The sequence below is a fragment of the Bombus vancouverensis genome, chromosome 17 (assembly GCF_051014615.1).
Source record: "Bombus vancouverensis nearcticus chromosome 17, iyBomVanc1_principal, whole genome shotgun sequence".
NCBI lineage: Eukaryota > Metazoa > Arthropoda > Insecta > Hymenoptera > Apidae > Bombus > Bombus vancouverensis.
In genome coordinates, this window is record NC_134927.1 from 8,488,402 (window position 1) to 8,556,864 (window position 68,463).

General features: G+C 38.5%; 2 protein-coding genes across 2 annotated transcripts; one reads left to right on the forward strand and one right to left on the reverse strand.

Annotated features, from left to right (window-relative positions):
- Nucleotides 1–16,116: 16,116 nt before the first annotated feature.
- LOC143303922 (phospholipase B1, membrane-associated-like) lies at nucleotides 16,117–22,208 on the forward strand. The gene is made up of 7 exons (XM_076626121.1): nucleotides 16,117–16,463; nucleotides 17,350–17,445; nucleotides 17,841–18,052; nucleotides 18,156–18,332; nucleotides 18,459–18,778; nucleotides 20,752–20,930; nucleotides 21,009–22,208. Exons 1-7 carry the CDS (start codon nucleotides 16,334–16,336, stop codon nucleotides 21,152–21,154), a joined length of 1,260 nt encoding a protein of 419 aa, XP_076482236.1. The 5' UTR covers nucleotides 16,117–16,333; the 3' UTR covers nucleotides 21,155–22,208.
- Nucleotides 22,209–36,308: 14,100 nt separating this feature from the next.
- LOC143303916 (putative fatty acyl-CoA reductase CG5065) lies at nucleotides 36,309–39,050 on the reverse strand. The gene is made up of 7 exons (XM_076626107.1): nucleotides 38,805–39,050; nucleotides 38,386–38,702; nucleotides 38,039–38,286; nucleotides 37,618–37,801; nucleotides 37,167–37,352; nucleotides 36,819–37,073; nucleotides 36,309–36,747 (listed from the first exon to the last, which is right to left on the reverse strand). Exons 1-7 carry the CDS (start codon nucleotides 39,048–39,050, stop codon nucleotides 36,669–36,671), a joined length of 1,515 nt encoding a protein of 504 aa, XP_076482222.1. The 3' UTR covers nucleotides 36,309–36,668.
- Between the last annotated feature and the right edge of the window lie 29,413 nt (nucleotides 39,051–68,463).

Consider the following 68,463-nt stretch of genomic DNA (forward strand, 5'->3'; position numbering starts at 1 on the left):
CCATGCAAAGTTCGGAGAACGCGCGAGGAGCTGTCGTTGCCCATGCACGTGGAAGTCGGGAAACGAGACCAGCCGTCCGTAGACGCGGCAGACGACGACGGCCTGAGATCCCGCCGCATCTTCGTTACGGACAAGGGAACGAAGATTTCTTTCCTCGTAGACACTGGCGCCGACATCAGCGTATACCCCCGCAGCAAAGTCCATAGGCACGTCAAGAAAAACGCGTACGAACTATTCGCGGCCAACGGGACGCGCATCGCAACGTATGGTACCACTGCGATTGGCCTTAACCTGTCCCTTAGACGAGCCTTCAAGTGGAACTTCGTAATTGCTGACGTTCAAACGCCTATCATAGGCGTAGATTTTTTAAGCCATTATGGGTTGCTCGTGGACCCGCGAAACAAACGACTCCTCGACACGACAACCCAATTATCAACAAGGGGATATGCTGCCACGACGGAAGAAATATCCATCAAAACCGTAATCGGCGAATCGGTCTACCATCGACTTTTGGCGGAGTTTCCGGATCTAACTCGTCCACCGGCCTTCGGACGAGAGAAAATTCAACACAGTGTGGTACACCATATTGAAACCACACCCGGGCCACCCGTCTACAGTAAACCTCGACGTCTCGCACCGGATCGCCTCAAGCAAGTCAAGGCGGATTTCGCAACAATGATCGAGCAAGGAGTGATGCGGCCATCGAAGAGTCCATGGGCATCACCCCTGCATGTCGTCCCAAAGAAGGACGGAAGTCTACGACCATGCGGCGACTATCGTGCGTTGAACGCTCGCACCATACCCGACAGGTACTCCCCACCACACATCGAAGATTTCGCGCAACATCTGTACGGTAAGCGTGTCTACTCAAAAATCGACCTTGTCCGCGCTTACCACCAAATCCCGATCGCGCCAGAAGACGTTAAGAAAACCGCGATCACGACACCTTTCGGACTTTTCGAAGCAACCAACATGATGTTTGGGCTTCGAAACGCCGCGCAAACGTGTCAAAGATTCGTTGACGAAATTACCCGTGGTCTAGACTTCGTGTTCGCTTACATAGACGATTTCCTAATCGCATCCGAAAACGAAGAACAACATCGCGAACACCTTCGGATTTTGTTTGAACGCTTAAACGAGTATGGCGTAGTCATCAACCCAGTTAAGTGCGAATTCGGTGTGAACGAAATCACATTCTTGGGACACACCGTAAACGCCGACGGGATAAAGCCGCTAGCCGAACGCGTTGACGCTATTGTAGAAGTACCGCTCCCCGGGACCGTTAAAGCACTACGCAGGTACCTAGGTATGATTAATTTCTATCGACGTTTCATACCGGGGGCCGCAAAAATTTTTCAACCCCTAAACGACCTATTAAAAGGAGGAAAAAAGGGCAACGCGCCCATCAAATGGACAGAGCAATCCGAAGCCAGCTTCCGCGAGTCGAAACGCGCCCTCGCTAACGCCACAATGTTAGCGCATCCGATACCTGGCGCACCTGTTAGCCTCGTGGTAGACGCATCCGACTATGCAATAGGAGCGGTCCTCCAACAACGCGTCAACGACTCTTGGCAGCCGTTAGGTTTCCTTACCAAACCGTTGAACTCCGCGCAGCGAAAGTACAGCGCGTACGACCGCGAATTACTCGCTATGTACACTGCGGTAAAGCGATTTCGACACGCCATTGAAGGGAGAAATTTTACAATTTACACCGATCATAAACCCCTTACATATGCGTTCAACCAAGATCCCGATAAGTGTTCGCCGCGACAATTCCGGCAACTAGATTACGTCGGACAATTCACTACCGACATAAGATATATCAAGGGGTTAGACAATAATGTTGCCGACGCTCTGTCATGCATCGAAGCGATAGGAAAGTCTGTGGACCATCGAGCTCTCGCCGCCGCGCAAGAAGCCGACAAAGAACTAAGCAACATCGTCAACTCCGGTACATCCGCGCTACGGTTAAAGAAAATACGTTTCCCCGATCACGACGTAGAAATATATTGCGACGTATCGGGTGACTTTGTACGACCGTACGTACCGAAACCCTTGCGGCGCGACGTATTTAATTCGCTCCATGGACTTTCCCATCCAGGGATACGTGCCACTCAAAACCTGGTGACGACGCGTTTCGTCTGGCCGTCCATAAACAAGGACACCCGAAATTGGACACGACAATGTATCCCGTGTCAACAATGTAAAGTCACCAGGCACGTATCCTCACCCGTCGGAACATTCCGAGAATTAGCGGGCCGTTTCGAACACTTACACATAGACATTATCGTGATGCCATATTCAAAAGGCTACCGATATTGTCTAACGTGCATCGACCGTTTTTCGCGTTGGCCCGAAGCCATTCCCATCGCCGACATGGAGGCGGCAACCGTCGCTTCGGCTCTCCTTTCCACGTGGATATCTCGTTTCGGCGTGCCTTTAAGAATAACGACTGATCAAGGACGCCAGTTCGAGTCGAACCTATTTAACGAACTATGCCGGTTGCTCGGCATCAGACATTTGCGCACGACAGCCTATCACCCCGCGTCCAACGGGATGGTAGAGCGCCTGCACCGACAACTAAAAGCAGCAATCAAATGCCACGATACGAGCAACTGAGTGGATATCTTGCCGATAGTTCTATTAGGCATACGAACAGCTATGAAAGAGCTAAACGCGACGGCAGCCGAAATGGTTTATGGCACCGGCATACGATTGCCGGCAGAATTTTTTGTACCGACGAAACAACAGGCCAATTCGGAATTCGCAAGTCGCCTAAAAGACCGAATAGGAAAAATCAGGCCTCATCCAATTACGCGACACGGCGAAAAGAGAACCTTCGTGTACCGCGACCTCGAAACATCGCCTTACGTATTTCTGCGTCGCGACGCCATCGGAGACCCCTTACAACCACCCTACGACGGGCCGTATCAGGTTATAGAGCGAGAAAAAAAGACCTTCACTGTTAAAATAAACAATAAAAACGTAATAGTGTCCATAGACCGATTGAAACCCGCATTTCTTTTTAACGACAATATTGAACACCATAGCACGGAAAAGCGCAATGTAACAATACCGCCCGGTGCCCGAAACGAACAAAGCGAAGGGGACTCAAGAGTTCATCACACCACACGCGCGGGCAGGAGAGTTCGATTTCCTGATCGGTTTCAGGCGGGTCTCGGATAGGCGTGAGGAGCCGGCGAACGTACACCCTTGCCTGTAACATTTATATATTTTTCATTTATATAGCGTTATCACTGGTAAGGGGGTACTGTGGCGGCACGGGCCACGGAACTTTTCAACGGCTCCAGATACAAAGCGCGACGCCGCCAAAGCGCAACACCGACGTGCCCAATGTATCATCGATATCTTCACACTCTTTCCGCCGAATTCTCGGAAGAGCATACACGCGCCAGCACAGGCGGCACATCTAATGAATGCACGCTAGTGGGGATATCGATGGGCTACGAAGGGAAGGATCTGCGCGAAGAAAAACAAAAAGCAGGGTCAGTCTGTCTTGCGTCATTAAAAGTGTAACTCCTCGGTCCTTTTTGATAGCAACGCGTCGAACGACATCTCGGTGTCTATCGTATTTGTTAGTTGTTACCCGTTGTCCGTTAAGTGTTATTGTCGATTATTAATTGTTAACTCTGATTATTGATTAGTTCTAATAAACTGTTATTCGTAAAAACACCAAGAGTAGTTCCTTACGCACCTATCACTATACCACCTCACTTATTTCCCACTGACTGGCAGAAAAATTTTATGAAACTACTAGTGGAAGAAGAACGAAGCAGGCAGAAATAAAGGAATGCAAGAATGAGAGGGGTCAGTCGAGCGTAAACCTCCGAACGGGGCGGACCTCTTAGCCTAAAAAGTGACATCAGGCTTAGGTCCTGACAGTGTGCGCGTCAAAGTAAACAATCATCCTCTAAAGGAAAAAGGAAAGAAAAAAATCGCCATAAATAAAAAAATAAAAATAAAATTTAAAAAATAAGGCAAAATAAAAGTATATACAAAAATAGGACATCGATAATGAAGCAAAAAGCAAGGAAACGGAACCCACCTTAGAATTAATAAAAAATCCCTCCAAAAGAAAAATAAACCCGCAAATAGCGGCCAAAGAAATCAATAATACTTATAAATTATACCTATCTATAATAAGTATTAACTTATTGTAAATAAACAGCCATGTCACTGCGCCACGCCAGAAAAATTACTGAAAATTCTCAACGCGAGAGTTGATTGTAATTTCAACAAATAAATAAAATAAAATAAAAGAAATCAACAATAGCTTAAGACTTTCCGCGCAAAAGACGCGGAAACTCAACCCCCAACCAAACCTAGTTGCCAGGACCAAAGGATTAGAAGATATCCTAAAAAACATAAAAGAAGAGTATCTCTCCGCCCAGGACGAAAGGACTAAGGAAGTCAGAAACATGAGACCCATAAAAGCTGCCTCGCCCCCAGCGATCACAACATAAAACAGATTTAGCTTACTAGAATCAGAACCACATTCACAATCACAGCCGGGACCAGCTAACTACTCAACATCGAGCTCAACGCTAGAGCAAATAAAAAAGAAAAACCAAGTATTACGTGGCAAAATGGGAAAACATAGTCCCACCATACCGCCAAAACAATCAACACCGCAGGGGCGACAGGCCTCATCGTACAACCCAGGGGGCCCAGCGCCAACAGCATCATCACGGGGGGGGGGGCATCCGACGGACACCCCACCAGATACACCGCAGAGGGGCGTACGAACGCCCCATCCACTACAAGGGAAAACAAATCGCCGCCTATCAACATAACGCTACAAGACCCAAAGGACACGGTAACGCTTATAGAGAAAGTTGCAAACATCAAACAATTCCATATTAAAAGGATACACTCAGGTAAACGTGCTCTCTACCTCCGAAACCTACCCGATTTCCACAAAGCTAAAGAAACACTCCTTGCAGCCAACACGACCTTCCATACGTATACACCCAAAACAGAGAAACACCACACATACTTGTTAAAAGGCTTAGACAATAGTTACACCGAAACGGAAATACTCACAGGCCTACAAGCTTTACAAATAGACGACGTAAAATTCACAAAAGTCTCACGATTCACGGCAAAAAGATCAAGGGAGAACAATATATTGCTCCCAATTTACATAATACAAGTATCCCCCGACAGCAATATAAGCAACCTATTAAAAATAAACCATTTTAACTACTACAAAATAGAATGGGAAAAAATAATAAAAAAAAGTAATGACATAACTCAATGACACAAATGCCAGCGACTAGGTCACGCAGCACAAAACTGTAACCTAAACTACCGCTGTGTAAAATGCATTGAGTCCCATGGTCCAGGCGAGTGCAAAAAAAAAGAAGAAGAAGCAGTAACCAAAGAGAAAATATTCTGCGTTAACTGCAAAAACTACGGACACCACGCGTCATACAAGGGGTGCCCCAAACACGTAAAGCTGCGCAAAAAACTAGCTAAAAAAAAGAAAAAAGACAAGGAAACAAAGATAAAACGAATTGCCCAAATAAGCCGTAAATACGTCCCAGAACTAAAGTTCTCTGACGTAGTGAAACAACAAACAAAACTAAATCAAATAATCGAACACACAACACAAATAACAAACTAAAATCCGCGATCAAGCCAAAGCGCAGCTACAAAGCATTATAAACGTTATCGAAGACTTCAAAAAAAGTATCCTCCAAGCGTTAAAAGAACAACAAACGCAATTAAATGAAATAAAAAAAACACTATCAACGCACGAAGAAAGGATCGACGCCATCTTCAGCACTGTCAATAGTACAGAAGATTTTTTTTTTTTTTTATTTATTTGTTGAAATTACAATCAATTCTCGCGTTGAGAATTTTCAGTAATTTTTCTGGCGTGGCGCAGTGACATGGCTGTTTATTTACAATAAGTTAATACTTATTATAGATAGGTATAATTTATAAGTATTATAAGTAAGTGCATATGCTTAATTTGGATAACTAAATGAATCCAGCGTTTAGGTCTAGCGGGTAGTGCCTCTTCAGCCTGCGAATCTGGTCCGTTGTGTCAAGTAGTCCAGTGATTAGGGTGTTTCGGTGTTTGTTGACTCTTTTGCTGTATCTGTCGCTATATTTTGCTGTTTCCTCTTTGACTGTGGGAATCTTGAGGTCGCGATGGATTGTTTCGTTGGTAACATACCAAGGTGCGTCTATTAAGGATCTTAGCGTTTTCGATTGGAAGCGTTGAAGTATTTCAATGTTGGAGTTACTTGCTGTTCCTCATAGTTGGATTCCGTAGGTCCAGACAGGTTTTATTACGGTCTTGTAGAGGGTAATTTTATTCTGTATGTTTAGTTTGGAGCGTCGGCCCGTGAGCCAATAGAATTTTTTTAGTTTGTCCTTTAGTTGCTTCGTTTTATCTGAGATTTGTTTCTTCCAAGTTAGTCTCCTGTCCAGGGTCATGCCCAGGTATCGGACTGAGTCCCTGCTAGGAACTGTTGCATTGTTGATGGTGACCTGGGGGCAGGTTTGTTTTCGGAGCGTGAAGCTTACATGTGAGGATTTGTTTTCGTTGATTTTGAAGACCCATTTATGAAACCACTTTTCCATGGAGTCGAGACTTCGCTGGAGAGTGGATGAGGCTATTACCGGGTCTGCGTGGGTAGATAATAGCGCTGTGTCGTCTGCAAATGTCGCTATTGTTATATCGTTTGATATAGGTAGGTCGGCAGTGTAGATTGAGTACAGTAGGGGTCCGAGGACACTACCTTGCGGTATGCCGGATTCTATTGGGAATGTTGCGGAAGTGGCGCCTAGGCATTTAACCATGAATTGTCTATTGGTTAGGTAGGATTTTAGGATGGAGTAGAGGGGTGAGGTAGGATCTTTTTAAGCTTGTATAGTAGCCCTTCATGCCATACTTTGTCGAATGCCTGTTGGATGTCTAGGAAAACCGCTGAGCAATATTCTTTCTTTTCGAGTGTTTGGCTGATCGTATGAGTTATGCGGTGGATTTGCTCTACTGTTGAATGTTGTTTTCGGAAGCCGAATTGGTGATCTGGGAGTGTTTTCAAGTTCTATAGGAGTGGAAGGAGTCGGTTCGTGAGCATCTTCTCGAATAGTTTGGACAGGGTAGGTAAAAGACTGATTGGGCGATAGGAGCTGGTTTCGTATATCGGTTTACCGGGTTTAGGGATGAGGGTAATCAATGAGATTTTCCAGTCCTTAGGATAGTGTTCAAGGCGAAAGATAGCATTAAAAATCGATGTGATGAGTGCTATCCCTTTTATGGGAAGTTTCTTGATTGCTTTATTGCCTATTAGGTCGTGCCCTGCTGCTTTCTTGGGGTTTAGGCGACTGATTGTTTCTATAGTCTCTGCAGAAGTGAACGGTTCGATAGGAGGGGACATTTGGAAGAGGGTGTGCAAGTATTCAGTAACGTCCGCGGTAGCTTTGGGGGAATGGGGTTTGAATACTTTAGACAAGTATTTAGCAAACAGGTCGGCTTTTTCTATAGGGCTTCGCGCCCATCCACCTTGCGGACGGCGGATAGGTGGGATTATTTGTGTGGGGCGGGTGAGTTTCCTGGAGGCCTTCCATAGTGAGTAGTTGGAGTCGGCTGTGGGGGATAAGCTGGCGAGGTATTTTTGGAAACAGTCGTTTTTATAATTTTTTAAGGTTTTGGATATCTTTCTAGTTGCGTTGTTTAGTTTGCGTTTGTCATCCGGTGTTCTATGGGTCTGCCACACTCTTCTTAGTCTACGTTTTTCTGCTATTTTTTTTAGTATGTATTGGGGATATTCTTGTTTGCTGATAGACGTCTTTGACGGTGTGGAGAGGCAGATTGCGTTTATTATACTCGTGTTTAAGTATTCCGTGGCTGCTTCGATTGACTCCTTTGTTTTTAGTGGAGTTAAGGCTGAAGTTGAGTGTGTTGGCTGTGAATGGAGCCATTAGGTGTATTCTCGATGATTGTTGAACTGACAAGGACATAACCTAACATACAAACACTCACTATACTAAAGAAATAAATCAATCAAATTCGAAGATGGTATCCCACTGGGGGTAGCCATCCACATGTTATATTATTACACGACTAAGCTATAATATTTTACCAAATGTCCTACTGGACAAATTGTAAAATGTAAATAAATAAATAATAAAAAAAAATGGGACCGCAAGAAAGAATGACTTTCAGTCCCGACGATGCCACAGAGGAAAACTATGATGGGGTGTGTCTAAGGACACGAGATCATCGGATTCGTCGGGGATAGCCTTCGTTCGGAAAATAAGGGAAATTGACGAATTGGTCAATCTCCATATCGGTAGTTACAAAAAGATGCTAGCCGCCCTCGAGAGAAAGTTGCTGGTGGGAGACGTCGTTCGTTGAAAAAAATAGATTTCCCCTATCTTCCCTTAGTTGAGGCAAAGACTGTTTGTCTGTTTGAACGACTTTAGGTAACTAGATCTTAGTGTTTATAACGGCCCTCGGGCTAGCTGATCACGTACTGTGGAGACGCGTCGGCATCTGGTAACCATCATACCCGAAGAATAGGATCTGCGTGTGGCGAGCCACGGGACAGAAACCGTTGGAATGTTTACTGTCGCGTGCCGCTACAAATATTTCTTTTAAGGAAAGCTATCAGTTCGCTGTTGAGTGCCGAAGCGTGCAGACGTGTCTGTAGTACCCAGTGAAGTTCAAAAACAACACGTGCCGCTCAACCGTCGAAAGTGAACACAGCCAAGTGTTTCCTACCCTTTAGGGAGAAGAAAATCCCATGCACCTAACCCTAACCCGAATACTAGCCTCATAGCCTCACGACTAGTTATTCATTCTGAATTAACTAGCTCGATGATGGCCCAGCAATCACGACCAGGCTCTCCTGAGCAAAGTTATAACTACCCCGCGCTACCTCCTCCGTGGCAAAAGTGCAGCAGATCCCCCCGTACCAATGACGCCATTAATTCAAAAAAGCGAAAGATAGAAACATCAAAAACAAACACGAACGACATCCGGAACGAATAATCAACAATACAAATAAACACTCACAACAGGTTCGCCGTATTGGAATTCTCAAACGACGCTATGGAAATCGCAGACCCGCCGCCAAACCAACACGCACATAGAATCCCCGCTCCCCAACCAATATTTGTTGATGATGTCATTGACATCCAAACAATGCCAACCAACGGTGTTGGTGTTACTGTGGTTATTGTTCATTACGTGCTGTAGATTTGTTGTTGTCTCAGTTTCTGTGCTATCCTGTTACGCGTGAAAGGTGTTGTGCGTCCTGTTTCGAAGCGGCGGAAACAGCTTACGTTGCAATTGCTTCCTGACTACACAGCCCTTGTAGCTAGCTGGGTACTTTCCATTGCAGTTGTAGCATTTTACTTCATGTCAGATATTATCGAGATAACGTATGTTTTCTTTTCAATTTTTTCTAAATTAAGCTTCTACCAACGTATTTGTAAAATCTTTTTGATTAAAATGAGACTAAACACGGTGCAATACGAATTATATTGATTTACCAATATGCATTTAATAACATTCAGCATAAGCAAATATGCTACGAATTGTATCATGCTTTTTGCCATTTTAATCGGAAACATCTAACAAACAGTTGGTAAAAGTTCTATTCATTGGGTATTAAAAATAAGAAAATTTGATTTTTCAGCTGAAAAAGGTCTCAGCGTATTACGCAGCTTCATATTTTATACGTCGCCGAATACTTCGACTCTCAGTCCCTGTTTCTCTTTCCTTTTCAATCGCATTATTCTTTTCTACGTTCGCCACGTGTAACACTTCATTGTCACTAGCATTAGGAATAGAATCGTTTCTACTTCTAGTTTACTATCTAATTGCGGAATTTAGATCACGAATTTCAGTCAAGAATCATCAAGACATTGGACGAGGCAATACTAATGAAACAGAGAAATCTTTTTACTGTTTAGAATTTTTTGAAATTAAATTTTCACTAACGTACTTGTGAAATTTTGATGATCAAAATAAGACCAAATACAGCGATATGCTACTGTTAAGTCCGGTGACTCTTTGCGTAACACGGAATCCATTCCTCGGTCAATGCTGCCACTAGCTGTGCAAATATAATTAGTCGGACCGCAATAATCATAAGGAACTGTCATAAATCTAAGCTTTTCGATTTTACGCTTAAGCCCGTTAATTGGTATAAAACACCTTCAAGTCAAGAGGTTCCTCATGGTTATTGCTCCATCAGGTAAAAAGGTAGGGAAACGGGGCTTTCCCATTTTTCCCGAGATTTTTACCCATAAGCGACCAGTGGTGGGGCGACCAACACCCAGCAAGAGTTTTCCTTTGCGACAGCATCGTCACCGAACTTCACTAGTTTATTATCTACAGATCAGTCAACACATCAGCACTGGTTTCTCATCGTTAGATCAGTCAACATCTCAGCACAGGTTTTGCATCTTTAAATCAGTCATCGGTTTAACTTATATCTATACGCACCGAGCGTCACTGTCTATATCTACAAGTTGTTGGAATAAAGTGTGAATTGTAACCTGTTACCTCAGTGTTATAATAAATTCAACCACCTCTATCATCCTGACCGAAATAGAGGATCGATCATTTCGTGGCATCGATTTCATAATCGAAACGGGAATTTACGATTCCCGTTGGCGCGCTTCCTCGCGATCGCGTCTCTTCGCGAATGGTCGAACAAAGTGAGATGTATCTGAACACGGTTACTCAGTTAAAGCAACAATTACATGAAATACGGTATGTATGCACTACAGCCAATGCGTGGTATAATAGAAGAAGGAGTTTCCTCGATGTCATTGTACGTTGCTTAGGTTGAATTGCATTCGAGCGGCAGCCAGCAACTTTGGCATGTATGAAGTTCAAAGGCGTACACAGTTGTAATAAGATTGCTGATATTCTTCGTCAGATTCACTTAGAATTCGATTAAAGTTCTGAGATGATATTGGGTGTAGCGCGTTAAATAATCACTTGGTGTTTAGATCAACAATATATTTATTAACAAGTGTCTTCTTTTGATCGCGTCGCGTATCGCTCTCGGTTTCGCTACTCAGTCTCGCTGCGTGGTTACAACGCGACCTTTTCACTTCCTGGTTCGGACCTAACCGTCGATCGGATTCGATTCTTTTCTTATTGTCGCCCCTCAATATCCGCACTATCCACGCGTTTGTTAGGCATTCGCGACCGTTGCCGCGCGTTCTTCTCCAACGTTCGGCGGAAGGACCGCTAGGATATAGATGGCTCATTAGGCACTTTGTTTCAGCGGTATACAATGTTGCCAAGTGTTGCCACTGTTCTAGTATAATACAGACAGTAATTATAGACAATACCGGTAGCTCCGTAAACGCATTTCGTTTGTTTAGCATATCGTTTAGCATTGGTGTAGATACTTTTCAATGTGATAAATACATTGAGAGATTATCGGCAACATCTGCATCAGGAATATCGAAATCAGGCATTGAATCATGAAGATGAAAATTATCTAACTGATGTTGAAGACGATGCATCTTTCACCTTGGATATCAGACCGTGTTTATCACAACATTTTAGACATGCTCACACTTTAAGTTTATGAACTACAATTGATTGCGTGACGGCAATGTGTGAAAAATGTGACACAGTGCTCTTAAGTAACAACAACGTTATGTCCAAATGCAATGCATTACAAAAATGTACCGCACGTCCTAAATTTGCCGAAATTATGCAAAATACATAAAGTTATACTTTGAACAGAACGGGAATAGCAAGATGGAATTTCCTATGCGATCTCGTTGCAAACGCCACTAGTAAAAGTTATAGATATCATCCAGAGAGAAAAAGGGCCACATTATGGCATTGCGCTTTCGGTTTTGTGTTTAGAAAAAGGTTAGAAACATTAATAAAAGGTAATACCAGTTCTGTACGCCATTGGTTAAAGGATTATTGAAGAGTTTCTATACAAGATTGGTATCATCTTTTTATTTTGCCACGATTGAGGCTAAGTAAACTGCAGTTATAGCGTTCTCGTTTTTATAATTCAAATCTCGATGGCCGAATTGCATCGAAACGAGTCACCATCCACAATTACATGCAGAACTTGAAACGGTTGTTGCTGACAAGTACGTATAGATAAAATAATTTCCTTATTATTATTGCGATAACTTATGCAGTATTATTTTTTTACGTAACTTGTCTTCTCCTTTTTATGTTCCTTAGGGACCGTCAGAGGATATTGATACCACAGATGATGACCTTTTCGACTTTGGATCATCACAACCTGAAATCTGTAATTGAGTTTCTATTAATACAGAATTAGAAATCACAAAATTTTCTTCCGCGAAAGTCGTGATTTGCATACGTTAAAGGATTATCCATTGATTCGACGTATATTTTCTTTGATATAACACACCAATGTCTTCTTCTGTATCCGTGGAGAGATTGTTCAGTTATGCGTTAATGATAAAATTATCAAAGAATAACAAAATTTTATATTTAACGTTTGAAAGAAAGTTCATTGTAAAGGCCAATATAAAAAGAAGTGTACAAGAAAGTGTGAAAAGAATACTTTATATTCAGTATATTAAACATGTTCCTTTATCTGCAACATGATATAATTATTATAATAGTTATAATATATAAATATAACAATTACAAATATTTTAATTGGGATAAACCTTTATCCGATTAAGTGATATTTATATTATATCGACTTCGAGAGAGGGGACTTCTAATTCAATGATTATATCTTTTTCTTTCCTTTTTGTTTCATGCATCTTGTAAGATATACTCTTTCGTTAATCTTGTTAAGAAAACTTTCCCGATTTGTTTATTCTAAACTATGTTCTATTTTAAAACATTAATTTCACCGATGAATGATATACCGATTTCGTGTATGTCTATCGATTTCCATGGAACGGCTTGATGAACCAAAACGATTCCTGTTGCATCTCATAGAGCATATTCTCCCGTTGGTCTCGTGATATAATCTTTTTGCGTTAATTTTTCAGTGATTGCTCTGCAATCGTTGAACTGATATTAAGATGCTTCGCGTAGGGTATGTCTTCCGTTGATTCCATTAAAGAATTTTTCACGCATGATTATTGTCAAGTAGTCAGTCAAGCAGTCATGACCATTTTTATATATGCGTATCGATCGCTCTGTGCTGGATCAACCAGTTGGGATAAAACATCCTGCATCTTGTAGAGATAGTCTAACGATTGGTCTCTCTTGTGAAATTTGTTCAATTTCTTTATTCTTATCGTTATTGCAAATGAACTGTCGTATTCGTCATTTCATTCGGTTGTATCCCACCGTTTCTCACAAACTAGTTGCTGGAAGTGATGAAATTGGGCGGTTGTTTTACAAAATTTTCATTGGGGGAGTACATCGCCCGGTTCTAAATATAGGTTTGCCATTCAATGCTGACTTGTTTCCTATATTTTATTACTAACTCCCCGTTTCAAAGATATTTGGGTCGTTTCTTGACACATTGGTCGTAGAAAGTAGGCTTCAGCTGTTTTTTTGGCGAAGAAAGTCCTGGTAATCTTTGCATTTCTGCAAGTACCTTTTCGTCATAGGATTCATTAATAAATGTCTTAGGCGTTAAATCAGATGTAGCTAGGCCGTCTAACGTTTTAACACGACTAAGAGCAAAGTAGATTTGGTCCTTTGAAAAATTCTTTTTGCCAAGACCAATTACAGCCCTGTTTGGTGTAGTTTCTCGTAATTTATGTACAGTCACTAGAGCTTAGGATAAGGGATAACATTCTGCGTTTAACGTTAATTTCATGACCTTTCATCGCCTGAAATGTTGCACTATTAGAGATATCGGAATGTAGCCATCGATGTCTTTGAATTTGCTTTCAATGGATTCGTCGTTAAATTTTATAAGCACTGAGTCCGGGAATGTCCCGTCTTCCAGCTGATTTCTTCAAAGTGTTGACGATGTAAATTTTTTTACGATTCCCGTTGCGCCGTTCATCAAACCACCAGAATTGACATGTTTCGTCGTAAAATAATTCGTAATCTCTCAGTTAATGCTATTGTATGCAAGATTCCGCTGCATTTATTTACATTTGCAGAAATAACATTCTTGGATGATCTTTTTCCATACCTAGCGAAACTCGTCTTACTGAGTAAGTAATGTATAGACAATGTGATTATGCTATCTCATTTTTGTATCATTTTCGTCCATTAATTTTGCTGTCGGGAATATTCTTAATGCTGCACCAACCACAAACTCGCAGAATAGAGGAATTCTCCTTCGCTCGCATAGTATTTCTTATTGAGGAATTGTTATATCGCCAAATCGTAAATTATTTAATAGGTCGATAAACTCTGTATCGTCCTTCTGCCTTATATTCGTGACGAGTTCGGAGATTGAAAATTGGTACCAAGAATTAATATCTGTAATGTGATTGTAATAATCACGTCACTGTAGTTGTACAAAACAACAACGTTCTTTTACCAGGGATAGTTATATGATGTCACCAAATACAAGTACATTTATGCGACATATTTCTTCGCTGGTTTTGAATTCTTACAGTTTGTGTTCTCAATCCTCATTTGTATAGTTTACCTTGGCACGTTTACCTGTTACGTCGAGATGGGTTTTTGCGGTTTCGTCATGACATAACCTCATCTATGTCTAAATTATGAAGGTCTAGGCCACGTCGTGCGCTGTCGCGTGAACTATCTGAATTGCAAATTTTATTAAGTATAATTTGAATTTTATAAGAGTGTCTGTATATACGAGGATACTCTTTTCTGTAACCGTGATAAAATTAATTAGTCGCGTACCGATGATAAATTGTATTAAAGATTAATGAATATTCCTAATTTTTGCATTAAATGAAAATAAATGACACGAAATTGTAACGATAAATAAACATGTATATGAATTTTAGACACTTTGTATTAATTTAACTAACCAGTTTAACAAAACATTTAACGGAAGCCTCTAAAAGACATTTAAAATACAATTACATAAAGTAATTAAATCGCAAGCAGTGCAAACTCATGGTATAGATAGAGAATATTGAGAATATTTAAATAGAAAATTAAGCGTTGAAACTAGATCACGTAGATGCTATTTTCGGCAGAAAGCAGAGCTGTAGACTCTTTGTAGATGCAATGACTTTTATGATATCTTATTCTTTCCATTGACTTGTTAAATAGACATAAATTGTTAGCTCATCACGAATGGTATGCTTGATGTTTGATTTAGAGTAATACTGTGTCCGTAATTGTCCTGTAGAGATTTGGAGTCCATGGAAAAACGCTGCACATAAGTAAATTTTAGTAATAATTATATTTGTAATATTTGTTATATGCGAATAGTGTTATGGTACGTAAATGATTATTTTTCACGTAAAACCATACCCTGTAATGATTGATGATAAAATTATATTTTTCTATTATAAATTAGTCTAATGATGACGTTCCCTGTTAGAAAATAGGTTACGTTAAAATGAATAAAAAAATTCTCGGCAAAGCAATCAACGAATAAACATGTGATTAGTAACCAGTAACGAACTAGAAACTAACATCTTCCGCATTAACTCCGTTCATTTAATTATTTTCATTTCAGAGAATACGGGAAAATGTTTCGCATAAGGATTCCATTATTTAAAGGACTAAAAAATGTGGTAATAAGATTTAGAGAAAATGTAAAAGTCAGTTTTGTTTTTTCAAATAAAATCATATGCCTTTTAATACGTTAATCCAGTTCGGCATTCTCTATAAAAAAGTATTAACCTATTTTTATCCAAAACTATATTAATTTAGCAGATATTTTAACTTGAATTTATCATATTTAACGTATGCAGTCAAGGAAAGCAACATCTGTAACATTTTTCTTGAGAAAAATTTTTCTTTCAAATCTCTGTTTTTGTTATACAATTTTTATAGTATGCTTAAAGTACAATAAGAAATAACGGTAGTCTATTCATGTTATATAATATGTAAATAAAATTGCCCAGGCTTTGCCTATCCGTACTTATTAATTTTCCTGACCTTGTTGACAACGTAAATGCAAATACATAAGCAAGAAAAATAATTGAGATGGGAGTATCTGAATCAAAGTATACATTTTATCTCACATTATGATCACATAACAGATTCAAATCTTTTACGAGTGCGAACAGTATTTGTAACGATCGCTAACTAGCAACAGCTAAGACTGGATGCGGCGCTATCGAGGCCCTCGATAATACGCGCAACAGTTAGCAGTCATCACAAGAATTTATATTTTTTTGTCTTTATAATCAACAAAAATAAAATATCACTGTGGAAACTTAAAAGTGACCATTTGATTGTGCAACAAAACTTACGATGAAGAAGCTGTATCTGTACCTTGTATTGGAATTATGCGTGCTGACCATGTCGCAGAGAACTGCCTTGGATAAATCGATTCTCAATTACATCTATCGTGGATATCGTAATTGGTTAACGCAATCCTACGGTATGTCTGTTTTAGTTTATTTCGTGTTACGTCTTTATGCAGTAATATCATTTTCTTTTGGTTAGAGAGATGCTTTTTGGAGGAAAATTGAAATATCGTGAATCTTATTTTTCATAGACTAATGTTTCATTGTGAATATATATATTTTCGCGATAAAATGATAAGTTGACGAAATTTTTTTCGGTAAAAGTAGACAAAAGCTTGCACAGCACGGATAATTTTTCTTTTAACATATAAATATTGTAGAGATTATATTTTCAAGTAACATGCGCTATGAATTCTGTGGTAGCCTCTTCTGGTTCTTGAGATGAAGAATTTTGCAAACAGTACTTATTTCGAAATTCGTAACGAAACTAAACAGCAGTCCTGAAGTGTATTAAAAGTGACGAGCTGTTAGGTACAAGTGAAATCAAAAGGTGTCCGTATACCATTTCCATTTGTTCTTAAAATACTGGTCAGTCTTGTTCTACGAGTATAAGAGGCACCAACCTGATTGTGATTTCAGATGCAAATTGGGTTTTGGTTAGGTTAGGGACGGGGCGCGCGGGAAAAGTTGATACCTCGCCACTGAACGCCTTTACTTTATAGCATAAATCTTGAAAATATACAGTAGCTCAAGAAAGTTTTCACGTACTATTAAAACTCTAGAAAATTAAAATATGCACGTTAAATTTAAGAAGTGAAAACAATGCTCTTATTACTGTAAGGTACAAGTACCAAGATTACACATCTATATGTCTAACATTTAGAACGAATCCGATATTGTTTGTAGAAGTTTTGAAATCATTCGTTGCAATTACTTGATCGGAGTTTTAACATATCGCGTGTAACGTTACATCACAGATGAAGTATTTTTGTAAGTTGTTTTAAAATGACTATTTCGTAGGCACAACAAATGAGGATCGAATGTCTCAATTACGGAATAAAAATAACTTTCAAAAGGAAATTCCAATACACGTCCCTTTTCCTTGCAACGTTACAGGTAGTTAACCAAATTTATGATTATTGTTATCAATTACTTCATGGTATCACTTGTAAATATTACATCATCGTATTTATTCCTTAAAATCATTATTCATTTTAAATCGCAGATTTCTTTTATTTCCAATAATTTTTACAATTTATCCTAGAGACAATCAGTAAATTTCTGTGGCAGCAAACTACAGTGAAGAACGCTGTTCTTCACAACTTGTAGTGGCTACAAGAATTTCAATATGATTTTGAATTCATTCATAATTTTGTCCTATTAATATCATTTTTAAGATACATATGTAACATTGCAAGTTCCTCACCACACTGTAGTTTAAGAATAGTAAAATTGATGCTTATCTTTTGAAGTTCATATGTATTCTAATGTCTTTACTTTAATTTGTTTAGCTGGCAGGTCTTCGAAAGTTCCCCATTCGGTTCACCATTTAAGACCAGGAGACATAGATGTCATTGCTGCAATGGGCGATTCTTTGACAATCGGCGCTGGAGTTACTTCGATTTATATGTTCGAGGTGAACATTGAAAATAGAGGCATAGTAGGCAGTATCGGTGGTCAAGGAACTTGGCGACAGTACCTGACTCTCCCTAATATTCTTAAAGTTTGTTCATTTCTTACATCTGCATTGTTTACGCATATGATTTGTGTTATCGCCATAAATGTGCATACTGAAATCTTTCATAGTCCGATTTTTCTATATGCAGGAATTCAATCCTAAATTAATAGGTTATTCACTTGGAGATGCTATAAGTACTGATCCAGCTGCGCAGTTAAACGTCGCCGAAGGTGGAGCTATGTCTAAAGATATGACTTTCATGGCGACATATCTGATCAATAAAATAAAAGATGACCCGAGGATAGATATCAACAAACTTTGGAAGGTTCGTATGTTCGTAGACAAAGTAATTATATACATATATATATATGCTAGTGTGAAATTGGACAACTTTTTCTTTCTTTAATTAAAAATTATAATTGCATTTAATATTTAATCGTTTAAGCAATAGTATCTACATTTTTATGTTTTCCCGTTGATTTCGTTGATGATTGGAAGTAATGATTTTTGCATTAATACGTGTGCAACATCTCCATGGTCTATGTTAAATGATCACAAAATAGATTTAATTCATACTCTTAGAATATTAAGAGACAATTTACCAAGAACTTTTGTTGCTCTTATACCACCACCTCACTTAAAGGAACTGGTTGCTGCACACAAAGGAAGAGAGTCATTGCGGTGCTATGTGTCATCCATGATTGAATGCTCATGTATGTTTGCTTTACATTTTAGGGATCAAAGACCGGCATATTATGAATTAATTGAGAGGTTTGTATAATTTTCCGAATTTAACTTTTTAAATATTTTGTGCTTGAGGATTAAACACTTACAAGAATTTTGTTATATCATACTTTATATTTAATCTTAGTAATTATACATAAAAGGGGCTACTATTCCCATTTTAATGAAGCTTAAGTATGTTGTGAAACTCAACATTTTTCCTATAGGGGGTAAACTCACTTAGTTACCGAAATATTTAGAGAAAGCTGCTGCTACTACTATGTTGAATTTGACTTATAAGGCAACGTTTGTGTCTGCATGGTGTGTCCACTCATCTACTGTTGTATGTCTATAAACACATCGCTGCGACCTGCAAATAATCTCTATAATCCGATTACCTTAACTTTTATTTTATTTTATGCGTATGTCATTCTTGTTATATGTTGGTGAATAACTTTATTGAAAAGAGTTATTAGAGAACGACATATATTCATCATCTTTGATTTCAATTCACATTAAGATCTTATTGACGACTTGGGCAATGTCGGGCTCCATTTTGGATGAAAAACACTGATAAGTATATTTATAAATTTATATTATGAGCGTCTATTCAGACGACGAGTTCGTATTTATATAACACATATCTATCGATGTTATCGACAGCGATCTAGGAATTTCAATCTGTTATCAATTAATATCAAAGGCAAAGGTATTAGTTATTGTTCAGTTAATTAGGATATTGATTCTTTACTAACCGATTCCAACAAGTACTGTACTTGAAACACCACAAACGTATCGATACTCGTCTGATACCGCAGGTAAGTTTCGGTACAGATTCTTAAAGAGAAAATAAGATGAGAGTCGAGAACAACAGAATCGCGCGTTGTTATTTTACAAGAATGAATGTAGATCCGCAGCTTACCTCGTACAAGTCGTAGAAAAAAAGATTGTGGCATTCGAAAACATAAACCATCCTTGTAAGAAAAATCATAGGTTAGACGTTAAATCTGCTTATTCATTAAAATCCATAACAGCAACTCGAAAATCGTCCCATTAAATTTTCGAATAGAGAGGATCAATGTTTCCTCTAGTCCATTGCCACCATAAGTGATTAATATATTCTAGCGCATATAAACAATGTTTATACAAATTTGATACATGCACCGCGATCATCTCGTTCGGGGGTATTCTAAATGTCGTCGCTTCGATGGCTAACATAAACTCAACACTTTCGACATTTCGTGCGCATGCACGGAAGACGAGCGGAAGGTTCGATGGTGGGGTAAATGAGATACGCGCAGGACGTGCCTCCTGAGATTTCGCGGCCCGCGCGAGTTTGCCGATTGATTTTACGCGTAGCAATAAACATGACGAGGTCCTACACATGACAACCTCTAACATTTCATTTCTCTTATCACGAAGATCGGCGAGACCCTTACTCGAATGACGCGTGAACGCAAAGGGGCTATCGACTGATTCCGTGAAAGTGTCGTATCAATATGGTGTAAATACCCCAACTTTCATCCTTCTTTCTCTCCGTAAATGAATCATCGATAATTCTCCTTCAGTGCGAAACAGTTTCAATTCACCTCTAGCCTTTACTAAATCAATGGCGTCTATCCCGATTAGGAATGCGGCATTTACCCTAATTATCTTGAAAAAGTGTTGCACCTTTCCATTACCATACCGTGTATCGGAGATCGTTAATTTTGACAGTGGATTATTCCACATAATCTGTAAAAAACTACGAACTTTTAGTTACTATGATAATCCAAATGATCACGAAGTGTAATTACGAAGCCAAAATGTGAGATGTTTATACTGAAAAAATGCGAAGTCTTGGTAACTAACAAAGGCATTTTACTTCTGTCTCAGCGCGATGCGACATTTCGCACTGCAATCAGCTTATTTTTCTTATTTCACATTTATGCGATATTATTTCCCTAACACATTTCAATTACTGTTTGATATATATTTTAATATGCATATGAAGAATAAGCTAGTTTGTTTCATTTTTTTAGGTGGCAAGAGATTGACGAAGAAGTCGCTAATTATCCAGAATTTCATAGAAATGACTTCACCGTAGTAATTTTACCGACTCTGGAAGATGCAAAAATACCTGTTGCCGAGGATGGATTTACCGACCTCTCATATCTTAACGCTGATTGCTCTCATTGGAGTCAAAAACTGCATGCACTATGTGAGTTTAACAGATGAAACTATACAATTATTTCATGAGTGTTACGTTGATAATCAAAAATGTTTTGTGTTTCCCAAGATGCGAATAATCTGTGGAACAATTTGTTGGAACCAGTTGGTAACAAGAGTGGCGCTTTCACTTCGCTATTTAAAAAATTTCTGTGTCCTGCTCCGGAAAGACCGTTCTTGATGACGTATAAAAATTCACAGAACAACGAAACTTAAGGATGGTTAGAGAAATTTAGAACAGTTTCTGTAAGTGGAAGATGTATTATAATCTTCGTATTTGCCTATTTAAAAATGATGAAAATTATAATCAGCAGATGTTCAAAAATAACAACCAATGTTGTATCCATAACAATATTTAATTTTTACTGTGGTATTTCAGTCATTGTCATATTGATCTTATAATTTAAGTTCTTTGCGAATAAAGGTAATAAAGAAAATTAATAATACGTTGACCAATGGACGTTCAAAATCAACGCAAAATTCAGCTTTTTCGAAGATGTTTCGCTTTTCCTATCTTTTCGCTTTAGTTAGCTAGTTGCTTATTTCCCCTTTCGCTTTTGTTTAAAGTATATACGTATATAGCATATCATTGATATGTTTTGAGCGTGAGTCGCGCATGAATCCCGAAATGAAAGAAGGAAGGAGATCTCCAGGAAAGAAAAAGAATCTACTTTTCATATTCACATAATCGTCATTAAATCATAATTTGTATTTTACAATTTGTGCAGCTGGACAATCGGTAAATTTTTCTAGCTAGTGTAACATGACCGAATGTCAGATATTACCGAGATTTGGATGGGTGATCGCCTGGGAACTCCATGTGGCGTTGGCGAAGCGCGCTGGGCTCGCCGCGCCCCCCGGTGAGGTTCGGGCTTTGGAGCTGGCAGCTCAGCGCCTCGGGGCCGCCAAGCAGTCTGGTAGGGGAACCTATCACGGTTGCTCCGGCGAGGAGGCGCAATGTGATATGGCCACATACCGCTCCATCAGCGCGCGGAGGGGGGGGGGGCTGTTGTGTCGCTCGCACCGGTTCCCGGGCCTCTCTCGATCGCAGCCTGGACGGTCATCGTGGAGGTTTTAGTCGGTTGGAGTCCGACACTACCACGCCGCTTTCCCCAGAAGCGGCCTGGTGTCCGTGCGAATTTCCTCCGCGTAAATATATATGTCGGAGATAAGAGGACACCGGTGCCTTCCCTCTGAAACCTCGGGAAAATCCATAAAAACATTGCAATTAAAATCTACAGTTGTAATTAAACGATTTGCCATCATTCTACCCAATTGTATTTGTTTGAGACTTGTGACAATGAGCTTGGGCTCAAGGCGACAATTAGTCGCCGAACGTAGCCGCGGTCAACGGGACGAACTCTCCGTCTAACAAAGGCATTGAGTAACCCTATAGCTCTCCTTAAAAGAAAGATTTGTAGCGGCACGTGGCAGTAAACATTCCAACGGTTTCTGTCCCGTAGCTCGCCACACGCAGATTCTATTCTCCGGGCAGGATGTTTACCAGATGCCGACGTGTCTCCTCAGTACGTGATCGGCTAGCCCGAGGACCGTTATAAACACTAATATCTAGTTACCTAAAATCCTTCAACAGATAAACCGTCTTTGTCCCAGTTACAGGAAGACAGAAGAGACCTATTTTTCCACGAACGACGTCTTCCACTAGCAACCTTCCCTCGAGGGCGGCTAGCATCCTTTTCTAACTACCGATATGGAGATTGGCCAATTAGCAGCAACGTCAATTTCCCTTACTTTCCGAACGTATCCCCGACGAATCCGATGATCTCGTGTCCTTAGACACAGCCCGTCATAGTTTTCCTCTGAGGTATCACCGGGACGGAAAGTCATTCTCTCTTGCGATCTCATCGACAAAAAGATTAACGCCTTACGGTCAGTGAATATTAACAAAGAATCCGACTTAGATTTTTACGAGTGCGTACGACTACCATCCCGTTGTCCGCGGATTCGTTATCGAACCTAAGACCATTGTCACTAGCGTCGCGAGTGTGTGATCATTGTGAGTTTGTGTCAACTCTGTAACAATTTTGTGTGTGTGTCAATAAAAATAACTTCAGTGTAAAAAACATGGATAGCTTCAGTGAGGAATCCTTACCTGTCCCAAGCCCCCGCCACGAGGACGACTCGGGCCCAGATTCGGACGTTGTCTCGACATATATATAGAAAAAAAATATATTACCGAGATAACGTATGTTTCTTTTAAATTTTTTTAGATTAAACTTCTACCAACGTATTTGTAAAATCTTTTTGATTAAAATGAGACCAGACACGGTGTAATTTCAATTATATTTACTTACCAATGAGCATTAAATATCTTTTAGCATAAGCAAATGTGCTAGGAATTGTATCGTGCTTTTTATCATTTTGATTGAAAACATCTAACAAACAATTTTTGAAAGTTCTATTCATTACAAATTAAAAGTAAGAAAATTTGCCCATATTTTATACGTTGCCAAACACTTCAACTCCCAGTCCCTCTTTCTCATCCTCTTTCACTCGCATTATTCTTTTCTACGTTTGCCACGTTTAACTCTTTATTGTCACTGGCTTCAGGAATAGAGTCGTTTCTACTTCTATTTTACTCTCTAGTTGCGAAATTTAGGTCACAAATTTGTTGCAATTATTGCAGATTTTCGGCATATGATTTATTTACTTATAACACATATGTGGCACCCGACGACGGAACTTTCCGACGGCTTCGCAATACAAATCGCTATACCATCAAAGTGTAAGGCTGACATGCCTAATCTACCATCGATATCCCTACGGTTCTTCCGCTGAATATTCGGAAGAATGCATAAGCTGCAACGATCGCGGCATCTAACAAACGCGTGCGTAGTGGTGATATCGAGGGGCAACAAAGAAAAGAATCCGTTTGGTTTTAAACAAAAGATTCATTTCATTTCAAACAGCGAAGCAAACATATTCGAGAAGCGTGATTGTTGATTGTTGACTGTTAACCCTTTCGCTTCGGCAGTCCAGTCCGCCGAAGCACTGTTACTGAACGGAAGCGCTCGCCAGAAATGCGCACAGTGTGCGTTGTTGCTGTATATACGTTTTCCTAAGTCTTAAATAACAATAATTCTTGCAAGAACCGTATATGAAATATCGTTTCACTGTCAATGTATTTAATAGATTTTTTACGGAACAGTATACGTTCGTTGGGATGTCTGAAATATATTGCGTAAAACGTTTTGATGTTGTTTCAAAACTGAGTAACTTTTAAGAAGTGATTAATCCAATATATCAATAAAATCAACAGAGAATGTTCTGCCGATAACGAAACTACAGATGGCATTGGTGTATGCCCGATATATGGGGCGTCGAACCTACATTCGTCGCGTGGTCGCTATCTATATGCGGTGCTCGTACCCACAGGTCATTTCTTGGATGTTTTTTTTTTTTTTATTTATTTGTTGAAATTACAATCAATTCTTGCGTTGAGAATTTTCAGTAATTTTTCTGGCGTGGCGTAGTGACATGGCTGTTTATTTATAATAAGTTAATGCTTATTATAGATAAGTATAATTTATAAGTAAGTATTACAAGTAAGTGCATTTGCTTAATTTGGATAACTAAATGAATCTAGCGTTTAGGTCTAGCGGGTAGTGCCTCTTCAGCCTGCGAATCTGGTCCGTCGTTTCAAGTAGTCCAGTGATTAGGGGGTTTCGGTGTTTGTTGACTCTTTTGCTATATCTGTCGCTATATTTTGCTATTTCCTCTTTGACTGTGGGTATCTTGAGGTCGCGATGGATGGTTTCGTTGGTAACACACCAAGGTGCGTCTATTAAGGATCTTAGCGTTTTCGATTGGAAGCGTTGGAGTATTTCAATGTTGGAGTTACTTGCTGTTCCCCATAGTTGGATTCCATAGGTCCAGACAGGTTTTATTACGGTCTTGTAGAGAGTAATTTTATTCTGTATGTTTAGTTTGGAGCGTCAGCCCGTGAGCCAATAGAATTTTTTTAGTTTGTCCTTTAGTTGCTTCGTTTTATCTGAGATGTGTTTCTTCCACGTTAGTCTCTTGTCCAGGGTCATGCCCAGGTATCGGACTGAGTCCCTGCTAATTTCGTGGATGTTGCCAATAAACGACGCTCGTACCCACAGGCCATCTCGCGAACGCCGCCTATAAGCGTGTGGCGGCACTCCACAACAAATACCACCACTCGACACTAATTAAAGTAGGACGACAGCAGCGCAGTGCTTAGCGCTTTACGTCCCGAACGTTCGGGACCCAAGTTCGAATCCCGGCGACCGGAGGTCCGATTTTTCTTTTACGCATTAAAAGTGGAAGAAAAACAGCAGTACCCCATCAAGGGACATCTATAGCCAGCCCCAGCAGTTACAATTGTCACGGACAACACTTACACCTCAAGCGGCACCCAAAGCGAAAGTGTTAATTGTTAAATAAACTTTGTTATTGAACGTTGTGGAGATTATTAGTCGCTTGAGGAAGCAGTCTGTGAGTTTCGGAAATCCGAGAAGAATTATCTCCGATGATATACAGCACGTTAGGAATAAAACCGGAATTCCGCGGGCAAACGGTCAAGTGGAAAGAGTAAACCGGACGATTATTCTCCAACTGACGAAGTTGTCTGCGCCAACACCAAACGAGTGATACAATATCTACAGACAGCGCCAGAAGTACTTGAATGCAACCCCCAGCAGAAGTACTGAAGTTACCCCGTTCCAGATGTTGTTTGGAACGCGGATGAGAATGCGGGACGATCCGTAGATCAGGCCAGCCGGTCGAGGACGAATGGGCTGCTATGTTTCAGGAGAAGCGAGATCAGTAGCTAAAGCTGGGCTAAAGCTGCATTCGAAGTTCCTTGGGCCGTGCCGCGTGGTTGTCACGTAAAACAAAAAGAAATTTAAGAAAAAAAGAAACTTTATTTTTTTCTGGTTTACAGTACACTTCCGAGCTCTAGGCGTGACTGTTCAGGACTGACTTGGATGATTTTAGGGGGAGTATTTAAATTCTTTTATTCGTGGGAGTGGGAAAAGGCTTCGATCATATATTTCTGAAAACGGATAGAGTGACCGCATGTTATCCCGATGGTCACTCATGCTAAGGCGCGTGGAATTTCGCTCTCTTATCGCTTTGTTTAGTCGGATTTCATCTGTAACATGGTGAAAGTTTTGCGAAATAACCGTTACATGGTGCAGCGAGAAGGCGAACACGAGGGGCCGCAAACGACCTCCACGGCGGCTGATCATATGAAATAGTGGGACATTGTTGGAGTTAGTGATGCGAGTGAAATTAGTGATGATGAGCACAACTGAGGGCAGATGTGATTGTCAGAATGGACGAGTGCAGTATTGTGAATGAAAGGCCTAAGAGATATCGGGCGAACTATAAACAATGTCGCGAGAAAGCCGAAGTGTCGACAGGCCCAACAAAGTATCGCTGGTCCTTCAATCGAATGGTTTCGCGGAAAAGGCCTGCGTGACCCTGGCCATGAGCTGTTGCGGAATACGTGCGTGGCGGGCTAAGACGAAAGACAAAGGGACAAAGGCGGATTAACAGTTAGTGTTAGTTGAGAAGTCAGAGAGTGTAAATCGACAAATCAGGGAGTGCGAATTGCGTTATCGAGAGTGTGTTGCTAGCGTTGTTGAGAGAGCGTTGGATCCGTGGTGAGTTGCAAATTAACTATCTAGTTTTCTTAATTATAATTGTTAGAATTTAATCTCGGAATTAAGGTTAATAAACTGTGAAAGACACAATGTTTGTGTTGAAACAATACTATGTGATATTTATTAAACAAAAATTACAGTAAATATAAGTAAACGTTGTGAATGTCGACAGTTGGCTAGTTATTCTCAGACAGACTTAGTGACCTATGGCCCTTGAACAGATGTTGAACCCCCACTCTCTATACCGTAATGAGTGTGACCTGTGTAGATGGCTTTGTGGCGGCACGTGCCACGGAACCTTCCAGCAGCTTCGCGATACAAAGCGCTATGCCGTCAAAGCGCGACACCCACGTGCCGAATGATCCATCCATATCCTTATACTTCTTCCGCCGAATTCTCGGAAGAGCATGCACGCGCTAGCAGTCGCGGTACATCTAACGAACGCACTCTAGTGGGGATATCGCTGCGCAACGAAGGGAAGAATCCGTTCGATCAATCACCTCATCTGTATGCGATTAATATCGTTGTATTCCAACAATAATACGTTATTGTGATTAGTTCACTTTAAACAACCATCGTTTCCTGTTTAACCAACATCTGCTTAATCAATTTATTGTAAATAAACTAATTGTAGTAAGGATCCTACAAAACGGAGTATACTGTGTTTGGAATAACTTATGACATCGCTGGCTCAAGCAAATTTAAGAACGTCTACTTCCTGTTTTATGTTTACAGGTAATTCTTCATTTTATATATTCCATTTTTTCCTACAGTTTAACCAAAAGATTGATAAAATGTTTTTAGTCATCAACAATTTTCGTTAAAACTTCTTAAATTTTATTTCTTTTCATTATTTTAGGCAATTTAACGATTATTGTCGAAGGCCCAAAACTATGTGAAGAAATGCAACAATACAAAGTCACAAACAAGAACTAAACACTATATATTGAAAGTTAACGCCTTAATGAAACATTCTATTGATGCCGATTACGTGTAATTAGGATCACGGTCATGTAAACAGTTCTCGACACGCATATACTGAAAGCATAGAAGAAATGGTCCGAAAGTTGTGTTGTGTGAAAGGAAGACAAGAAAGGCATTCTACGTATGGGTGGCATGCTATGAATGTCACAGACAGAGACATTGGTACTTTATTCGTCTCCGCCTGCCTCGTAAGAACGAAGGCGAAACTGTAAAACCGTTCCATGTTCTCTGATTTCGATGATTTGTAAAGCTTAACATTTTAAACAATCTTTTCCTCCATATGTAAACTGTGGATGGGCTACGGTCTCGGAGAAATTTGCAAAAGCTATCGGTACAACTACAGTGTACTTTCGCTGATAATTGTGTTTCTATGGCAGCGCACGTATCATTGGCTGCCAGCGGCTGAATCTATCACTCACGCTCTCTTTGTCTTGACGAACGAGGCTGGGACGAGCTTGAGTAAAGCTCCGTACACAATTGCATATGAGATATTCTAAGATATTGTAGTATCATTGACAAGGGAGCGTAGGGGGGAGGTGTCGTGCGAATTGTAAACGAGCGGTGTGCATGATGGGGCTTAAACAAAAGATATCAGACAAAAGACAAAGGGTTGCTAAGAAACATAAACGAATTAACAGGAGTATGAGTTGAGATGCCAGAGAGTGCGGATTGCGTTGTCGAGATAGTGTTGTTAGCGTTGTTGAGAGAGAGTTGAATCTGTGTTGACGAGAGTTGTTAATTAATTATAATACGTTGTCACGATTAGTTCATGTTAAATAACCATTGTTTTCTGTCTAATCCATTTCTTATTAATAAACTAATGTGGCAGCACACGACAACAAATACCGCCACTCGACACTAAATTCTACCGGATGACGGTAGTGCAGTGGTCAGCGCCTTAGGTTACGAACGTTCTTCGGGACCCGGGTTCTAATCCCGGCACCCGTAGTTTTTCTATTCTTCTTCCACGCATCTAAATTAGAAGAAAAATATTAGTACCCCAGCAGCGACATTTACAGCCAGCAGCTTATAATTATCACGGACATCACATACACCTCACTAAACTAAATATTATTATATTTAGGATACTACAATATGTTTGTTATGATTCAATCAAAAGCGAATGTCGTCAATATATTGGGTATTGGGTTTCGGTTTAGACTACTTATTTCAATCTAGTCAGAGCGAGACGACCTGCAACGCTAGCGTGAAGTAATAACAAACTAATTATAAAAATGGTAGGTGAATGAATAATTGTAATGTAATTGTAATTAAATATAATTGTAATAATGATATGTAGATATTTGTTAAATAATAAATGTAATAAAATAAATATTAACTTCTGACAGTATTAGAATTCATCGGTATGAATAAAAGCCATATACCATATTTGTGTAGGTAATCGGACCTACGTTTTTTTTTTCTTTTTTATTTATTTGTTGAAATTACAATCAATTCTCGCGTTGAGAATTTTCAGTAATTTTTCTGGCGTGGCGCAGTGACATTGCTGTTTATTTATAATAAGTTAATACTTATTATAGATAAGTATAATTTATAAGTAAGTATTATAAGTAAGTGAATGTGCTTAATTTGGATAACTAAATGAATCTAGCGTTTAGGTCTAGCGGGTAGTGCCTCTTCAGCCTGCGAATCTGGTCCGTCGTATCAAGTAGTCCGGTGATTAGGGGGTTTCGGTATTTGTTGACTCTTTTGCTATATCTGTCGCTATATTTTGCTGTTTCCTCTTTGACTGTGGGTATCTTGAGGTCGTGATGGATTGTTTCGTTGGTAACATACCAAGGTGCGTCTATTAAGGATCTTAGCGTTTTCGATTGGAAGCGTTGAAGTATTTCAATGTTGGAGTTACTTGCTGTTCCCCATAGTTGGATTCCGTAGGTCCAGACAGGTTTTATTACGGTCTTGTAGAGGGTAATTTTATTCTGTATGTTTAGTTTGGAGCGTCGGCCCGTGAGCCAGTAGAATTTTTTTAGTTTGTCCTTTAGTTGCTTCGTTTTATCTGAGATTTGTTTCTTCCACGTTAGTCTCCTGTCCAGGGTCATGCCCAGGTATCGGGCTGAGTCCCTGCTAGGAACTGTTGCATTGTTGATGGTGATCTGGGGGCAGGTTTGTTTTCAAAGCGTGAAGGTTACATGTGAGGATTTCTTTTCGTTAATTTTGAAGCCCCATTTATGAAACCACTTTTCCATGGAGTCGAGACTTGGCTGGAGAGTGGATGAGGCTATTACCGGGTCTGCCTGGGTAGCTAATAGCGCTGTGTCGCTATTGTTATCTCGTTTGATATAGGTAGGTCGGCAGTGTAGATGGAGTACAGTAGGGGTCCGAGGACACTACCTTGGGGTATGCCGGATTCTATTGGGAATGTTGCGGAAGTGGCGTCTAGGCATTTAACCATGAATTGTCTAGTGGTTAGGTAGGATTTTAGGATGGAGTAGTAGGGGTGAGGTAGGATCTTTTTAATTTATAGTAGCCCTTTTTTTCTTATAGTATAGCATATAGTATAGTATAGTATAGCATCTTTTTTTCTTATAGTAGCCCTTCATGCCATACTTTGTCGAATGCCTGTTGGATGTCTAGGAATACCGCTGAGCAATATTTTTTCTTTTCGAGTGTTTGGCTGATCGTATGAGTTATGCGGTGGATTTGCTCTACTGTTGAATGATGTTTTCGGAAGCCGAATTGGTGATCTGGGAGTGTTTTCAAGTTCTCTAGGAGTGGAAGGAGTTGGTTCGTGAGCATCTTCTCGAATAGTTTGGACAGGGTAGGTAAAAGACTGATTGGGCGATAGGAGCTGGTTTCGTATATCGGTTTACCGGGTTTAAGGATGAGGGTAATCAATGAGATTTTCCAGGCCTTAGGATAGTGTTCAAGGCGAAGGATAGCATTAAAAATCGATGTCATGAGTGCGATCCCTTTTATGGGAAGTTCCTTGATTGCTTTATTGTCTATTAGGTCGTGCCCTGCTGCTTTCTTGGGGTTTAGGCGACTGACTGTTTCTGTAGTCTCTGCAGAAGTGAAGGGTTCGATAGGAGGGGACATTTGGAAGGGGGTGTGCAAGTATTCAGTAACGTCCGCGGCAGCTTTGGGGGAATGGGGTTTGAATACTTTAGACGAGTATTTAGCAAACAGGTCGGCTTTTTCTATAGGGCTTCGCGCCCATCCACCTTGCGAACGGCGGATAGGTAGGATTATTTGTGGGGGGCGTGTGAGCTACCTGGAGGCCTTCCATAGTGAGTAGTTGGAGTCAGCTGTGGGGGACAAATTGGCGAGATATTTATGAAAGCAGTCGTTTTTATAATTTTTGATGATTTTGGTTAGCTTTCTAGTTGCGTTGTTTAGTTTGCGTTTGTCATCCGGTGTTCTATGGGTTTGTCATACTCTTCTTAGTCTACGTTTTTCTGCTATTTTTTTTAATATGTAATGGGCATATTCTCGTTTGCTGATAGAAGTCTTTGTCGGTGTGGAGAGGCGGATTGCGTTTATTATGCTCGTGTTTAAGTATTCCGTGGCTGCTTCGATTTCTTCCTTTGTTTTTAGTGGAGTTAAGGCTGAAGTTGAGTGTGTAAAGACTTCTCTAAAGAGCTGCCAGTTGGTGTGTTGGTTGTGAGTAAAGCCATTAGGTGTATTCTCGATAATTGTTGAACTGACTGTTGCTATCACGGGTGAATGATCAGAAGAGAGATCAACCGGGGAGTTGATTTGGACGCATCTTGGTGAGATATTTGTAGTTATGAAGAAGTTATGTAGATCGGGTATTTTGTTAGTGTCAGTGGGCCAGTCTGTGGATTCGTATGTGATGAGGTAGTTGAGATTGTTGGTTATTATGCTGTTTAAGAGATTTTTGCCTCTTACTGTGACCAGTCTGCTGCCCCATTGGGTATGTTTGGCGTTATAGTCTCTTCCAGCTATGAATCTATTGCACAGGGTATCAAGGAAGTTATCAAAGTCTTGTTTGGCGATGGAGTGTCTGGGAGGGCAGTATACTGCTGAAGTGGTGATTGTACCATGGCAGTCTTATATTGCTACGTTTGTTAATTGGAGGTAGTCTTTCTGAAATGATGGAAGTTTGTAGTGCTTAATGCTGGATTTGATTATGATTCCGGTGCCGCCGTGGGCCTTTCCACTGGGATGTTAGGTATTGTAGAAGTCATAACCATTTATTTTGAGATAGTTTTTGTCGGTGAAGTCGGTTTCAGATACGAGCATTACGTCGATTTGCTGCTGTTTAAGGAAGAGTTCTAGTTCAAATTTGTGTTGAGCTAGACCATTGGCATTCAAAAAAACTATGCGTCTTGGTTTTATTTTGCGTCGGGGCGTATTAATTTATCCATGATGAGTGTTAATAGTGATAGCAAATTATTTATTTGTTCAAATTGTTTTTCTATTACGTTTTCAAGTCTAGAGACGTTGTCTATGTTTTGTGAATTGGGGACACTATTTTCAGAATGGTCCCTGTGGCTATTCGGATTATTTTGGTTTCCTTGTACTGCTTGGGCATAGGAGATTGAAGTGAATTTAGGAGGACTGGGTATTTGATTGGTTGTCTCTTTGGCTCTTAGTTTAGGGTACTTATTTATGTGTTGGAGATGAAAGGAAAACCGAAGTCTTTCCTTGGAAATTTTGGGAACATCCTCTAGTACTCTAGCTTAGATTTTATTATAGCTGTAATTGTTGGAGATTTGTGATAGCGAGATTGGGCTCGAGGTGACAATTGGTCGCCGAACGTAGCCACGATCACGGGATGGACGTTTTGCCTAACGGAGGTCTGGAGTGGTTGTATGGTTTTTCCGAGAAATGTGGTTGTGGCGGCATGCGGCCTCGGGAGCGGGCCTAGCCACGTGTGATGTTGCCTCGGAGGTGCCGATACAATGAGACATACATTGTATTAATAATCAAACTCCAGGCAGAAACTGCCTAGCAACGGCGTTTGGAACTTTCTCGATGCTTCCAACGAGTGTGTATCAAACTTCAGCCAGAAACTGCCTAGCAACGGCGTTTGAAATCTTCTCGATGTTTCCAAACGGGTATAGAAAACAAATGCAATCGTACAGCGGGAAAAATCTCCACGAGGCTAGCATTTGTGCGATAGCATTTTCAACAATCGTATTTTTGCGCCTAAGATTAGTTTACGCTTAGTAAAGAGTTATCCCGTTGACCGTGGATTCGGTTGAACCCAAAAAACATTGTTAATAGCGTCCATTAAACTTATTATTCGTAAAACATACTATTCATTAAACTTACTATTCGTTAAACTTATTATTCATTAGACTTATTAATTGTTAAACTTATTATTCGTTAAACTCTAATATTCGTTAAACTTTGTAGTAGTCTCGTATATACGTGTAAATATAATCTTGGCTTTGTAAAACAATGGCTAATTCACGTGAAGAGTTGTTACGGGCCCAAAATTCTAACCATAACCCGACATATATGTCGGAGTCAGGTTGGAATTTTGGGGGCGTTCAATGAACCTTTACTTACTTTACCGTCGCGGGTGTAGCTAATGTTTATTGGTACAAATGTGGACACTTGTGACTCTGGTCTGAGACTCGATAATGCATCCGCGGTCAACGGGTTGGTAGGCTTGTTTCTTCGTCCAAGTCTAAGTTGTAATGGTTTTCCAGCAAGACGTTAGTTAACTCGTACAAGAGCGCGTCCCGCGAAAAAGTGACGCGAAAAGTGAAGAGCGTCACGGTGACGCTGTCCAGGAAAACTATGATGGGTGTGTCTAAGAGCACGATATTCTCGGATTCGTGGAGAGATGTCTTCATTTGAAAAGTGAGGGAAATTGACGCTGCTGTTAAGTGGTGAATTTGGGGTAAAGACTGCTTATCCGTTCGAAGAACCTTAGTTAACAAAATCCTAAGGTTTATAGCGGGTCCTCAGGCTAGTTGAACTTATGCTGTGCAGATGCATCGACATCTGGTAATCATTTTGCCCGAGGGAACCGTTGGAACCTTTTTTTTACTGTCGAGTACCTCTACGGGTATTTCTTTTAATGAGGGCTATGTTATCACTCCATACTTTTGTTAGACGGAGCGTTCGTCCCGTTGACCGCGGCTACGTTCGGCAACTGATTGTCGCCTTGAGCCCAAGTTCATTGTCACTAATCTCAAATAAATACAATTGGGTAAAATAACGGCAAATTTTTTAATTACAATTTTTATGGATTTTTCCGAAGTTTCGGAGGGGAGGCCCCGGTGTCCTTTCATCACCGACTAATATATAAGGTTTCGTAGGCTGAGCAGCCTTTATAGTTGGCAGGATGGTCACCTTAACAGTGGATGCACTTCGCTGGGGTTTCCGGTGATTTAGTGCACTGGTCGGTGGAGTGTGTACCTGCACATTTAACGCAGCGGAGGGTATGGTTGCAGTATTTTTGTGTGTGACCTTACCTTTGGCACCTTTTACATTGCACTATCTCTTTTTCGACAAGCGGTGGTTCGAATTTTACTATTGAGTTCATTAGACGACTGATGTTGTATATTTCCTTATTGTTAGGCTTTTGTTTTATGTCAATAAATAATAAAGATAACGGGTCTTTCGAGATTCTATAACTTATGTTACTAACGTTGATTACTTCGTGGCCGTGTTTTAAGAGTTCGAATTTCAGTTCATCTATGTTTGCTGAGTGGTGGATGTTGCGTAGAACCACTAGGAAAGGTCTTTCGTGTTTAAGTTGGTATGTGTGGAAGTTGGCATTCATGGTCTTCAGCAGTTTTGTGAGTCTTCTATATGCGTCAGGGTTTGTCGGCAGGATTTTTACTTTGTTGTTGTTTGTTTTTAAGTTGTAGTCCTCTTTGCAGATATTTCTCTCTATGGACTTAATTATCGTTTGCGTGTCGATGACATCATCAACAAATATTGGTGGGGGGGGGGGAATTGTTTGGGTGTGTTGGTATGTTCGTGGGTCTGCAATATCCACGGAGTCGTTTGTGGATTCCAATATTGCGTATCTGTTATATATGGTTACTTGGTTTGTTGACTGTTCGTTCTGGCTGGCGTTTGTGTTTATTTTTGATGCTTCTATTTTTCGCTTTTTAGAATTTTGGCGTCATTAGTACGGGGGGATCTGTTGCACTTTTTCCACAGAGGAGGTAGCGCTGAGCAATTGTGGATTTGCTCAGGAGAGCCTGGTCGCGATTGCTGGACCATCATCGAGCTAGTCAATTCAAAATGTATAACTAGTCGTGAGGCTATGAGGCTAGTATTCGGGTTGGGGTTAGGTGCGTGGGATTTTCTTCTCCCTAAAGGTAGAAAACACTTGGCTGTGTTCACTTTCGACGGATGGGCGACACGTTTTGTTTTACGAACTTCACAGAGCACTAGACACACGTCTACATGTTTCGGCACTCAAAAGCGAACTGACGAAGGACCTAAACTATAAAAATTCCAAGACCCCTGGTGGGTATTTAAGGCTATTGAGGGTACGCGCCAAGGATGTGCAGACATCTGGGTGCCATCCTGTCCGCGGTGTATGGTCTGCTCTCTGAGGTGAATTGACGTTACGAGCGCATAGTTGTCACCAAGCAACGAGTTCTGGAAACGTCGATTTCCGTCCGTTATGTCATACACATAAGGAAGGTGGCATACGTGATCATAGGCGCGAAAGGTGGCGTGACCCGAGCGTAGTGGGGGTCGTCTCCCAGAGAAGACAAAGAAATGATCGAAGGGCAACCAGTGCCTTCTGAAGAGTCAAACGTTATACATCGAGAGGTCTGACGATCAATATTAAAGTCGCATAGTCTAACGAATTCATTGAGGGATATCGTAAAATCGGGTCCACTTTCTGTGACATATTTACTGTATTCATTGCTAAACAATCTGTGGTGTGTTCATCATATTATTGTTAAATATTGTCAAATATACTATTTTATCTTAACCTGTTAATGCAGTGTTGAATTCATTGAACTACCCCTGTTATCTTAATCGAAACGGGGGAACGACTATTTCGCGGCGTCGATTAGTAGAATCGTAGCGAGAATTTACGCCTCTCGCTGACGCGTTTTCCTCACGACTGTCACGTAAAATAACAAAATAAAAAAAAGAAAACTTTATTTTTTTTCTAACAACAATCCACTTTACAATCCACTTCCGAACTCTAGGCGTGACTTTCTAAGACTGATTCTTATGATTTGACTTTCGATCGGATCCGATTACTTTCTTTTGTCATCCCCCAACATCCCCACCGTCCATGCATTTGCTAGGCGTCCGCGACCGTTGCCACGTGCTCTTCCTTCTAGAACCTTCGGTGGAGGGACCGTTGGGATGTTGATGGTTCATTAGACACTTCAGCGATACATCTTTATCTCCATCGTCAGTCCATCGGATTTGAAGTATGCCGGTCGTGACACGATCACGTCTCTCCGCGAATGGTCGTAACAGATCACTTATATTGCGTTATTTACATACATACACATGAAATAAAACCCTACATCCTATGTATATCTAACTTAAATAGAAACCTATCTACTACTTATTATGTGAAATAATATTTTATCCAGCAGGAATGTGACATCTAGTTTCTATCTCGTTGATTGTATCATATATTCTAACGCCGACTGGTCAAAGAACAACAAGGTTTGTGAGCGAACTTGAGAACCAAAGTCAGCCTTTAAAACTAATGAAGGATTCATAGAAAAGTTTTACTTTAGAACTATTTTATTTTAAAGTATATTTATTTTAAAATAAATATATTTTATAAATAAATTTCTATCATCATTGTTTATTTCTCAGTAGATTTTTCAGTGGTAAATTATTATTATCAACGAACAACTATCTCGTAACTTTTGTTTGGCGAAGGATGATAGAGGTTTCTGTCATTATAATATTGTCATTGCAGTGGAAAAATGTTCATAGTCAGTGAGCAGATGAATTGCTCACAGCTCAGAAATCATTTGCGTATAAATACATGCATTCTTATAAAAATTTTATAAAAAAAATCAAGCAATGTCATAAATGGATATATTTAGAAAGGAAACGAGTGAAAAGGCCAAATGAAAAGGCTGTTGAATCCCTTCTTCATAAAATTGAATTTGTATTCCTCTGGTTTAAACAGAAAAATAAGGTTCAAATAGTCAGTACACGACACGGTATATTATCCATAGTAAGATCGTTATACTGCACATTTTGGTGATCTGATGTATCCAGTACAACCTGAAATAACCGAAAATACATGTATTTATATTAATTCCTATTTTTTTATACGAAGATACTTTTATACGCACCTTGATAATCGTTGTCGGGCTGTTGACTTAAAGTCTTGTTTCAGAATAAACTTCCTAACTCCCATTTGGTAAATTGCAACATACTTCTCCCAATTCATAGCTCGTAAGTCTAGTTTGACCATATCGCCGTCGTTCAACATTTCCACTTTTCTCACTAAGTCAGAACAGTTATCCCTTTGGAAAGTCCATTCGTGCGTGGTGAAATATTTTACCGATGTGAACAGCTTGTTGCAATTTTTTAAAAGTTTCATCATTCTGAAATATCATTTTTAATTATTATTATAGATGAAGTCAGAGATTATTCCAGAACGATTGTTCCTGTTGTTTGACGATCGATGGAACACTCACATTGGTTTACTACCTCGAAGTCTTAAAAAGATATCTATGACGGCCGCAGGCAAAATACGCGGAATTACACACAGAACGTGGTAAATATACCTATTAGCTACAACTGAACATCCTGGGTACCATAGTGTATCGTTTAGTGGCATTTCTATGCTACATTTTACTATAGTATCTATCATCGGACCCCACCTTGTCAATTGAAACACTAACATTATTATTAATTACTAGAATTATACTTAAAGCAAAGTTTATTATCATACGAGTATCTCGGGAAATATTATGGAAATGACATAAATATTATATTGTATCGCCATTTTTCTAAACTAATGACATATTGAGATCTTCTCTATTTGTTTGCTCTTCTATTGTCCACGTTGCTTAAATAATCTGAAACTTTTGGAATACTCTAACAACCGAACAACATTAGTTGAAAATTACTTGTAAGAAATATTACTTAAAAGGGCATGCGTTACTCGTGCAGTTGTATACTTTAACTTCATGATCACGATGTAGCGTGACATGCCATGCTGTACATATTATCATGTCGACTACGAAATCGACAGGCACTACATCCAATCTTGCCTCTCTTATACCTCGTATCGCTGTTGCACATCCTCTGCCGATTAGCACAATGGTACCTGGTAACATTAAATTGGTTTAGAAATTATTTGTGAATTTTGATTACCAGAAATGTAGCGCTAAATAGATTGGTAAGAATTCTCGTAATTGTGAGTAGCAACAAATTTGAACTATAATAATGATGATCAAGTGGAGAGCCTCTCATTTATCCTCTCACAAACAAATCGATTAACTCCACTTTTAGGAAATGTAAGGAGTATTGAAAAATTACTGTCGGAAAAGATCTATGAAAATACTTGTTAATGCAGAAATATTCTCTATCCAACCAGGACATGGTTCTTGCAAAGAGGCACCAATTATGCTTGGCCGTACTATCGCAACTGGCAGATCTTTGCACTTGCTTGCTACAATCTGCTCTGCTAAATTCTTACTGAATGCGTATGTGTTTGGATAAGTTTTTAAAATCTCTTTTTCCATTAGGTTTATCGAATTTTTGTCGAATTGGTCGCTCATATCGATCACCTCTGAAGGTTTCAAGCTCGTACTGCAAAGTCGATAATAAGTGAACATATTATTCACGTTATAATTATGAATATAATATTCGTAAATCATGGAACAACGTTTACGTATAACTTATTCTTACGTATAAACTTTTTCCCCAATCTCATGTAGATTAGCATTACTAAAAGCTGTGCTGACGTGGACGAAGCTAATTGGATGCTTTAGTTCGTTCCAAAGTTCTATGATACGATCTGTACCTTTTGTATTCACATTAACAGCCACGTGTAATGGCTCGTTGAATCTCACAGTGGCCGCGGCGTGAAACACTATATTTACTTTCTCTGACAACATATTTCTATCTTCTCGCGAAAGACCTAAATCTGGCAGACTCACATCACCATTTACGGGATAAACCTTGTTCAAAGCTGAAGGGTGTTTTGCTTTGATGTCATCGTAAATCTGAAGACGAAAAATTAGCAACTCAATTCCAGAAAAGAAAGTTAATCAATTTGGTTCCAGACAGCCTTAAATATTGAATGGCACAAGTATATATTTACGAACGGGATCATCTATGAGCTTCTTAAATCGTTGTTCTATGGTTTCGGTAGTTTTTGGACGAATTAGTATAAAAATGGCAGCGATGCGTGGACATATGCGGATCAGTTTTTCCAGGAGACCTTTCCCAACGAAACCGGTTGCTCCTGTCAGAAGAATCCCACTACCGGCGTAGAATTCCTCGAGAGAACTCGTCTTATTCAGTTCTTTATTGATTCCATTTTCATTTGTTTCTTTATTGATTGTATCCATGTTTCAGGATCTTCACACTTGCAGTCCCTATATTTGCCATAGATTAACATTCCCAACAATTAGTAAGTGGAAAAATGTTCTAAATGATATAGAAAATTGATTATAGTTGATACCCTTTTGTGCATTACTTTCTAAAGAAGTCTACGGATAATCTTTACAAAGAGAAACATAATTTAATAATTATGGTTTCGTTTAGCATGAATGAAATAATTAAATAATGATAATAATTGAATCATTTTACTTTATGGTAGATTTTCACCGAAAAAGAAGTATTCAAAGCAATAAATGCAGCTTTTAATTTGGCTGTTCATTAATTTGCATTATTATCCATTGCTCCATGAAACGATACCTTTTTTAATCCTTCGAGTATTAGTTTAAACAATATTTATGTAATTTCCTTTGCCTTTTTCATTTTTTATTTTAGGTGTATGTATGTGAATATTGTAATAGGCAGTGGTCAGTGATTTGTGTGGAAAATGTGTGTGGTTTATGCGAAACAGTATTCGATTATATTTTGTAGCACCTGAAGAATGCTTGTTGCGTATGTGATTTTTCTGTCCCCACCCGTGAACGCGTGCGTGTTTGAAATCTGTATAAACATATTTCATACGTGATTATTCGTATTCATTATTTATTTATGTGCCGTTATAGATTTCTATGAATAGACGGGTTTAATCTACAATTGATGATTTTTCTTAGAAAACGTCGCGCAGAATAGTTTGCATCTCCGAACGTCATAGTCTTCTTCTTTACGATTCGCACGAGGTAAGCTGTTGCCCATCTATCGTGTGAAAAACAAAGCGCAATTATCTTGTTCTCCATTTTCATCTTAGTTTATCTTCAAGAATGTGCTGTATTTTTATATTATCATGATTGTGCATATTATATTGCATTACGTTCTACGTCTTCTAGTTTTGTAATTAGTTTTCTGCTTGATCTTTACAATACCAAGCCTTGTGTTTCAGAAATTGCTGTTTTATAGAAATTTGATACGTTAAATACTGTACACATATATATGTCGGAGATGAAAGGACACCGAAGCCTTCCCTTTGGAACTTTGGGAAAATCACCTAATATTATAATTCAGATTCTAATCATAGCCGTAATTAAGCAATTGTCGTCATTCAATCCGATTGTATTTGTTCGAGATTTGTGATATCGAGCTTGGGCTCGAGGCGACAGTCAGTCGCCGAACGTAGCCGCGGTCACGGGATGAACGCTTTGTCTAACAAAGGTATGGGGTAATAAGTCTCCTTAAAAAGAAATAGTTGTATTGACACTCGACAGTAAACATTCCAACAGTTTCTGTCCCGTGGCTCGTTACACGCAGATCCTATTCTTCGGGTAAGATGATTACCAAATGTCGACGAATCTCCACAGTACATGTTCAGCTAGCCTGAGGACCCGTTACAAATGTTAAGATTTAGTTAACTAAAATCCTTCAAACAGACAAACTACAGGAAGATAGAGGAAATCTATTTTTTTCGCGAACGACGCTTCCCGAAAGATCTAAATCCGGCAGACTCACATCACCTTTCACAGGATAAACTCTGTTGAAAAGTGCGGTGTTCTTTGCTTTAATACTATCATATATCTGAAAACGAAAATTCCAGAAAAGAAAGTTAATCAATTTGGCTCCTGACTGCCTTAAATATTGAAAGGAACAAGAACATATTTACGAACGGGATCATCTATGAGCTTTTTAAATCGTTGTTCTATCGTTTTGTTAGTTTTTGGACGAATTAGTATAAAAGTGGCAGCGATACGTGGACACATGCAGATCAGTTTTTCCAGGAGACCTTTTCCAACGAAACCGGTTGCTCCAGTCACAAGGATCCCATTACCGGCGTAGAATTCCTCGAGCGAATTCGTCTTATTCAATCCTTCGTGTGTCCCATTTTCATCCTTTTCTCGATTGATTGTATCCATGTTTCAAGATCTTCACACTTTCAGTTCCAATATTTGCCATAAATTGCCATTCCCGACAAACAGTAAGTGGATAAATGTGTTAAATAATATACCATATTGGTTATAGTTGAGATCTCTTTATATATTACCTTCTAAAGAAATCTACGCAATTCAACAATTATAGTTTCGCCTTGCATGAATCGAATAATCGCGTTAAGTCAACGATGCTTCCAGTGTAATGTACAAATATTTTTCTACATGGGAAAGTCGTTCATCAAAAAAAGGAAGAAGTTAGAAGAGCTATGTGACGCAATAAATACAATTTGTCATGTGGCTGTACATTAATTTGTATTATTGCACACTACTCCATAAAACGATATCTTAATTAATATTTCGAGTCCAAGTTTAAACAATCCTTATGTAGATTCATTTGACGTCTTTATTTTTTATTCCATGTGTATGCTTGTGAATATCGCAACATATAGTGATCAGTGATTTGTGTGGAGAATGTGTGTGGTTCATGCGATAAAGTGTCCGCTCACATTTAGTCGCTCCTCGTGAATACTTAATGCATATGCGATTTTGCTGTCACCACCCGTGAACACGTGCATATGTGAAATCTGTATTAACATATTTTCAATGAATTATGTGACTCGACAACCAAGAAGATATAGATTCCAGAGATATTTAAGGGAACTGTCAATCAATCTTAATCTGTATTTGAATAAATGAAATTTCATACGAACATGATTGTTCCAATATCTGAACAGTTTTGTCCCCCCGTTAGTTTTGATACCAGAGGCTGTATTTCAGATTACCTGGTTGAAATTTTATTATCATAGCAAAGTGATGAATGTGATAATATAAATGAGAACAGCGGTCAATGAAATCAAACAGAACATAACATTTCTACATGTAATATGTCCGATATATTATACGTTATTTGTATTATAATTTTCATGTATCCTGTAAGTTTATTATGTACGTATGTATGTATACATTGTTATGTATTATATCTGTCATTGTATACATATATATCTATATTGCTTTGTATATATGTGTAATATATTTTTATATTATCATGCCTATGTATGTTATGTTGCATTATGTTCTACGGCATTTACTTTTGTAATTTGTTTTCTGCTTGATCTTTATAATACCAAGCCTTTTATAGCACAAGTTGTTGTGATATAGAGATTTAATACGTTGAGTATTGTACACGCACATTTATATATAGTGTAAAAGTGAAGAAAATTAATATAATCAACTAACAACAATTTGGTAAAATACTGAAAATAAAGTCCTTTTAACTCACAAATGTCTATGAAACGATGTTTATATTGTTATTCTAAGAGATATTTTGACGCAGCATCTGAATAATTAATAAGTATAATTATAAAGAATGTGATTAATATAACAAGAGAAATATATTTTATCACCATGTAGAGTATTTTGCTTAAATTTAATAAAATAATTGCGTAATAACATACTCCCTCTACTGCCATTTCATCGTTTCTTTTAAGTGTAATCAATATTATGTATGTACACTTCAGTTCATTTGCGTATATTTCAGTTTATTTATTAAAAACAAGGGATCTTGCCAGTTAAAATGGAAAACGCCTGAAATATCTCGCATGGTTAATGTTGTCACCACGGAGCGCATTTTCAATTTCCATAAACGCGAGAATCGAAACAAAGTCCCAACAATAACTTGTGAAATATCGTCTCCAAACTCAATTTTTGACAAAAATTAACCGATGTCTCACGCAACTATCTCGCAAAGGCGAATGTTCCGATTACCTCTATTGACTGGTTGTAAATTATTGAAAAATCAAAATATCGAACCATTTTACTGCATAAAATATAAAATACAAAATATTTGAGTATTTAAAAACTTCATTTAAACTATTGTAATAATTAAAGACCCGAATGATATTTTGGTATATATCATATTTATAATAATAAAATTGATAATAATGACATTAATGAAAGACACAATTGAATACAAAATAACAAGGAATCGTCTGTTACCTGATAATATTTCCACTGCGTATTGTTTACCAAAGATCGATCAAAAGTACACTTCACGATAGTGAATACCTACACGTCTTCCACAGTACTGTAACGATATTCCATTAGTCGCTCCTCTAGATTCTTATATTATTATCAAGCCCACCCTACTACTGAAACTGGATAATGATATGCGTTAAAGAGTCGGTTAACTAATTCATCTCCCACATCTTTGGTGTTTATGAAAGTACAAAATATGCTGCTCAGCGTTAATTACATCAACCATGCGAGATATATTTTAGTTGTGTAACATTTTAAATGTCAAGATCCTTTGTATTTAGTAAAATAAACCGAAACATGCGCAGATGAAATGAAGTATACTAATCTAACATTGATTACATATGTATAAAAGATACCATGAAATGATAATGGAGAGATATGTACTACGCAATTATATTATTAAGTTCAAGTAAAATATCGTTCATCGTGATCACATACATTTTCCTTATTTTATTTATCACTTTCTTCATGAATATACTTGTCAATTATTTAGATGCTGTGTCAAAATATCTCTTCGAACATGACGAAACTGTACGGTTAATGAAGCAATTACTTTCATATGAAATTTCATTTATTCAAATACACATCAAGATTGATTGATAGTACCTTTCACACTAAATCTACCGACACTTCGTGTACATCTCTTCCTACCTTATCGGGTCAAAATGACCGGTGATTAAAGAAATAACAGTTTTTATGATTTAGTTTTGATAATGGTTAATTTATAACTCAATGTATATAAAATGATGAATTTTCAGAAAATTTCGTCCAAATTTGCTTTTGTTTAATTTCAATTCTAGACTTAAATAAAATTACACTTTTATTTATGTAGAGATATATCTTCTTCAACCTCGCTGCATTTTGTACAAATTATCTTATTATCGAATGTACATTTGCCGCATACATATTTCCCGCATCTTAAACTCATTTTCGTAATTTTGTAACATTTACAATTTTTTATTTGACAAGATATTGTAGTAATGAATCTGAACTTATTGATAGTATTATTACGTGGTTTTTTTGCCACAGTCTTTATACAAAGATAACGTATGCACCAGGTTTATAACTACTTTGTGAATTCTCTATAAATGGGTCACCATACTGTAGATACCATTGTAAATTTATTGGCTTCATTCGCTCTTCATTATCAAATCGTATAAATCTTATCCTTTCAGAAAAGTCATTCCTGCTCATTGTTTTCGAAAAAATGCAGGCCCCCAAATTTCATTCCACAAATATGAGACATCTAAATTCTTTGCCTAATACGCACCGCGGGCATATAGCGGAACAATAAATGCATCTAGATTTGTTGCATCTAGCTCCCTCTTGGTCCCCAATACTCTAAATGCTTTTTCTTCCGTATATTTTATTATATGATTCCTTATACGGTGATCAGTGATAAAATAAAATGTCGTCCTTACTTGTCCTTTCATTATATGCCGTTTGGCATATCTCTAAAAATATTATGAACTGATGTCTTGGCAGGTTTGGGACTTGCATCTATTTCCTTCCAAGCTGTCCCATCGGGCCCAGTTTCGATACGTTGGTTCTCTACATCAGTCTCAGTCTCTACTGTTAACGATAATTTCTTTCCTTCTTGCTCTAAACGTGAACGATTAATAATAACATTGAACATTCATTCGCTTATAAATAACTTTTCATGTGTTTCCATGCTGTTTTCTCTTGCTGAAGTTTTTTGTTCATCGCACATTCAACATTCTTCTATGTCCGTTATTTTTTTTAATAATTTTTTTTGGAAACTCTTGACATTTTTAGGGTAAATATTTATCACAGAATAATGCAATGAAAGGAATACAAAATTGTTGTCAAATTATATATTCTCCTCCTTCTCCTTTTATGACAACTTTACACAAAACGCTCTGAGATGCTTGCTCTCAGTTTTAGAGATTAGAAGTTTAGATGTCGACTTATTGACTAACAAACTGAGATATATTCTGGTCGAAAGAGCAATAGCGTAAGAATATGGTCTGTGATGGCGATATTTAAGCGAAAATATCGATGAGTATTGGCCGTTCTCCACCAACGGTTCCTCGGGGGTGGAGTTGGGAAAAACCCACTTTTACCGTGTTTTAACGCAATGAACAATAACCCTAAGGAACTTCTTGACTTTTAAAATGTTTGTAATAATTGACCGTAAAAGATGCTAAATTTTATGGCGGTTCCTTAGGATTATTATGGGCCTAAGTTGATGCTTTGATACCTAGCGGCCATCTTGATCGAGGAATGGATTACAGTTTATGACAAGATTACGGGCGTAACAGTTGTTATTATTTGTTATTACTGATTTTGTTTGTCATCTGACGTGGAGATAGCCTTTCCTTTGTACTGATTGCATTTATTTTAAGAATAAATAAAATATTATATCGGCTGGACAAATTGATCGCCCGCTGTAGGTAGGGCAGAATACAAGTTTTTCTTAGAAAAGAAAAAAGCAAACTAGAAGTAAATACCGAAAAATATTTTGTATGCATGTTTTAGGAAGCATGTTATGTCAGAAATTCTGAAGCGATATGATAACGTTTAAATATGGCTAAATTTGTGTAGAAGTTTGAAGAAGGTCAATTTGACTAGCACTGGTAGGTTTAGTGTTAAACATTTATGGATTCTATATCTTGTTGGCTGCTAATTTAAATAATGCTTTTAACATAAACAACTGCAAAGAGTTACGTTCTTTTTGTACTTTGAGCCAATGAGGCCATTTCTCGAATACACGTGCGGTTCATCATTGAGAAGGCATCTCTTCATTACAATTTCATTTGCTGTTTTACAGATAAACAAAATCATTACATCAGTATATCCGACGTCTTTAAATGTGACTTTTCCTAACACTATGTATATTTGTTAATTCTATTGCATTTACACCACTTTCGAGTTTTTGTTTTGTTTTGTTTCGATAGCTGGAGCACTATTAGTTTCATACTATTCACTGAACCGAATAAAGGAAAGAATACATTGTACATGAACGCTAATAAAATATGTGCACAGTAGATATTTGAAACGGAAAATAGTATCATTTACTGCAAAATGTGATGTTCGGATAATAAATCGTTTTTACATTAAAATATTGCGATAATGGCTGCTCGGATTAAGGGGGGGGGGGGAGTCTTTAATGGGGACTCAACTGTATACAGTGTTACGATCTGGTGTTGATCTTCGATGTACGTAATTATAATGTGTAATTCTACATGTCGAATCTGCTGTTTCTCGAATTATATCTAAATCAAAACGGTAGTTGCTGCCACCAGACATACGCGTCAAACTGTTTCGATTAATTCGAATTTCGTTCATTAATTTTTGAAACAAGGCGAACGACTGACTAGAATATTTTCAAAAACTTGTCGTACTATTTTGAATATACCAATATATCGTGTTCCTGATATGTTTACGACAACTGAGTAGAATAAATTCGAAAACTTGTCGTATCCAATTAAGCTCGGCAATATTTTTAGCTGTTTTTTTTTGTACGTCATCCTCATGGACACTCCGCTGTTGCAATGATCGCGTAACAGCAGAGTAGTGTCGGACTCCTACCGACTAAAACTCAATGACCATCCTGCGCGTGTGACAGGAATGCTCCAGGAACCTCTTATGAAGTAACTTCCGTTGCACCCCCTTCACGCGGCCTCTTGTTCGAGGATATTTTTTTGATGATGAATAAAAAATATTTATTTGATGATGAATAAATTAAAAATTTTTTTGTGTCTCCGCATAACTCGCTCGCAGAGGAGGCGGAGAACCTCGAGTTTCTGTGGCTCGCTCAACTTCGCTTCTACGATCGCCGAGGGGATCAATCTTTCACCTATGACGTGCCGCAGTATGTAGCGGGACAGTTCCTACGCCGGACAAAGCTCCAGCGCGTGCTGCGCCGTGTCCCTGCCCTCTCCGCAGTGGTGGCAAATATCTGTCGTCTCCCGTCTGATTTTCCTCAGGAACTCGCCAAACACACCGTGTCCAGTGAGCACCTGGGTCATCCTGAACGTGAACGGGAGGCCGTGGCGGCTTCTCGATGCCTCCCAGTTTGGGAGAACCGCCTCCGCGCCTCGATGTTTGCCTCCCTCGTTGATCAGCTGGGATCGCCACAGGTCCCGCGTGTTTTCCTCGGCAGTTCCTAGGTCGCTTGGAGCCGCCTGCTCGGTCAGATCTTCTCCCGGATACCATACTCTCCGGCGGGCGTATCTCCTTTTGAGCGCCAGCGCCCGGAGCACTGGGGGGACGCGGCTTGAGCGGTCGCCGACGCGCTGTACACCGTCCGGTATCCCCTAATGATTCTGATGGCGGTTTCCCTGTGCAGTCTCCTCAGGAGCAGGATACTGAGGCGACTCGCCATCAGGTTGTTCGTCCATACCGGGGCCCCGTACATCACTCGGGACCGAACGACGCCCTCGTAAAGTCGGCGCACCGCAGCTCCCGCCCCGCCGATGTTCGGTAGCAGGCCGCATAAGGCATTGGCAGCCGCCGACACCTTCGGAATCAGGGAGTCGAAGTGCGGCTCGAACGTCCACTGGCTGTCGATGACGAGACCCAGATATTTCGTCTGCGATACCATCCGGACGATTTCGCCTGCCATGTTTATGCATAGGCCGGGCGGTGGAGTCCCTCGCCTCTTCTTGTCGTAGAACCAGATGGCCTCCGACTTCGCAGGAGAAACCCTCAGGCCCAATCCACGCACAACACGGATCGCGCACCAGGACTTTAGATTCCAAACTGCTGTACCCTTGATGTTTTAATTCGTTAATATAACTGTATAGCTAGCGTTAACTAGCGTATCAATAGAATTGATAAATACAATTTCAATTTCGGATTAGCCGCTCTGTGCAGGAGTAACAGCTCGGGGAGGATTAAAGTTTTCTTGGAATATTAAATATTCTCAATATCTTCTTGATTGTTGACAATAATAGTCAATAAATAATTTTACTCCAGTAAATGTGGTGCAAGTCCGAAATCGAAAAGGAAAGTGTTACAATGTTTATCTTCTCACCTTGCTTATATGTGGTGTCGATCGCACTCTTGGACTACCGTACGAAGGTAGTGTAGTTGTTAGATGATTGACTATATTAATCGTTGACGATTGTTTTCATTTTAAATGCTTGGTTTTACTTCCTGACTTCCTTACTCAAAGACTATTGTAAAACAATTCACAGCTTCGTATTAACTCTCAACCAATTTTGTACTCGACTCAACTGACTCATACTGACTGAATGACTGAACCCTTAACAAATTTTTAACTGAGTGACGTCTTGATAACTGGAGTCTGGACAAATTTTTAACTCACTGACTACGGTCTCTAAGTGACTACACTTATTTATAGTACGGCTATGATGGGCTAATTGTTACGTGATTATTCAATGCTAGAGCGAAGTTTTGGTACGTGATTACTTTCTTTGGTTCTGTTGGTATCCTTCCAGAAATATTAGGGTTGCAGCTGATGTGATTTACGTGGAAGTATTATTCAAGTTTCCCATTTTCTTTAACTAGTCCTTGTTACCGCGTTCTTTTTGCAGTATTAGTTTCTGCCGATACTAGGTTGTACTCTGCTAAACACGTGGTTACCTTGCTGATGCCGGTACTTGATCCTTAGGCGTGAGCTGCTTATTGTACGGTGTATGGTCACAGGGAGAGCGGTACGTGACAGTGGACGTCTCATTGTTCCTTGTTTCTATTTCCATATTCTTATATTTTAAATTTGTTCAATAATGCCTTGGATTATTGATTTATTGCGATATTCAAATATTTGGATGCGTTGTATCTTTTATTCCCTTTAAGATTTCTGTTTTTAATTCCATATGCCTAGAGTTGTGGCTCGTGCAAATCGCGAGTTACGGCGTAATAAATACGTTACGGCTCGTGTGGAGCGCGAGACCTCAACGAACGAAATCGAACAAATCGTGAGCGCCAGCTTACCTCATACAAGTCGCAGAAAAGGAGATTGTGACATTCGAAATCGCAATCCATTCTGCGTGATGCTTTTTAAGAAAAATCATAGATTATAGATTAAACCTGTTTACTTATTGAAATCTATAACGCCGTATCGCAAATATGACTCCTTTTGCTTCCATAAATAAATAATTCAAAGAGGCGAGGAAAGAGGCAGAAATAGAGATAAGGATACAAACATTGAAAATTAAAAAGAACCAGAGGAGGATTTGATGGAAAGATTAAAATAGATAGAGCAGAGAGAAGAGTTAGAAGAAATAACATAATGCTTAAGGCAAATGATATGCCAATAGGTCGAAGGGAATGGTAAAAATAGCAATAAAACAAACCACGCAGGTGGAAACTGAAGGAAATGGCAACAAAGAAAAGAAATGATGGTGAAGAAGAATAGGATGAAAAGGCAAGGAAGCAATTTACGTTAATAGAAAGTTAATAAATATTTCGAAAGATTGGGGCAAACCATAATCATACAGGTATGTAAAATAAAAACACAGAATAAAATCTGAAGAATACTAATAGTGTAGAGTAGAGATACGAAAAAAACGGCAGAGAAGATGGAGAAAATAATCGGAAACGTAAAGAAAGAACGGGTGCCGATTGGCGAGGATTTCAACGCAAGGATAAGAATGGGTGGTCCGTTACGAAGCAAGGAAAGAGGAAGAGGAAACGAGGAAGCCAAAGTATAAAATAAATGCACAGAAGGAACGAAACTGTTTGGATGAGAAATTCTGTACGGGAACATGGTAGGAAACGATGTAGGGGATTACAATTTCATCGGCAAGAAGGACAGTTGAGTAACCGATTATGTAATAATACAGCCAATGATAAAACACCAAGTTAGAAGAATCAGAACTAAAGATATAATAGAATCAGACCACTTACCGATGAGGGTGGAGAAATGTAGAACAACTAGCTCGAATATTTAAAGTGAAGAGCAGTGTAAAAAAGGAAAGGTATGAATAACAGAAGGAATAGACTAGACTTCGAAAACGAGGAAACAAGCGAAATGATGGAAGAAATAATACGAAAATAAAAGAGGCGCCACTGAAAAGATTTGAGGTGTGTGTGTGTGTCCGTGATACTTCTAGATGTTGGTGTAGTTTACTTGCTTAAATTTTTGACAGTGTAGAATGTAAATATGAAAGAGGCAAAGAAAACAGAAGAGCGAAGGACCATAAGAACTTCCGTCATCCTGTTATCGATTAACGTTTAAGTCTCACTAGGAAGTAAGTATACGTACGAAGACGCGTATTTGGTTTCCATGTAGAACGTCATAAAAATCTTTCTGTTACACGCCGACCTAATTGTCTCGCAAAACTTCCTCTCATTTATTCTGATAATTTTTGTACATGATCTTATAATAATAAGATTTTTAGATATTTTCTCTGTCTAGAAACAAAAATTAATAGATATATTTCTTTTTCTGAAGATAAGCCAGAAGCACATGTACCAACACTCCTCATTGCTGTGGTATACATTGGTTTTGTTTCTTCTAGAATTGGTTCCTCGTTATTAAAACAACGTAAAACATAATAACATAATAGATACTATACGAGTAAATATAATATTATCTATTATTTTTACAAAGTCAGTAACACACACATGGGGCACAGTGGGATATTGCAAGATATCGCAAGATATCGCAAGACATCGTATGAAATGTAAGGTATTGCTCAAGACATGGATACATTACGCAAAATTTGATCCTTAGTTTTAGTACATTCATGATGTACTCGATCGATCAATAAATATTTACCCACAGAGGCAGGTTTTTGTTTATCCTCTTGCTCTTTTATAGCTCTCGTTGTTGTTTTTCTTGCTCTCTTCACTGAGCGTAATTTGTCATTTTGTGTTATTCATAGGTTGCGTTGCGATTTTCTGAGGCAAAAGTACGTGCAAGTGTAACATTCTATATTTTCTCTGTGATTACAAGATATCCTTTCTATATTCTACTTATATTTTTGTAGATGTTTTCTGTTTTAATGTTCATCCAAGTTGCTGCTATATTCAATAGATAACGTTGCATGTAACACAAAAAAGGTAAGTTCAGGTGATCCCCGGGATGAATTACGTGAAAAGACATTGCATGTCCTGCCTATTCTGTACTTTGTGTTGTCAGAGACGAAGTTTCCGCTCTGCTACCACAATCGAAACTTGACATGCGCCATCTATGAGTTGCTGTTAGAACTAGAGTTAAGTATAAGCGATTAAACAGTGGGAGGTTCGTATAATCAGTCATTGCATGGTATGTTTTACATGAAACCTTCGTAATCTAGATATAGACGAGGTTATGTCATGACGAAGCCGCAAAAATCCATCTCTACGTAGCAGGTAAACGAGCCAAGGTAAACTATGCAAATCAGGATTGAAAACACAGACTGTAAGAATTTATGACCAGCGAAGAACTATGTCGCATAAATGTACTTGTATTTGGTGACAACATATAACTACCCCCGGTAAAAGAACATTGTTGTTTCGTACAACTACAGTTGTGATTATTACAGTCACATTGCAGATATTAATTCTTGGTACCAATTTTCAATCTGCGAACTCGTCACGAATACCATATAAGGCAGAAGGACGATACAGAATTTATCGACCTATTGAGTAATTTACGATTTCACGACATAACAATTCCTCAATAAGAAATACTATGCGAGCGAAGGAGAATTCCTGTATTCTGAGAGTTTGTAGTTGGTGCAGCATAAGAATATTCCCGACAGCAAAATTAATGGACGAAAATGATACAAAAATGAGATAGCATAATCACATTGTATACACATTACTTACTCAATAAGACCAGTTTCGCTAGATATGGAAAAAGATCATTCAAGAATGTTATTTCTGCAAATGTAAATAAATGCAGCGGAATGTTGCATACAATAGCATTATCTGAGAGATCACGAATTATGTTACAACGAAACATGTCAACTCTCACCCTTGTAGGATAAGACGATGGAGAGGGATGGTAGTCAGACGACCTAGAGCCGTTCCACCGCCGTCCCAACGGATCACGACTGGAAGAAGCGACAGCGCTAGGGGCAATGACACTCCCTAACGCCGAATTCAATAGTCAGGAATTAGTAGGAATTGCTAGAACAAGAGGACGCGTGAAGGGAGCGCAATAGAAGTTAATTCATAAGAGGTTCCTGGAGCACTCCTGTCATACGCGTAGGATGGTCATCGTGGAGTTTTAGTCGGTAGGAGTCCGACATTACTCTACTGTTACGCAATTATTAGAACAGCGGAGTGTCCATGAGGATTTCTCCACGTACAAAAAAGAAGGTTAAAACGTGTATAAATATTTATAAAAATTATATGCATCAATGTGTAATAATATGAATTTTGAAAGACAATTACATCCTGATACAAGACAACTATCCAAAACACAATAATACACGATACACAATGCTATAAAGTACAATGCTAATACACGAGCCCTAATTCTGTATCATGTTTAGAAACGCATGAGAACAGTTCCGCAATATGTGCGTTATTAAAAACATATAACTACCTGAAACGAAAAATATCGATTCACCATATATCATCATAAAATCATTTAAAGACGGTTTCCTTTAAAAAATGGAAAAATATTTTAAGTGGAGTACTCAGCAATTTGATAAATTCAATGCCACGATAATTGCAAAACATAATGGTATCAAAACGAAACTTCACTAACAAGAAAAGATCCCGAATAAGCAGACTCTGATTTTAATAAAACCTAAGACTTGAAGAACAGCGCGAAATATTAAACACGTATTCTTTGTTAGTTGCGGTAAATCAAATTTATGAGGCGTAACCATCCTCTAAAGTTTAACACTTAAAGGATTATCTCGGATACGGTTAAAAACAGACAAATATTTGTGAGTAAGAATTTCAACGTATTGAACGAAAATGCGACAGTTAATAAGAAATTTTCAAAATTGTTTGAAGAAATCACGCAGTAATATCTATTTGAAAAGTTGTGGTATCAATGCATATGACAAAGAAAAGTTGCATTTTTTATCACGAATGCTACTATGTATTATGCATATATATGTCGGGTTTACATTAGAATTAGGGTTAGGGGCGTGAAACGAATCTTCGTTTGGGTTACACGTTGTCGTTATGCAATAGAGAAGACATTGATTAGTGCAAATACTATTATTATAGAACCGGACAAGTAACCGTGGTAGTTAGGTACTCGAGAAACTAATGACAATGATCCTAGGTTCAATAACGAATCCGCGGTCGACGGGATGAGAGATGAACGTGCTCACAAAATTCACTGGTCGTAAGGGGTTACTCTTTTCGTCGATGAGATGGCAAGAAAGAATGACATTCCGTCCCAACGATGCCACAGAGGAAAAGCTATGATGGGGTGTGTCTTAGGACACGAGATCATCGGATTCGTCGAGAAAAGCCTTCGTTCAGAAAGTAAAGGAAATTGGCGTTGCTGCTAATTGGTCAATCTCCATATCGGTGGTTAGAAAAAGATGCTAGCCGCCCTCGAGGGAAAGTTGCTAGTGGGAGATGCCGCTCGTTGAAAAATAGGTCTCCCCTATCTTCCCGTAGTTGGGACAAAGACCGTTTGTCTGTTTGAAGGACTTTAGTTGACTAAATCTTAAGATTTATGACGGGCCCTCGAGCTAGCTGAACATGTACTGTGGATACGCGTCGGTATCTGGTAACCTTCATACCCGAAGAATAGGATCTGCGTGTGGCGAGCCACGGGACAGAAACCGTTGGAATGTTTACTGTCGCGTGCCGCCACAAATATTTCTTTTAAGGAGAGCTATAGAATTACTCCATACATTTGTTAGACAAAGCGTCCATCCCGTGACCGTGGCAACGTTCGGCGACTGGTTGTCGCCTCGAGCCCAAGCTCATTATCACAAATCTCGAATAAATACAATCAGATCAAATGACGACAATTGTTTAATTACGCCTATGATAGAATCTAGATTACGGTCTTAAGGGATTTTTCCGAAGTTCCAAAGGGAAGGCTCCGATGTCCTTTCATCTCCGACATATATATTACAACTATATTATAATTATATCATGTTTCAGATAGAGGAATATGTTTAATATACTGAATATAAAGTATTTTTTTCACACTTTCCTGTACACTTCTTTTCATATTGGTCTTTACAATGAACTTTCTTTTAAACGTAAAATATAAAATTTTGTTATTCTTTGGTAAATTTATCATTAACGCATAACTGAGCAATCTCTCCACGGATACAGAAGAAGACATTGGTGTGTTATATCAAAGAAAATTCTTCTCTATTATAGGTTTTATGCGGTCGTAAATTACTTTTCTCTAGTATCTTAGAGAATACAGGAAATAACGAGATTGGTCTGTATGGTTTGGTTTCGTGTGGGTCCTTGCGTGGTTTGGGTAACATTATGGGGAAGACAAGTTGCGCAAAAAATTACTACTACATACGCTATCACACTAATAATAAGAAAATTGTTTTATCTGTACGTACATGTCAGCAACAACCGTTTTAAGTTCTGCATATAATTCTGGATGGTGACTCATTTCGATGTAATTCAGCCAACGCAATTTGAATTGTGAAAGCGAGAACGCTGTAGCTGCAGTTTGCTTACCCCCAATAGTGCCAAAATAAAAAGAGGATTCCAATCTTGTATAGAAACTCTTCAATAATCCTTTAACTAATGGCATACAGTACTTGCATTACCTTTTATTAATGTTTCTAACTTTTTTTAAACATACATCCCATAGCACAATGCCACGATGTGGTCCCTTTATTCCCTGGATGATATCTAAAACTTTTACTAGTGGTAGTAGATGTTGTAGATACTCTCCGATATATTCAAATTCAGTGCCCTTTATGTTAGCGTTTAAAGTTTCTCACGAATTTTAAAAATTATTTGCAACGAGATCGCATGGAAAATTCCATCTTGCTATTCCCGTATAGCAAGTTCTGTTCAAAGTATGTCTTAATGTATTTTGCATTATTTTGGCAAACTTGGGACGTGCGATACGTTTCCGTAATGCATTCCATTTGGACATAACGTTGTTGTTAATTAAGAGCAATGTATCACATTTTTCATACATTGCCGCCATGCAATCAATTGTAATACATAAACTTAAAGTATATGCGCGTCTAAAATGTTGTAATAAACACGGACTGATATCCAAGGTGAAAGATGCATCGTCGTCTTTATCGACAGTTACATAATTTTCATCTTCATGATTCATTACATGATCTCGATATTCCTGATACAGATGCTGACGATAGTTTCTCAATGTATCTATCACATTCAAAAGTATCTGAGGCATAAGAGTTGTCCGTGATAATTGTAGCTGCTGGCTATAGATGTTGCCTGCTGAGGTACTGCTGTATGTTTCTTCTCATTTTAACACGTTCCTAACCTAAGGCGCTAACCACTGCACTACCGTTGTCCGGTATTAGTTAGTGTCGAGTGGCGGTATTCGTTGTCGAGTGCCGTCACATATCTATACGAATGCTAAACAAACGAAATGGATTTACGGAGCTACCGGCGTTGTCTGTAATTACTGTCTGCATTCTAAAGAACTTTAATCGAATTCTAAGTGAATATGACCAAGAATATCAGATGGAATGCAATTCAACCTAAGCAGTGTACAATGACACCGAGGAACCTCCTTCTTCTATTACACTTATTATCACTAGCTATGTTTCTATGACTCATCATCTTAATTGCGTTTCCATGCTCTTTGATTCTAACGTTTCCAAAAATAAGTCGAAGGTCATCGACAGTTGATAAGGCTGCCATTCAGTGAACAACATATTCGTGATATATATGCGTTGCGTCGTTCCTCTAATGACCGTTCCTTTGCCTCTTTGCTCATTGTTACTTATGAGGAGAAATGTGTAACTAAAGCAATATACGAAATTTCCTTAATTTCATTAGATTTCTTGTTCTGTTTAACATAAGCTTTATATTCGTGAAGGATTGTACCGTCGTGTTTACGCTTTCAATGTGATTTATAATTAAACGGCGAAGATGATCTTATGAAGTCTACTTGTTCGCAAACTGTCAACATTAAATTAATACAAAATTCTTATCATCTCTGCTCACAGCTGTACCTTCAGCCGATGTCACTGATCCCTCGAAAACGTTCTGACTTTTAATGTAATGGTTCATATTTAAATTCTGTAAAAAAGACATTCATAAACATTATGTAATTTTCCAAATGAATCACTGCAAATATTTCCTATATTATTCCTTTATCATAGAATACTTTCACTCTCACAGTTCAAAATATCGACTTTTCATATTTACAACTTGTACGTGATTCGTACTGATAACGTTGCTGATAACATATTTATGTATTACGTTGTTGTGCGTCGAAATATGTCGACGGTTCGGAGGGAGATAAATTCTGATCCTGGAAATCGCTGGTCGGGTGGGAGCTCGAGAGAAGGCCTCGCTCGTGACCGAGAGCATGGCAGGGTCATTAGGAATACCCCCGATAAGGTCGCCGTGCCTCAGAAGATGGCAGAGTCAACACTTAACCAACCGAATAAGGGGATCTCCTCTCTACGAAGAACATCGCTACGTGACCGAACGGGAAGATCTCCCTTCCTGACTTTAGCAACGCGTTATTTTTTCTTTTCTCTCTTTGTTCTTATCATCAGTTATTGTTTACCTAGAATTGTTCCCAATTAATTGCGCTACCCTTTCTGCTTTCATAAAGCACAGTATATAATAAAATACACTAAATTAGTGGTGTTAAAATTAATTAAATATTTACATTATCAGTTATGACTAAATAAACTTATAATCGAACGATACCACACTGTGAAAGAATATCAAAGTGCATTATGAAATTTAGGAGAGAAGACATCCCGCAGACTAGCACAGGCAGGAAAACGAGAGAAGATGGAATCAGTTTCAGAGCTTGGTGGAGCAGGGGATCGACCTGGCGGTAGCTACTGAGCCATACTACGTACCCGACGAGTTTCAAGGCGCGGATGTCTAGGACAACCCGGTCGCCATTTTTTGGACCGGAATTAGGGGAGCATCACTTGCTCGGTAATTGGTCTGGGTCGGTTGTTTGTTGCGACGGGTGGGGGGGGGGGGATAAGAAAGTGCGCCCGGGCTTAGTGTCATCGAGGCCGTCCTGCCAAACTAGAAGGTTTGGTTGGACGGCGGCGGGTTTCCCTTGACGTCCAAGGTTATGCAGGTGCTCACCGGACACGGATGCTTCGATGAGTACTTGCATCGTATACGGAAGGAGGCGACTAGGCGATTCTTCGGGCATTGCATGGCGTGGCTTGCGCCACGCCGCTGTGTTATCGTGGAGATAGAGGCTGATCTCTCGCTGCCGGCGGTTCTAGGGATCATGTTGAAGAAGAAGGGCTGCTGATGGTCACTACCCTGTGTCCTCCCCCCCGAGGACGCGTAATGCCTATGAAGATTTCCTGCACGTAAAAAGAAAAGAGAAAGGTCCGTCTGAGAAGAAATGATCATTTTTAGCATAATCGTTTAAAAAAATTGCATATAACACGAAACCTATCGTCTATATAAACAGCTATGTAAGCAACAGCTTCATTTTCAACAATATCTCCTATTATTGTTTACGGATCTAGTGAATGACGTCTACAATTTGTTTGTTAATAACAAAATTTTATTATAACAATAATTGACATAAAAAGCACAAAGGTATAATTATAATTAATATAAGGTATAAATAAAGGTATAAATATAATTTTCACTTAGCAATGGAATATAAATTATTATTTTGCATCAATAATAATTTTTTGCATACATGTCGTTTAGAAAACAGATGTATTCAATTATACAATATTATATGTATAATATTATATACAATGTATTAATACATTTTTTCAGTTAGATCTTAAATTATATTTTTTCCCGATTACTTACAATTTATTAATAATGAATTGAATATACAGGTATTAATTGGACAGAAAATGATGTTTGTTTAACTGAAACTAGATGCGATACTCGTATCTATCTCAAATAACTTTACAGTTATTTGGCAACTCTCGTCACAACGAATCTCTCTCTCTCCCACCCCTCTCTCTCTCTCTCCTTCTCTCACTCTCTCTCCCTCCCTCTCTCTCTCTTTCTCTCTCTCTCTCTCTCTCTCATTCACTCACTAGCAACTCTAACAACTCTACAACACTGATAACTCGATCAACTCTCTCAACTCTACTCTTCCATGTCTCGATCAACTCTGACTCTCGCAACACCCTCACTTTTCGACTCGCATACTCTGACGTCCCGGTCATCAAACCGGAAAGCGTCCTTCTGCTCTAACGTTGTTTATTGTTTTTCTCATATCTTTGCAAGAACTAAGTGACTTTAGTCACATAGGTGCTCTTAAATGTAAACGAACCACAGAAGGCCGACGTACACGGTTTTTTCTATTTTCAACCGATCTCGAATCAAACTCTTTTATGATATTACAATTAATACATTTATTATGGTTTAGAATGAATTTGAATCTTTGAATAAAATTTTTCCTTGTTTCTAGGTAGAAACCTATACATATTGTCCGTTTCTTGATTCAAGGAATCTAACCCGTTCAATTCGTTATTAAATCGAATCACTTCTTCGTCAAGGTCTAGCTAAAGATTTTCTTCGTTAAATTCCAAAGTGTAGGTTGTCGTTATATCTGATCTATCGCTTAAATCAATTAAGGTCAAATCATCAGCTTTTTCAGTGTTTGCCCTTTTAAGCAATAACCGGAATCACCGGAATGTTTGCCTGACATGTACCATATTAATCTGTGGCGAAAATTTAAAGCTCATGGCTGATCATTCGTCACTCTCATACTTCATAAGTACCAAAAAAAGATTCTCTCAGCAATCCTGTGTCAATAGATATGTTAGAATAAAATACATTTTGAAAATGGACGAATTAAACTGTTCTGTGGATGCGGCAGCAATTTCTGAAGAGAAATGTTATTTAAAATAATCCTATTTTTTTTTTATTGAAACCAAACAACGGTTATTGTCTTGAATCAAAAAACCTTCCTTACCGCATAACATTGCATCTCCGACAGTCGTCTTGAAAAAAATCCTTTTTATATAGGTATTTTTTGTCTAATGTGAGTCAGAGGCACCTAAGTTCTATTGAGTAATTTTGAAAATAAAATTTAACTCGGTTAAATTTGCAACGGTAGGTTTAATATGTTCTAAATTTAGGAAAAAGCATGACTTAAAGAGTTATATCCTGTAAGTTTTAACAAATGAGGTCCATCATTAGAAAGAAAAATTATTGTTACGACCGTTCGCGGAGAGACGCGGTCGCGAGGAAAACGCGTCAGCGAGAGGCGTAAATTCTCGCTACGATTCTGCTAATTGACGCCGCGAAATAGTCGTTCCTCTGTTTCGATTAAGATAACAGAGGTAGTTTAATGAATTTAACACTGTTTTAACGGGTTAATATAAAATAGTAAATTTGACAATAATATGATGCCACAAATTGTTTAACAATGAATACAGTAAATATGTTACAGAAAGTTGACCCGACTTTACGATATCTCTCAATGAATTTGTGGCGAATGAAAAGAGAGTCGTGCGTTTCGTCCCGAGACTACCGGTGGACTCGTCAGTAAGGCTATGCCTTACTTACCTTAATACTCGCTAGGTGCGGTATTTGTATCAATCGCTCGTATATTCGACCGCTAGCGAGTTAGACAGATATACTCGTTGTCGTCATAGCCCTCTAGTATTGGCGGTTGGTACCAGCGGATCGCCCGGGAGGTGTTGCGCCGCGTTGATGCCTCGACCTGTCTGCGTCCTATTGATACCGATCCGCCACAAATTCGTTAGATTATGCGACTTTAATTTTAATCGTCAGATCTCTCGATGTATAACGTTTGACTCTTCAGAAGGGACTGATTGCTCTTCGATCATTTCTTTGTCTTCTCTGGGAGACGACCCCCATGTAACGTCAATTCACATCAGAGACCAGGCCACACACCACGGACAGGATGGCACCCAGATGTCTGCATATCCTTGGTGCGCACCCTCAATAGTCTTAAGTGCCCACCAGGGGCCTTGGCATTTTCATAGTTAAGGTCCTTCGGACCAAGCGAGTATTTCCTGTCTTAGATTTCCCTTTACATTTATTGTCTACCACGTATTAGCTTAGTTATTTGGTTTTCTTCACATCTGGTATGTTCCGTTAGCATTTTTCTAGCGAGGGCGGCTAAAACCCTTCCTGGTACACCAACCGTCTTATTATCCAATCGGAGACGGTGTCTACTGCCCTCACTTCCTTAACCAAAATTGTCATCAACAAATCCGATAGTCCCGTGTCCTTAGACGCACCCACCCCTAGCTTTCCTCAGACACAGTATCGTCGGTAAAACTTCACTTATTCTGTATCCTTAGAATAGTCAACATATCTATATCGGTCTCTACCCTTATAAGTCGCGTACTTAATGTATTGTTGTAACTAAGTCTTACATAACGTGGTTGCAGTGAATTGTGATTTATGTTAATTCAGTGCGTGTTACATTGTGATTGCTGAATTCACAATAAAGGTTGATTAAAACGAAGTTAATAGTTATGTTACGACTCAACTATATTTTATTTTCACCAACCAACCCTAAAAATTACGTGACACCCACTACGTTCGAGTCACGCCACCGTTCGCGCCTATGATCACGTATGCCACCTTCTTATGTGGAAAAGTAACGGACCAAAATTGACGTTTATAGATCTCGCTGCTTGGTGACAACTATGCGCTCGTAGATACATTGTATATGTTCCGTAGGGCAGATAAGACGATCTGCCTGCGACTCTGTAGGACCGCGAGCGACGGTTAGAAATACAGCCTGTGGCGTAACAATTATACATCGTTACCAGATGAATGTACGGAATAAGGCTTTTGGAATTTCTCTGCCCAGGCACTGATTCATTTAAAACTTTACTATTAGTTGGTGCAAATCACAGGTAAATGCGACAACAATGCAGCAATGCTTTGTACAATTGAAATATGATGTCGTTTATTCTATCCTTGACCAGAAATTTATCGTAATGATAGAAAATAATTATCTTTTAATTATCTAACAGACCTCCGAGAATAACAAGTCTCACAGTTTTGCGAATTTGTGTGTTCCTTTTGTGTATTTCCATCCTCTGAGAAACGTATACGTGGCTGAAACAACTGATGCTTTTCGTTTCATGAGTAATAAAACGTTGGATAGAATGCCTTGGTGAACTATCATCTGAATAGCCCATTTTCTAAGCGTTGATAAAGCTGGAAATGGATAATGATTCTTTCTCAAAACGTGATAGGCTTCTGGACTCACGGTGCTCAATATTATGGCAGTACACATGGTTGCCACACTCCACTTGACTCTTTTTTTTTATCATTTATTAGAACATTACTGAAAACTCTCAACGCGAGAATTGATTGTAATTTTAACAAATAAATAAAAAAAAATTTATTAGAACATCTATTTGTTTTTGAATGAATATCCTCTTCAAAATATTACGTACATTTTCTTTGATTATGTTTTGTAATTTGAGATGTTTCGATTTAATCTAATCGATTTAATTTTATTTCAGCATTTTGATTTCTTTACTCCTTTTCTTCAGTTATTCGTTTAAATCGTTTGTATCTTTCGTTTGACATTTGAAAAAAATACAAATTATTAAGAAAACTTTTTTTTTCTGTTTATTGATAGGTTATAATAGTATGAAAACGTTGTGAAAATGTCAAATTTTATAACACCCTAATTTCTTTAGAATAAATATCTTTATTTATTTAAAGTAGATACTTTACTACACATTACACAAAATTAATTAGAGTAAATTTTTGTGATTCTCGGCTAGATTGCTCAGAAGATTATCTGCATCACTTTCTATCGATGTGTTAATTACATTAGTTGTAATTGTATTGGGACTGTTTTCACTGGTGAAAAAGAAATTTTAGATAGAGTGAATATATTATATTATATAATATACAATAGTACTAGTAGCATATATTAATATCAATAATTGACAATTTGCTAAATAAGCTGATTTTTCTTTGTATTTTCAGCATGGAGAAATGTATAGAGCTTATACGAGCTACAGAAATGTAATTAATTGAACCATTACAAATACATAGAACAAACAAATACTCATATATTATAACCGTGAATACCATTTTGAATGTTAATTTTTTTATTTTAGGCTTCCACCCATCTGAAAGCGATTTCCTTATTTTTAGAAAATAGAAAGAGAAAAACACTCAATGACAAACTTACTAACATTACACATGATATATCTAACTATTTATATGTCGGAGATGAAAGGAAACCGGAGCCTTTCCTTTGAAATTTTGGGAAAATCCTCTAATACTTTAGCCTAGATTCTATCAGCAGTAATTAAGTAATTGTTGTCATTCAATCTGATTGTAATTGTTCGAGGTTTGTGATAGTGAGCTCGAGGTAGTTGGGCTCGAGGCGACACAACTGATCGCCGAACGTAGCCACGGTCACGGGATGGACGTTTTGCCTAACGGAGGTCTGGAGTGGTTGTATGGTTTTTCCGAGAAATGTGGTTGTGGCGGCATGCGGCCTCGGGAGCGGGCCTAGCCACGTGTGATGTTGCCTCGGAGGTGCCGATACAATGAGACATACATTGTATTAATAATCAAACTCCAGGCAGAAACTGCCTAGCAACGGCGTTTGGAACTTTCTCGATGCTTCTAATGAGTATAAAACAAATGAACGCAATTGTAAAGAGTGGAAAGTTTTCATCAGTCTGGCGTGCGATTCGTGCGATCGCCTTGGAAAGTTACACATCTAGCAGTTTATACCGAGCGTCCCAGCAATAGTATTTTGTGCTTGAAAGTATTCTACGCTTAGTAAAGAGTTATCCTTGACCGTGGATTCGTTATCGAACCCAAGAACATTATCAATTGCATCTTGCGTATTTAAACACCACGGTTGTTCGTTAAACTTTGTAAAAGTCATTTTTGTACCTGTAAATATAATCTCTGTTGTACAAAACGATGTCTAATTTAATTATTGCAATTAACGTTATACGGAAAGTTTTTTCTATAAAATCAAAAATGATAGAGGTACTATATGGTTCCCATTTAAATGTCCCGCTTTGTATATTCAAGATAGTGGTCAGATGGCGCTCTTGTCACGTAGGAGACACAAGAAATCACGAAACTGACAGATCACCGGTGATTCCTCGCGTCGCAGTTCGACCGTTTCACAAATAAGGTAACGAATTGAACTTTAGACACAGTAGTAAAATTTATTGTACGAATCCAACAGAGTGCCGGTTCAGAGTATTAGAACAGAGAATGTCGAGAGCTGATTTTAGCAAGGTTTATATACTATGGATTTGGCTCTTATAGAGGGGGTGTCGCCGGGGGTGTCGCCCAAGCCCAGGTCAGAGATCGCCATGCTGTTACTGTTTTCTGACACTGGAACACTCTCTACGTTGTCGTTTCGATGGTTCGCGGGATGTTCGTTAGATCCCCTTGGATTTCCTATCGCAAATTTATGGCTCTGTGACACTCGCTTGGTTCAACCGCCATGACTACATAGAAATCTTTTACTCTCCTACAGAACCACGGTAAAATATACAACGTACTATATACAACGATATAAAGAACACAGTTTGTTTTCCTTCCAAATAAATTAAAAAATGTTTGCGTCTTGTTTGATGTTTTCACGGTTGCAGGATACAATATCTTTTTAAACGTACATATCCTTTCATAAAACTAGCATTTAATTTTACTGTAACACAAACTTAGTTCTCAGATTTCTACTCGGAATACTACTAAACTTTTACGTCATAAGTGTAAATTGCAAAGTAATTAATAAAATATAAAATATAATACATGTATAAATATAAACGTAATCTAACGTTATCTACATGATATGTATATAAATATCTATATTACCATTTTTCATTATTAGCTGTATTTTCGACCAGTTGCGGGGAGACGCGCTCGAGAGGAAACTCGTCAACGGGAGTTGTAAATTCCCGTTACGATTGTAATAATCGACGCCGCGAACAGATCGATCCCCTGATTTCCGTTGAAATAATAGGGGTGATTGAGGTGGTATAACGCTGCGATTAACGGGGTTATAAACTATGTATTTCCAACAACTTTACACAAGATAGTAACGCCGATGCGTAAGATGTCAGTGAAGAATAAATGGATTACTCTTAGATGAGAGAATCAGTGTAGAGGTGATGACTGATCTGAAGACAGAGCTCGAGTCCTGATAGATATGTTGTCGTCGAAGAAATCTTGAGGTGATTAGTCTGTTAGAACTGAAAGATAACTGAACCTCCGCTCTCATGTAATTACGGAGGAAAGCTCGGTGTGTGGGTATTTTTTGAACGAAGGAAGCGGATTCGTTGTTCACACTTTTCGTTATGAAAATTGAGTGTAACGATCCGCGATACCCATTGGTTATGTCCAGCGTTAATGAATGAAGATAGGAGGAGGAAGCCTCCTACCAACATGGTTCATGGGTGACCTTGTTTATGGAAAAAAGCAGCTTTTTCGTAAACCATACTCCACGTAAACCTTATTCCATCCATCGGTCAAGATAATCACCAGATGTCTCAGCATCCTTAGTCGGACCTGCAATAATCCTAAGATCCGTCATAAATTTTAGCATTTTTTACAATCAAGGCTCTTAAATTCCTCAAGTATCATTTAAGTAACGAGAATTTACGACTCTCATTGGCGCATTCTACCATGAACGCGTCACTCCGCGAAGCGGACGAACAAGTCTATCTTTACTGCGTGTGACGGTAAATCCACATCAATATATTCTTAATCGTATGCGCTCGGCATTTTAATTAGCATAGGTTACTTTTAATGGACTCTGCACCTGCACACTGAACCGCGCGCATGTGTTTATAGCCGATATCAATGAAGTGTGTGGTAGAACAATGAGCGGCCTTGTGTTTCTTTTGATCGATTGTTATGTGTTTTCTTTTGTATCTACTTTCCTATAATATCTATTTGTTTATCTCTCATCCCTGTGAATTCTGTGGAAGGCATAAATCTGAAGGAAGGGCGAGGGCCAATACTCTTGATGTCGGCAAGTGATGATTGCGACGAAACACGCAAATGTCATACACTTGCGAATATAACGCCTATCGTAATAGCAGAAGAAGGATTATCATCTACTTGCAATAAGCCTGCTATCGCGAATGAGATTCGTTGCGTGATTAAAAATGTAGTAAGTTGTGGTGCAGATATAATCAACGAGAAATTTGTAAAGAAGGTGATAACAAAATAAATGTCCGAGAATTCAATAACATCATTTAAATTATTGTAGTAATTAATGATCCGATGATATTTTTGATATATATTGTATTGATAATGATAATTGACAATTAATAGAAGACACAATTAAATATACAATGTCAAGGAATCTACAATCGCATGTTACTTGTTGTTATTTCCACTCTGTGTTCTTTACCAAAGATCGAACAACAATGCGACTTCACGATAGTAGATACCGACACGTGTGTCACAGGGCTTTAATGAATTTCGGCGTGAAGCACCTCAAGATACACATACCTTTAATAACATCACCCTCTTACTGAAACGGAATAATGTCATGCATTAATGATACGATTAACATTTTTACTACCAAAACCAAAGTAGAAATACCTTTGAATCATCTTAAGGCGTGAAAAATTGACAGCAGTTGACTTTTTATCATAGATTGCTTCTACGTTTACATTTTAATGATATTTTCATTACGTATAAGTTTTTACTGATTAAGATGAAGGTGAAAATGTTTGAATTGCTAATTGCATCTCATACGAACGATCTATTGTGGTGGTATTGAAAAGAAATAACACACAGTCAGTGTAAAAGATATTCATACAATAACTAACTGTGACAAAAATTAAAATTATGGTAGAATATCGTTTAGTAAGAAATTTTTTGCAACTGAATAATGTTTATATATTCTTACAGGTCTCCAAAGTAATTTAAGAAAAAATTCCTGTTACATATTCCTGTTCTGAAAATATTAATAAGAATCTAGCTAATGATATAAATGTATGTGTAATATATATTCGAACAGTTCGCGGTTCATAGGATAAAAAGTATATAAATATTTTTAAGAATAATCTGCATCAATGCATAAAAAATGAATTTGGACGGCAATTTCGTCCTGATACAAGGTAACTATCCAAAGCACGATAATAAACGATATACAATGATATGCAACACAATGCTAATACACGATCGTTAATTTTGTATCATATTTGGAAACACTTAAAAATAGCTTTATAGTACAAACATTATTGAAAATATATGGGACCACCTGAAACGAAAAATATCGAGTCACCATATTTCATCAAGAAATCATTTAAAGGAGGTTCTTTTAGGAGAACGAAAAAATATTTCCATGACAGTTTGAAGCCATAAAATCAAATGGAAACTTCCTACTAACAAGAAACGGTGGAGATCGGTTAGATTCTGAATTTGATAAAACTTTGTAGATTTGAAAGGCGGCGCATAATATTAGACTCGTATCTTTTTTAGCTGCGATATGCCTAATGCTAATGCCTAAGAGATTATTTCGGAAGCAGTTAAATGCAGATAAAAATTTGTTAATACAAATTTCACGATGTCCAGCGTATTGAAAGAAACCTCTCTTGTTAATCACAAGTATTCAAAATTGTTTGAAGAAATTACGCTAGTCATGTTCATTTGAGAGATTATGGCAGCAATACATATGACAAAAAAAATTGCATTTTTATTATCAATGCTGCGACATGTATATATATGGGTTCTAATTAATGTAAATATCCTATTTATATTCCGATATTTCATTTTGTATTTATTACGCATACGACCGAAATCAGCGTCGCCGACGATCAACGGTACAAGCATTTTCATTGATGATTTGATAATAGTAGTGGCCGTGGATGCTATCGTTCGAGAATGTTTATTAGAACTAATAAGGATTACGATTTTTGTACATTCATATTTTTACTAATCTGATTACTACAAACCAATGCCATTATATATGCATATTGCTATATATCACATTTTTAATTTTATTACATTCGAAGTCCAATATTGTGGAACCTGAAGAACGAGGTGGTCCATGAGGAGCAGGTCTGCGTTCTGTCCGCAAGAACACAAATGTTTAATTAAAAAATTGGCGAACTGGTCAACAATGAGGTAGGCCGTAAGCAATCATACATGCAATAGATTGAGTTTACGCCTGTGCATTAACTTTAATACAATTTGTTATGGAGTCACGAACGTAAAAATCGCAAATATAATGCACTTGTTATCGATGCAGGCACATAATTCCATTCTTGATTAAATCAAAATTAAAATTATCGCATGCAGTCTTTCGCGAACCATAACCCTGATATATCTTGATCGAGGATGTTACTGCATTGGTTATATGGCACAAAAGCGTAGTTGCATTATAAGTAGCATCCGATGGCAAAATTTGTTAAAATTATAAGTTTTGTCTCACATTCGCCGATGATCGATTTAAAATATATTATGTAAACACTTTAACGAATATACATGAGTAAAGGCGATATTTAATCTTGTTTTTAGGAACACATGGTCGATTTAATCTTTGATATGGATTTAAATGCCGTAATATTAAGTTCTGGATCGCCAAGTTTTTCACTTAGTTGCTGAAAATATATTGTGAATAACGCCAATTTAAGGAGTGGAAGGAGTAGTTTGCGAACCATATATCCCTGTGCTTGGCTTCATTTCCTTACACGAACGAAAATATGTCAACTCGAGCATAGTGCAGAACGATTCCAAATGAACGATGCATGGTTAGTAGCTTACAAGTCGTAGAGAAGCAGATTACGGGATTCGCAGACGTAAATCATCCTGCGAGACGTTTTTTAAGAAAAGTCATAGATTGAACATCAAACCTGCATGCTCATTAAAATCAGTAACGTCATATCGTAAACTGCTCCAGGGTGTTTTCGTACTGAGAGGATTAGTATTTCCTCTGAACCTTCGCCTTCATAAATAATTAATAATCAAATATACATGTAAACAATTTTTTTGCAAGTTTACACATCGTAGGAAAATCACACGCGCACTGCGGTGGCCGAACTGTTCTGAGATAAATCGTAACAAAAATAGCAATATTCACAGAAAAAATTTATGAGCTGTTAATAAATGTGGCAATACGCTGTCTTCTATGAATCACATACAATTTCTGTACAAATCATTGATCACTTATATTGCGATATTCACATACATACACATGAAATAAAACCCTACATCCTATTTATATCTAACTTGAATAGAAACCTACCTACTACTTATTATGTGAAATAATATTTTATTCAGCATGAATATTACATTTAGTCCGTATTTCGTTGATTGTATCATATATTTTAACGCCGACTGGTCAAAAAACGACAAGGTTTGTGAGTAAACAACTTGAGAATCAAAGTGAGCCTTTAGAACTAATGAAGGATTCTTAGAAAAGTTTTACTTTAGAATTATTTTATTTTAAAAT

Bases quoted from the DNA above. Each gene is read 5' to 3' on its own strand.
- LOC143303922 (XM_076626121.1), top strand. From the start codon at position 16,334: ATGAAGAAGCTGTATCTGTACCTTGTATTGGAATTATGCGTGCTGACC. The intron at 18,053-18,155 runs GTTTGTTCATTT...TTCTATATGCAG, and splicing joins CTCTCCCTAATATTCTTAAA to GAATTCAATCCTAAATTAAT. The intron at 20,931-21,008 runs GTGAGTTTAACA...GTGTTTCCCAAG, and splicing joins TCAAAAACTGCATGCACTAT to ATGCGAATAATCTGTGGAAC.
- LOC143303916 (XM_076626107.1), bottom strand. From the start codon at position 39,050: ATGGATACAATCAATAAAGAAACAAATGAAAATGGAATCAATAAAGAA. The intron at 38,287-38,385 runs GTAAGAATAAGT...TCGACTTTGCAG, and splicing joins ATTGGGGAAAAAGTTTATAC to TACGAGCTTGAAACCTTCAG. The intron at 37,074-37,166 runs GTGAGTGTTCCA...ATGATATTTCAG, and splicing joins CTTCGAGGTAGTAAACCAAT to AATGATGAAACTTTTAAAAA.